The sequence below is a fragment of the Zonotrichia leucophrys genome, chromosome 4 (genome assembly GCF_028769735.1).
Source record: "Zonotrichia leucophrys gambelii isolate GWCS_2022_RI chromosome 4, RI_Zleu_2.0, whole genome shotgun sequence".
Classification (NCBI taxonomy): Eukaryota; Metazoa; Chordata; class Aves; order Passeriformes; family Passerellidae; genus Zonotrichia; species Zonotrichia leucophrys.
This window is the reverse complement of record NC_088173.1, coordinates 66,730,665-66,800,484: the sequence shown is the minus strand read 5'-3', so window position 1 is coordinate 66,800,484 and position 69,820 is coordinate 66,730,665. Positions and strand designations below refer to the sequence as shown.

The following is a 69,820-nucleotide window of genomic DNA, read 5'->3' as shown; positions in this document are numbered from 1 at the left end:
CGGTGGAAGGCGCGCCCGCACCGACGCTCCCGGCGGTTCCCTTTGATAGGAGCCGTGCAGGAGCGAGATCGGGGCAGAAAAGAGAGAGAGAGAGAGAGATCCAGTCCGGGAAGTCGTGTCTATCTTTGTTCTCCTCCTACCTGATTGCGGGATGACTCATCCCCTTCAAACCAGCGAGGCTATTTCTGACACGAGGTGCTACTTGGCGTGAGTAAAGATGGAAAAGCCTGCCCCATAACTTGGATGATAAAAAGGATAATAATTATGCTTTATATAGCAGACTTACAAATAATGGCTTGCTTCTTTGGCTCTTCAAGACCACACACGCTTTTTTTTTTTTTTTTTAAGGGGGAGAGGTGTGGGGGGTTAATTTGGGACTTTTTTAGCTGGAACGGGAGATCTGTGTGGTCCCGTAGGCTCCTGTATAATAATTCTTTTAGCTTAATATCTTTTGATCTCCTCTAAGTTATTCATCAGCCCTGAATAACACACTGCTTGACAGTCAGAACTTTTTATTGGTGAAACGGTGCTTCGTTTCACCTTCAAACAAAAGCAGGCTCGATGCTGTGCCTCCCCAGGAACCCATGGGCAGGTGTCAGGTACCTTTGGAGAAATGGGATACCAAGTGGAGGCAGGAAGGAACAGGAAGAAAAAGGAGCAAGGTTGACAAAGAGAGTTACAAAGGAACAAAAAGAAAAAGCTGTCCAAAAAAGATGAGAGGCACTTGAAAGATAAAAACCAGTAAAAAAATTTGAGGTCTTTTTACCAGTTTAAATTAAAAAAATAAAAGAGAAAATAAGGGCTGAAGTGAGATACAGGTAAAGGGAAGTTAGTTCAAGTCATCCTGAGGAGTACAGTGAATATCTGTTTCAAGCCCCACAAGCATGGAGAAAAATTCTGGAGGATGAAGCGGTCAAGGCTGAGGAAGTGGGCTGAGATGCTCACATCCAGGGAACCCCATTGTCTCATCCTGCAAAAACTGTCAGGGTGGGGAAGGCACAAGGGAAGATCACCTCCAACTGAAGAACAGCCCAGGCTCCCTGAGTTTGGCAAGGGAGGGAAGTGGTCTGCCCAACCAAACCCTTTGACCCGGGATCAACAGCATGGCGAGTGCCAGAACATCTCCCAAACACCAGGAGGGACAGTGGAAAGGTTTGGAGACTTGAAAACTGCTCTAAGACTTTGGAGGGGCACGCAGGGCAGGGCAAGTTCCTCTGGAGATGGTTGGTGCTGCTGGGAGCAAGGAAGAAGTGCCCTGTGCCTGAAACATCAGCTGAAGGGAAGGGAGATCACTGGTGGGACTCCCCAAGGATCAGTGCTGGAAATCATCTCACATCTTCCCCACTGCCTTCAGCACAAAAAGGAGCATGATGTTGATAAATCAGCTGATCTCAAAGAATGGGGGAGGGAAAAAGGCATAACTAATCTGGAAAAATACATGAACAATGACACCAGAAACAGGATGGCAACAAAGAGCACAGAAGGCAGGGTGGCACACTTAGGTTGGCATTCATGTGACCTTGCATTGGCCATCTGAAAATAGTCCAAACCACACTGCAACTGGAGAGAAAAGCAGGTCCAAAAATTAAGTTTTCCAGCAGGAAGCAGCAATAATAACTGTTGCCACAAACACAGTGTGTGAGAACATCATGCAAACCAGTGTAGAAGGAAAAAACTGGTGTTTGCTCTCATATGCAGCTTTCCCCATGGAGAGGCACAGATGCTGCCAGGGCAGATGGCAGGGTGCAATCACAGTGACATGGAGCTCCAAGGACATTGCCAGTGTCCCAGCAACACCCACTTGGGAAGAGATGGTCACACAATGGAGCTGGCCAGCACTGGGATGTGGAAGTGAGGGACACCACAGCAGTACAAACAGGAGCTGGCCACCCCAGGTAGGGGCAGGAGATGGCTGACCAGCTTGGGGTTGGATGCTGGTACGTGCCCAGATCATGGCATGGGATTTTGATTTTCATCATCAAGTCTAGTTGGGACAGACAGGTGATAATCCATCCTCGGGCCTCCTGCCATTGCTGCTGTAATGTCTGAGGAGCATTTATTCCTTGGCAATTCTGGAACAGGGGAGGACTCTTCCAAGGACTTTGCACCTCGCTGTAGTTTCTACTTCATCTGAACCAGCCAGGACTTCAATCAAAGCCAGCATTAATAACCAAAGGATGATATTTCCCTTTTTTGCCACCCAGGTGCCCATGTTTATCCTGTGGGGTACAAAAAGATCAAAAAGAAAGTGAAATGAAGCCCAAATCGAGGCATCTGTAACAAGGTCACCTTGGTTCTGACCTGAAAGACCTGCTCCTGCCAGGCTGGAGATACCCTCTTGTAAGAGCAGAGATGTTGGAGAGATCTCTGTGGTTTGGTGTCCACCACATGCATCTGTCCATGCTGAGACCTGTCTCCAGTGAGTCTTGGGCTCACAGCAGCAAACAGCAAGCAGCTTCTGATCTCTGGAAGCAAAGCAAGAGAAGCAGAGGTCAGAAACACCATCCCAGCGAACTGTGGCAGCTGTTGGCCAGATACCCAAATCAGAGTTTTTCTCTCCAGGTTTTAACTCCATCCTTGCAGCGCTGCAGGCAGGTCAAAGCCTGCTTTGAAGCGAAACCCAGGCTGTAACCCAGATGCCCAGGGCAGGCACGGGGCCAGGCTCACACCGTGCATTAGCCCTGGCTCTCAGGGCTTGTGTGTGGACAGTCTGGGCCAAGGCTTTGGTGGAAGACTCAGAGCTGCGTGGGAAGCTCCTCAGGAAAGGGGCCAGCTGTGCCAAGGCTGCCGTGGAGCCAGGTGGAAAATGATGGTGAGTGAACTGGCCAGGACAAAAGTGGTCCAGCTCCAGTGGGCAGGAACCAGAACTGAGATCCTGCATGGAGACCCAATCCAGTCAAGCCCTCACGTGGCTCCTCTGGATGTGGATCTCTGGCAGCACCAACCCACACTGGCACTGGGACGAACCCAACAGTGGGAAAGACACTCAGAGCATCCAGTGCCAGCAAGAGCAGGGCCAGCTCTGCCTGTTGTCCTGTAGGGGCTTTGCAAACCCATCACAGGGTTTGAAAGTGCTGGGAGGGGGAAGGCAGAAAGGCAGAACTGCTAATGTGCAGTCTGAATCCAGCAATTCTGTAAGGTTGTTGGTATCAATACCTTGGTTGGGGCTGGAAAATTAAAGATAAAGAGCAAAGCATGGGATTTAGGCATGGATTGAAGAAAGAAATAGTAAATAAGCAGGCAGGAATGTAGCCAGGAACAGGATGCTTCACTATGAGAAATTACAAATGCAGTTGAAGGCAGGAAAGAGCTGTGGGTCTCGATCTCAATGGCAGAAGGAGAGATACAAAGCAAATCCAGGCTGAGCTGCCATGCTGGCAAAAGTGTTTGTGCCCTTCAAATGCAACAAGCTGGTTTTCTGTGGGGAGCCTGGGGGTGGTGTTGGGTTTGGGGCCTTGAACTGGGGCTTTCTGCACCTGTAAGGATTGAAGATAAACTGAGCAATGGGCTCAGTGTCAAGGGCAGTCCTGGCCCAGCATCCCTGAGACTCTGCTCTGGAAGGAATTTTCCCTCAATGAGGGAAATTGAAGCTATGGCTAAAATCTGCCCCTCTCGTCATCAACAGGGACTAGAGGAAAGTAATTTTAACCTCAGCTGAGAAGCAGATTCTTTGGCTAAAATCTGTTGCCTCAAAGACAGTTGTTGAGATGTGCTTGTGTACCCTCTCCAGCCCCATCTGCTGCTCCAGTCTCCCATGGATACATAAACCAGCCCTTGAGGGTGTCTCAGACACCCCAGCACCTCTCAAATGTCCTCAGGGGCCATGTGTGTTTGACAAAATCTGGTCATCACAGTTGCTTAGAGGTGCTGGAGAGAGCTCACACAGCCCAGATAACTCTGTTATAGACACTCCCCAAATTTAGGGATTTATGCCTGAGTTCTGAGTCCAGACAGAGCTCCAGCTGGGGAATCTTTCCTGCTCATTGCTGAGCTGCAAGCTGCTTGGCCATAACGGTGGCTGCTGGCAATTGGCTCTTGCACACACATAACACAAGGCTCTTAAGCAAAGCAAAATTCAAATATGCCACACCGATAAATCCCCATGAGACACCAACGGAGCCAATGGGTCAGACAGGTCACATTTCCATATGGCACAAATCAGCTTTGCTACATCCAAATGAAGGCAGTCACATCAATTTACTCCAGCTGGAGAAGTGGGCCCAAGGAACTTGATGGGAAAGCTATTTCATCTGCCATGCCTCCACTTTGAGAGCAGGTCGTGAGGCAGCGTGCTGAGCGCAGTGCTCAGATGCAATATGATAAGGCACTTCCATGCCTGGAAGAAACACCAGTCTGGAGAGATTTTAATAATGACTGCCTTGCAGAAGGGTCGTACTGCTGGGCAGCAAATGTCCTCGTTCAGTCAATGGAGAAGAGCTGCATTTAATCCTGGTGCACCACTTTTCCTGTTAAACCAGACTCCGAGGAAAGACTAATGCGGAAGGAGATGCAATCAAGGCAAGCCAGTGGAAAGATAACCCATCAATTACCCAGGGCTTGGGATATTCCTTCAAAGGCCCATTCAATTAGACATCTGATTTGCATGTCTTTCCCATTTGCTCTAGGTACTCATTAGGGGCATTTAAATACAACCCTGACTTCAGCCCCACAAAGCCTTGGGTGGATGCTTTTGAGAACCTCATTTTAGTTTATCAGAGTTGTCAGAAGTTGCAATTACTGTAGAGCAAGAGACAAAGTGCTTTATCACCCCTTTGAATCTGCTGGGATTAACACCCCTCTTGCAAAAATAAGTGTCTTTGCAGCCTTTAAAGATCCCAAAGATCAAGATCTCTTAAAAGCCTCATCAGAGGGACAGAGGGACAGTCACAGTGGCCCCCAACACTGGACTGACGTGCAGCTCAGCTCAACATTGCCCTTTTCCCCTCTTTTTAACACATTTATGCCCAAGTAATTGGTTATCCTGGTCCATGATGACTCATTGAGTCAGGACCAGCAGCTCTCCCTTCAGAAAGAGACCAGAACTGGGTCTTGGCTGCCCTTGGCTGCAGTATCTGGGTTTTTCAGCATGGAGAGGGGACGCCCTGCTGTCCCCACACGACAGGTCTGTCCTGTCCTCCTGTCCTCCCTCCCTGACCTTTGCTGCTCTGTCCGAGCCTCGTGCTCTCCATCCCAGTGTTTTGGGCTGAGCTGCTGTTTCAACATCATCTGAGCTGAACTGGGATGGGACTGACATGTGGACCCCCCTCCAGCTGTGGCCAGGTGTTTGTCTGAGAGTTTGGTGTCTCAGATAGGGAGCACAACCCCACCAAGCTTGGCCCATGTTTGGGACACCCACACTGTCCCTGTCCCATATGGAGACTGGTCTCTAACAAACTCAGATCTATCTGAAAACTGCTCAGGAGTCTATTTTAGTATAGGACGTAAAAACTGAGTATCTTCAAGTCTGCCTTCCCCAGGAAAATTTGCCTGAAGTTTGCCCAAAGTTTCAAAGATCGCTATGAAAGAAGACACTTGAGCGCTGATAAATCCTTGAGGGAAACAGATTTAAAAAAAAATGAAAAATCACCCCTCCCTTTCTCCTCCCTGCCTTTGGCAGAGCAACAGAAGCAGACGTGGTGTAGACACAGCTGTACCCGCACCAAGGGCTTTGGTCAGTGCGCTGTGGTATCGTGGGAGGCAGGCAGGGAACACGCTCCAGCAGGAGAAATCCTTCCAGCTTTGGCCCAGCCTCGGTCAATATTTGTCTGAGTTTGCACAGAGCCAGCCTCAGGAGTGATGAGCATTGCACATCCCTGGACCAGGCACATGGGCTGCACACAGCAGCCCCCCGTCCCTGGGAGGGCAGGATGGGTGCTGGAAGAAGCATAAAAGAAAAACAAGGATTAGCCCCAAACCCCATCCAGCCTGACCCCACCAATCCTTTTGTGCCTGTGCAACAGCACCCCAAATACAAGCAAGAAAGCAGACAGTGTTTTAAAAGAAGAAAACCATGTTAGCCTTATGCCAGCCTTTGATTTCTGCTTGGATGTTCTTGTACAAGGTATAAAGGTAGTGTCTCTAATGAGATTACATATTATAGTCAGTCAGGAGCTGTTAAAAGGCTGTTTCTAATGGGATTAAAATGTATAGCACCCAGTTATAGCCGTAATTGCATTACACCCCTAAGGAGAGCCTGTAGTGTAAACTGAAGGCAGGTCAGGGATGCAGCACACGCTGCTTCACTTCAGTATCTCCTGAGCTGCTTCCCTGTTTTTCCTTTTTTCCCCTGTCTTGGATGAAGAACAAAGAGGGAGAAGATTTAGCAGAGTGTCAGGAAGTGACTGGAGGCTAATCCCTCTGCTGACACTCCCCAGCACCAGGGGGAAGTAACTGAGATCAGCCAAATTGGCATATCAAAAGCCTTCTAATTATGTCACTGGTGGTTTAAGCCAATTCCTAACATTCTTATTCATGGAGTTTCCAGCACAAGAAAACCTTTCTTAATCTGAGCTGCTGTTGAGCAGAACTTAATGTCATGGATGGGTTTCTCTTTGTTGGTGCTGAGGATGCCAGGATGGCTCCCTGCTCACAGAGAACAGGCTTGTGTGATGGCAGGACGTGGCAGGGCATCTCTCAGCTCCTCCTGTGCAGCAAAATTTTGTGAGAATAGATTTATCACCCGAAAAATAAAATCCAATCCCTCCTCCCCATGCACTTGCACTCTGGCCATGGAGAGTTGCAGTAAGTGCAGACCAGTTTTTCCAAGAAATGATGCTGTGACAGGAGAGATTCTGCTTCCCTGCATGTCCACCCAAGGTTGTACAACACCAACCTCCATATCACTGAATCCCACCACGAATCCACCTTCTGGTGTTAAACCCAGCAGGGTCAACACTGAGGCAGCTTGTTCAGCTCCATCTCAAAACCTGGGTCTTAAAAATGCTCTTGAGCAACTCCCTACTCTGCAGGGTCTGCATTTCTTGCTGCCACCCCAGTGCTATCAACAGTGAGGGTCCGTGCTGGACTGCACGTGCAATGTGTCCACAGCCTTGGCAGCGAGGGCAAGCCAAGGACCCAGGGCATGCTGGCACCTGGTGTCTGTCCTACCTGTTTGGCCACACACCTCCCTTTAAACAGGGACAGCCAGCTGGTTTGAAGGGTGTGAGTTTAAAGCAGTAATAATACTCGGTCCGTAGGTAGCACTTTTCATCTGCAGCTTCAAATCTCTTGACAAATATTGCTCGCAGTAGCAGAGATCTGAAAAGAACAAAGGAATTGGGTCTGTGCCCATCTTGCTCCTTTGTAATATGCAAAGAGGGCCAGAAATCACTTTGTTCATGTTAGATTTTATTTATTTTCTTTTCTAATGTATTAGAAATGCAGATTTTCATTGCCCAAGAGAAAACTGCGCATCCATATCATGAAGCAGATACTGAGCAGGTGACACTCAAGCAAACAGGGGAGTGATTTGTTCTCAAGCTACTTAAATCACCAGCTTTTGTACTTTTCTGTTGTTATTGTTGTTACAACTGAAGAGCCTGCAAAACACTTGGGAGCAAAGAGATTTCTGGTAAGAGCTTGACGTGGCACTGTCACCACTCACTGGAGATGAGATGCTCCAGCCCTGGCTGAGATGTTGGATCTGCACTGTCCAGCAGTTCCTGAGCCACACATGGGCTGTGCAGGGTGTCCAGCCAGGACACAGGGACACCAGGGCTTTGAAAAGCTTCAGTGCCCCTTGCCTTTGCAAGGCTGGGGTTTGAAAGTAGCTCACAGGCGCTTCAAGTTTATTTTTCTGGAAAGCACCGTTTCTAATGATGTAGTAAAGCATCAGCCTGTGCAGGACCAGCACCGAGCTGTTTGAATGGGGTCTGCCCTCACCCAGCAGGCACTCCTGCCTGCAAAGCCACCCTCCTTTAACCCTTCTGGGGCTTGTCCCTGGGAAACACCTCTCCTGTCTCCAGCATCCCCGACACCATGTAGGACCATCGGAGCAGCTGGGGAAGGGGGGATGATTCATGCAACAGGAGCCTGTTGGGCCCACGTGTGGCCAGCCAGGGTGCCCAGCAGGCCCAGGGGTGAGGGCACTCCCTGGGCCCCAAATGGGAAGGCAAAGCTCCCGCAGCCCACGGCAGGCAGGGCAGGAGCCTGGCAGCCGCTCACTGCCCCGCAGCGCTGCAGCAAAGGGGCTTGGTCCAGGGAGACGTGCGGAGCCCAGCGTGCCCCGAGGGGGCTCCTGTGGCAGTGACACAGGGGTGCTGGCCATCATCAGGGCTCTGGGGCTAGGAGGGGCCCTGCTCACGCTGGGCAGTGGGAGCAGGGATGGAGAGGGGATTGATTGCAATGGTCCTGGGGAGAGCAGGGAGGAAGAGATCTGAAGCCACCATGGAGGTCACTAGCTTGTGGGCCTTGGCAGAGGTTTTTAGCAGTTTTTAGCTGTGGATCACAGCTTAGCCATGTTCAAAATTTTTCTTTCCAATTAACACTGTCTGTTTTTCTAGCCTGGGAGCTTGAGATGGATATGGGGTAAATGAATAACATATTCCCTCTTACATTACACAACTGGCAAGAGAAGGGGATATAAAGTCCTGACTGTCCCAAATCCCATCAGTGTTTCACTGCAGGAATGTTACATCCACGAACAGGGCTGGTGACAGTGAGGACATGTGGAGCCCTTTCCCAAGCACCTTCTGGCTAATAAATCAAGACAGGGGTAGTAGAGAGAAACAGGCTTCAGAAGCAGGATGCAGACACCTGGATGCTGAGCACTGAGCTGCACTGTCAGACCCATCCCTCTGCCTGACCTCCTGGGCCAGCTGGCAGAGAGAACACCCTGTTCCCCCCCAGAGCCCCTCACAAGCCTTCCCTCCTCAGCCAGAGCCCTGCTCTAGGGCTCAGGCAGAAGGTGCTGGGAGCAGGGAACTCATTTCCATCCCTTTGCCCTGGGTAAGCTGGAGCAGAAAGGAGCCACGCTGGCTCCGAGAGCCGGCTCCCTTGAGATGCTGATGGGCAGAGCCGGGAGCCCGGCCAGGGGCTGCGTGCGCCAGATGCACAATCCATCCCCTACCCTGGGCTCTGTGTCTGACTCTCCTCCCCCAGTTACAGCATCACCTGCCTGTTTATACGGGAGATTTGAAAGCTGTTACCTCCAACTCTTTTTATACCTTGGTCTAATCTAGATACTGTTAATGATATTTACTTTCAAGACGCTCACCTTAGATTGGCTTTTCAACATCTAAATTAAGCGTTCCATCCCAGTCTTTGATATCATGACGGCACTTCAGCTACCTTTGATCATATCTACTAAGTATTCTCATTAGTAATCAACATTACTTACTTAAAATAAACACATGTTTTCTTGAAGCTTTGTGGTTACGCTTAATCAGCCGCAAAAATTCCCCTTAAGACGGTTTGTATCATTCAAGGGCATTCGCGTCCATAACCCTAAACAACAACCGTAAATAGTTGTTGTTTTCCCTGCGCTCTCCAAAATGCTGTCTGCCCAGATCTGACTTTGCAGTGAAAGGATTTGATATCTGTAACATCCCCCCACCAAACCGCTGTTCGATACTGCCGTGTAAACTGGATCACGGCGAGAATCGCTGTTGGCAAACTCCACCTCTCCCATCCCGGACCGCCTCGGCAGAGGGCAGGAAACGGCTCCGTGGTGCTGGGCCTGACCCCTGACTTCCCAGCAGTGGTGAAATCACCCGAGTCATGGCAGGAGATAACTGGTGGTGCTTTGGATGGGGTGGCTTTGTGCAGCGCCTGTGCCCTCAGACCGCGCCGTGGCGTTCAGACAATGCAGGCCCTTACAACAAAGGTCCCTCTGACACGCAGAAAATGGTGAGAGGCTTCAATGTTTTGGGTAGGGTGCGTGACTCAGCTGCTATTGCTGCACCCTGGGCACATAAACCCTGCCTGGCTCAGGGTCCTGCACCGGCACTTCACGTTGCTAATGAGCAGCTTGTGTATGAGCGGCCCTGACTCACCCCTGCCTGCACTTGAGGAAGCTCCCAGGAGAGGCAAATAGCTGCCTCCTCCTCCCAGCCCTGAAAGTGTCTCCGTGTCCCCTTCCACCTCCTTTCTCTTGTTCCCACCTTGTTCCTCACCTCCTCCCTTGGGAAACCCTATCCTGGTGTCCCACGTATTGGAGCAGCCCCAGATCAGCCAAATCCATCGCAGTCGCTCATGGTGAGGGATGGCAGAGGAGGCCGCTGTGGTGATGATGGGCTCCCACCAGGATTTCTCCATCCCACCTGTCTCTATTGGGAGAGGACCACACCACCTCCCTGCCTGGTAGGCACAGAGGGATTAGGAACACAAAGCCCCTGCTGGGGGGTGATTTTGCAGGGTCTAAATCTTTCCTGCTGCTGATAACACTTCCTCCAGCTTCACCCAATCCCCTCCACCCTTTGATGTCAACTGGAGGCACCAGGTCTAAAACAGCCACTGCTGTTCATTAGACCTAATTAGTCCCTAATGCCCTCTTAAATCCCATTTTAAAAGGGGACCATTCAGCACATCCAGGGCTGAGACAGCCCTGGCTGAAGGCAAAGTTAAGGGGTCTGTGATCAAAAGGAGGGAGAGTGCTCACCAGGTAATTCAAGACGGAGGGATTTGCAGGCTGCTACCAGCTCTCACAGCACCAGCTCACACAGACTGGGCAGGAGGGCAGGCAGCATCCCTCACAGCTGGAAGCAGCCCAAACCCATGGATTCCTCATGGAGAAGTTGTGTCTCCACTGAGATGCTGTTTTCTGATGGGGGCAGGCACCATCAGCAAGGTGAGGAAGGGGAAAGGGTCTGGAGGCTTGGGCAGTCCAGGAATAGCGCATCTGGTCTGACACAGTAGCAGTGTTTTTCCAACCAGAGGTATTTTTAGAAATGTGTTGAATCAACACCTCTTGGGGGCCATCCCTTGGCTGGGGAAAGGAGAGCATCTCCCCCTTCACCCAGCTCATCTCCCATGAATGCAAGAGGTATGAACACAAGCCAGAGCTGTGTAATTAGGGCTTTGATTTTGAAATACTCAGTGGGGATGAAATACTATTTATCCCATGCCCCAGTACCACTCAACACCACTTCTCCTTGCCACTCCATCCCCATCCCACCTCCTTTGTGAGGCTCAAGAGCTGCAAACGGGATATTCCCCAGCCTGGGCCTTTGCCTGAGCCACACGACCAACCTCCCGCCTTTAGGTCCAACTTTCTCTAGAAACCAGGCCCACGTCCAAATTAATTTTCTGTATGTGTTGTTGGAGTGATTAGATCTGCAAATCAACATAGCCACAAACTGAATAATGCACCAGTGCCGAGCGCTGTCGGGGCAAAGCCCCAAGTTCCTCGTCAAGTTCAGTCCTGCAGAGCCTGTAACTAATGATTTTTCTCACTTGGCCCGGAGTCAGCGCCCTGTCTCACATGCACACACAAACATTGTACGTGTGCCTTGTTAGCATAGCACGATCTGCAGATAAAGGGAGGGAGGGAGGGAGGGAGGGCAGAGCACTGGCCCTGGGACACTCGTGTGGCACCTCGCCCTCAGCTGAGCTGCTGGACCAGGGGAACTGGCAGGATGTTGGGACAAGCATCCACTGCCCAGCTCCAGTCACATTGTGCCACTTGTCCTTTGTGATGGTGTTCACAGGGGTCTGAGGATGAGAGAAGAGACAAGGATCTGACTCTATGTTTTAGAAGGCTTGACTTATTATTTTATTATATATATTACATTAAACTATGCTAAAAGAATAGAAGAAATTATTTCATCAGAAGGCTGGCTAAGAATAGAATAACAAAGAATGATAACAAAGGTTTGTGGCTCAGCTCTCTGTCCGAGCCAGCTGGGCTGTGATTGGCCATTAATTAGAAACAACTAACATGGACCAATCACAGATCCACCTGTTGCATTCCACAGCAGCAGATAATCAATTTTGTTCCTGAGGCCTCTCAGCTTCTCAGGAGGAAAAATCTTAAGGAAAGGATTTTTCTTAGAAGATGTCTGAGACACCCTTCTCCCTCACTGGGATAGTCTGCAGGTCTCTTTTTTGTCATGTTATTGAGAGTTGGCCCAAAGCCCTTGGCTGTCAATGAAAGCCAGGGATGAGGTCAGTGTCCTGGCAGGTCCCATGTCTGGACACCACACCCCTGGACACGATCATGGATATAGAGAGTGATGGTAGCTCCCAGAAACTCCCCAAGTGTCACCTGTTTGGATCCAGGAAGGAGAAAAATAAGGGAGAAACAGCTACAAGATGTCTTCTACATGCATAGGCTGGTCCCCAGGGTTTATTAGCTGGACCCTGACAGTGACCTTTCCTCAAAAATTAGGGTTTTCACCCACATTCACATTCCACTCCAAGCCACAGGCTTCACTCCTGCAGGTGGGCTCTCCCATGGCAGGGCTGTAGCCCCACTTGGGACCCACTGGCCGTGCTGGTGGGACTCAGGGCTGCCCTGCAGTGGGACAGGCAGCACCCAGCTCTGGGCTCTCTGCCCTGCAGCCACCCTCTCACAGTGATGGATCTGCACCCATGAGCTCTCCTGCAGCCTGGTGAGAGGCAGTGATCTAAAACTAAAGGTAGGGAGCATGCTCATCTCCCAAGTTACCTTCTAGAGCCCACCTCTAACCCCTTTTAGCCACCTAAAACATCCACTGTCCACAGCAAGAGACAGGATGCCCCAGAGGCCCATCCTGCTCCATCTCTGGAGACGTGTCTAGGGCAGGTAGGCTGAGCTGCCCTGCAGGCATTTTCTCCACTCTCTGCTGGAGGAGCCCAGAGCCAAGTGTGACCAGGGTGACATTTGCATCACTCACAGTCTGTGCAGCACTGACCCGGAGCACAGCAGGTACCTCAGCTCCCTTTGTAGTCACCAAAGGCCCTCTGGAGGTAAAATTCACCCAGCCTGCTTCCAACTGTTTCAAGACAAGATGAACTGCACCCTCAGTTTCTCTGGCTGTGCAGTTGATCTCCATCAACTATGAAAAGAACAGAGCAAGACCTCTGGGGCTTTTACCTGTCTGCATTTAGTGATACAGTTCCCATCCCTGGTGACTGAAGCTGGTCAAGATAAGGATTTGCATCAGTGGAGCATTAGCCAGGGTAGGTGAGGCCCCCATGGCTGGAATACAGAGAAAAATCAGCAAAATGGGCTTCTGGGTAAAGAAATTTATATTGCTAAATTTATATTTGTGATAAGCTTAGCATATCACAATACATCCTGTATATTTGGACGGGATCTGTGTGGTGGCAGCTCAGGGCAGAGCTGTCACCCCCAGTGGCAGATGCCAGCTCCCAGGACAGAGTGGGTGCTCAGTCCCACCTAAAGCCACCCTGCAGGGTGGGTGGCACCCCCTGGGCTCTCAGCACTGCCAAGCAGTGACACAGTGACACAGACCATCTCTGGCTTTAGCTTGCCCAAACTGACCTACGCCTGCACCAACCCAAGCCACCTCACTGGTGCCAGCCCAAGGGAGATGTCATTTGTCAGGACTGCCATGACATTTGCTGAGAAGCACCTTTGTGAGTGGCCTCGTCTCCCAGCCTGACGTCCCTGTGTTTCAAATGCATGGCATTTAATGCAAAGCAGAGCAGAAAACCTTCCCTTTCAGTGCTGAACAGGATGACTCTGTGCTCAGCTACAGCTTTAGCTGTGATCTCCAGTTGTATTACCCTCTCCATTACCCTGCTCATTCCATTTCCTTATGATGAAGAAATTATGATAAAATTATCATTTTTCCATGTTATTTATTTTTGGTTGCCTGTCAGGTGTGATAACTGTAGAAGAGGTTATTCTTTATATTGCACATCCTAAACAGACTGGGACATCTTAATCTGACTCCAGCAGGAGCAGCCATATCTCCACCAATCTTCTTTCCCCATCCCATGAGCTGGCTGCCACTGAAAAGGAGACCCTCAGTGCTGCTATTTCTACTGTAGCACTTCTAAACACACTCCTGCAAGGCTCTTTCCAAGGATATTGCCTTAGCATTAGCCCTGAGAAGGAAGTTGTATGCTCAACCCAAACCCATCTGTCCCCTGCTCTATCCATATATCCCCTTCCCCTCCCTTGTGACCGTGCAGTGGCTCATCCAGCTGAGCACTAACCTGGCAAAGTTTGGTCCCAGCTGAGTCAAAAAACTGCAAGGCTGGGATCTTGGGGGGCTGCAAAGCTGACCCATGCACCCATTCAATGTGCCAAGGTGGCAGGTGATGGGAGAGGAGCAGCACCACCCTGAGGTGGATCTCCAGAGCTAGACCTCCCTCACACCAGCAGAAAGGGACAGGAGTCCTGCAGGTGTAGCTTGTACCAGCTTGCCAGGCCAAGGTCAGTGTGAAGGAATGCACCCATGAGTTCAGCTCCAGGGCTCACCTTGGGGCCTCTGCTGTTCAATGCCCCAGCCCTAGCCAGATGCTGCCACACACCAAAGGATTTGGTGAAGGAGAGGAGCAGCCTAGAGGACTTCTGCTCCATCCTGGCTCTGCACTGTACACACAGCCACAGCAGGGACACCCTCTGCTCCACAGGTGACCCCCCAGAGGAGACAATCCACCCCTCTGTGAGCGCCCATCAGCCACTGTTCTGCTGCAGGAACTTGCTGGGGACCTTTTCCTCTTTCCATGGTTTCCTCTGGGAAGCAAAGCTGTAGAGATGGCCAAACAAAAGCAGGACATCCAGGAGCCTGGGCAGGGCATGGTTTGCACCCCCTGCTCAGTTTGGGTGCCTTCAGGGACCATAGGTCAAAACCCATGCTCTGCAAGCAGAAGTCTTGTACAGATATCTCCTTTCTGCAGGAGGCAGGGAGGGACAGTCACCCTCAGTCATCCCCATCTCCTCTTGGGTGATGTAGCAGTGTCAGAGACGTGCCCACGAGGTTCCAGAGTCTAAGCCTCTTGTGTTAGGATCCATGTGGGGACCATGGCATGAGGGTGATGGTCCCTGTACCTGTGTGGATCCTCACACAAGGGGCTCAGTGTGGGAGATGCTGCCCCGGGCCGGTCTCTGCCGCCCACTCAGAGCATCTCCCGGTACCCCACAGCTTCTCCTCCCGATGCCTTTGCTCCGCAGAGAGATCAAAAGGCATCCAACCCACTGATCGCTGGGTTTTGCGTCGAAAGGCTCCCTGATTACCTCACCATTAGCTGCGCCCATTAAACAAAATCCTAAAGGTTTTACACAAAGCTGAGGTTTCAGATGAGAGGGCGAAGGAATGACTCAGTGCCTTTAAACGCCAAAGTCTTCTCCTCCGTCCTGTTTGTACAGCACCTAGCACGAGGGGTCCAGGTGCATGCCTAGGGCTCTGAAACACCGCCACAATTAACTAATAAGTGTAATAGCAGCTGTACTCCCACCAGCACGGTTTCGTTTTATTATTTAAATATTCAGTTGCGCTGGGTAGCACCTCTCAGAGACGAAGTTTAATTCAGTGAGGTGGGAAATGTCCCCCCACTGCCACTGGCAGCCGCTGCTGCAGCACAGGTACAGCCACAGGAGCAGCCCTGGTGCTGCTGAAATCAGGGATGGGGCACAAGAGAGCAGCCCCAGGGTGGTGCAGCCCCCGGAGTGCTGGGGCAGAGCTGGGTGAGGGGATTTTCAGCTGATATAAGGAGCTGATCCGGGTGGTGAGATTGCCCTGGGACCCGTCCAACTGAGACCCCTGGCTGTAGGCATCTCTGCAGCCGGCAGCATCTGGGGACATTGGGCACAGCAGTATCACCTGGAGTGGGATGCAGGCCAAGGGGAGGCAGGGAGGGGCACCACAACTCTCTTCTCCTCCCTTTCCACCTGGAGAATCAGCAACAAACACCGATTTTCAACCCCCCAAAAAAGAGCCGATACAAAACAAAGCAGCGCAGTGGTTTGGCAGCGCGGCCTGAGGTTTGTGCTGGTGCTCACTGAGTCACAGTCGGGCACCGATGCCCATGGGAAGGGAGCATCCAGCAGGACAGGTCTCCATGGGGACCCTGGGAACTCCCTGCCCTGCTCCCAGCACTGGCAGGGAAGCGCATCCTGGGCAGAGCCCACGGCTGGTGGGGCTCTGGAAGAACTTTGGGGCTCTGGAAGCACTTTGGGGATGTGGAAGCGCTTTGGGGCTCTGGAAGCGCTTTGCCCTGATCCTGGAGATTCCCCTGGTCCAGAGCTCATGACTGGTGGGGCTCTGGAAGCACTTTGGGGTTCTGGAAGTGCTTTGCCCTGAGCCTGGAGCTTTCCGTGGTCCAGAGCCCATGGCTGGTGGGGCTCTGGAAGAACTTTGGGGTTCTGGAAGCATTTTGCCCTGATTCTGGAGGTTCCCCTGGTCCAGAGCTCATGACTGGTGGGGCTCTGGAAGGGCTTTGGGGGTCTGGAAGTGTTTTGGGGCTCTGGAAGCGCTTTGCCCTGAGGCTGGAGATTCCCCTGGTCCAGAGCCCACGGCTGGTGGGGCTCTGGAAGCGCTTTGGGGCTCTCGAAGCTCTTTGCCCTGATCCTGGAGCTTCCCCGGGTCCAGGCACGGCTCGGAGCCGGGGGATACCAGCAGCTCCTATGGCAGAAGAAATAGTGCCATCTGCTGACATTCCCGCTCCGTTCCTCGAAAGCCAGCCGTGCTTATCTCCCCCCGGGATCGGCCTTTGGGGTCGTGCCAGCCTGAGGAACACCCGCACGGGGCCGTGCTGCGGGGGCATCCCCGCAGGTGAGCCCTGGGCACCTGAGAGCCCCCCAGACAGCCGGGGCGGCCCTGTGGTCACTGGGAATGCAGACCCCAAGAACCCCTGGGAAGAGCTGGAGGGGAAGGGGCTGGTCACTGTCCCCAGAGTGCAGCAGGTCCCCCACAGCATGTGCTGGCAGGGCTGGAGGTACCCCAGGGGCAGCACACTTCTCCCTCCATGCAGAAGCATTCTGGGGCATGCAGCTTGCACCAAAAAATCCCTTATGGTTTGTCCTAAATATAACCATGGCAGACTCTGCCAGGCTTCAGCTCCACTTGCATGAAAAACACTTGCAAGGCTTGAAGCAGGGTTTAATTATCCTCTTATCCCCTTCACAGCAATTAATGACCACAGTGAAACCCCTCCAAGAGGCTGCTCTTCAAGGGACATCCCCCATCCCATGCAATTCCTTAGTACAGCTTTTTTCACCCTAACCTGTGCTCCTACCACCTCTGGGGGGCTGGAGTTACTGGGACTCCCAGAGGAATTACTGGAAAACAGCCCTTGGCTGGTATGGTGAGCATTCAAATTTATTTGGTTTTTTTCCTAATGAACCCTCCCAAAATCACAAAAGCCTCAGGTCCCATACAAGTCCCTGGGAGGTAACTGCATTTAGCATGATGGCCCCTGCTTGAGTTCCAGACCAGATACAAGGAACAGATCTTTACAAGGAGAGTGGTGAGGCACTGGCACAGGCTGCCCACAGAGGTGGTGGGTGCCCCATCTGTGTAAATATTCAGGTCAGGTTGGGCTGAGTCTGAGCACCCTGGTCTAGCTGAAGATGCAGGAGAGTTTGGGCCAGATGACCTTGAAAGGTCCTTTCCAACCTGGACTATTCTCTGGCTCTATAATAAAACATTTATATCCATTCTATAGATTGAATCTATGTGACACCAGGAGATGTCACTTGTCCCAGGCACTGGCAAGGCAAAGGTCACTGCTCATGTCCAAAACTGCTGGGAGAAACTCTTCCCTGGGAGCACCTTTTCCCACACAGGTGGGAAGAGCCCTGTGACAGGGAGGTGGTCCCACCCTGCCACCTCCCCAGGGACAGGGACCAGGCTGAAGTGAGAACCTGGTGGAGCTCAGCCTGGGAATGGCCCCTGGAAAGTAAAGCTGCTGATTTGCTGGTTTTCCAAGCTGACCTACCAATAGCAAAACCATCAAAGCAAGAGACACATTCCTGAGGTCTGACCCAGCACGGCAAAGTCAAGGAAAGATTCCCACTGAACTCCACAGCCACTGGACTGTGGCCACAACACTTACATAGAGCCAAGACTTATTTATTATTTTCCCCCATGGTTTTAATCAAGACTTCATCCCACTAGGGCTCTGTCTCATCCTGCAACAAGGAAGTCAAATTTATCCTAAGAGTCATTTTAAGACAATAGATAGCCAAATATATATAGTTAGACACATTACCATGTAGGTATAAATACAAGAAACACATATATATTTTATATACATACAAATAACCTCTTGAACTAGAGGCTAGCATAAAAACAGAGTAAACACTGTAATAGTTTTAATTATGCAACATATTCTGCCTAACATATTTATTTTTAATGGCAGTCGTTTTAATAGCTCTAAGGCCCTGAATTAGTCCAATATGTTCTTAACTATGTTCACTTTAAATACAAATGTTAATGACTTTTCCAGAGGGTCCAGTGCCCTGGATGAGCTTGCTACACAGCAGTATATTCTCCTTAGCATGTTTGCTTTTAATAACAGGTTTAATGATGCACTTGGGGCCTTAATAACCATGTTTAGTCACAAAGAGAAAAACCAGCTACAAAATACTTTCTCTAAAAACTAGGCTACAGGGGATTTTGCTGTTTCAAAGCCACACCAGCCATCCTTTAATGTGCCTCTGTGTGTTTTGGCTCTGCCTGCACCCAGGCTGGGGAGCCTGGCCATGGAGGAGCAGCCCTGATCGATTTTTGAGGCTGGTTTTGGGGTGACTTGGGGACCCTGTGCAGCAGCAGAGCTGGTCAGGGTAAAGCAGCACAGCCAAAGGCGGCCTCACCTCCTCCCAGCCCCAGTGCTCAGTGGTGGGTTTGGGGAGACACAGGGCAAATTTCAAAGGGAGGAGTTCCCGGGCTCCAGCAGAGGCATCCTGGGGCTCTCACCGAGAGCTGGCACAGACGTGCCAAAGGGAACGCGTTTGAAAAATCACACCCACCACCCATTTAACAAAACACAACCAAACACCAAAAAGCACCAGCAGCAACGACAAAACCCCACCTCCTACATTCAGCTTGATGAGAGCTAGAAATACACCAAATTGCGAGGCAGGCAGGTGACAGCTGCTCTCTCCTTTCATGCCCACATCGAGCTGTGGCCCTGCAGCCCCACTCGTGTCAGCCCTCCCGGCTGGGGCTGGGGGCAGGTGGGACCCCCGGGCACATCCATGCCAGCTGAGAGCCGATTCCAGCTCCCCAGAGAGATTCACCCGCTGGTGTGGCTGGCAGGGCTCCTCTCCAGGCTGTGTCCAGACCTGTCCAAGGCCAGAGCTGTGTCCATGAAATCTCTCATGCCCGGGGGATGCTCGGAGCTGCCCCCATGACCTGCGGGCACAGGACCAGCCCAACCCTTCCCTCTCCATTCAGATTGAAGGGTCACCCCCCCAGGGTGACACAGCTGTCCCCAGAGTGCAGCAGGTCCCCCACAGCATGTGCTGGCAGGGCTGGAGGTACCCCAGGGGCAGCACACTTCTCCCTCCATGCAGAAGCATTCTGGGGCATGCAGCTTGCACCAAAAAACCCCTTATGGTTTGTCCTAAATATAACCATGGCAGACTCTGCCAGGCTTCAGCTCCACTTGCATGAAAAACACTTGCAAGGCTTGAAGCAGCTCTGGTTTGTCTACCTTCTGCCCCAGGGCCTGAGTGAAAAGGGAGGGTGGAATCCAATAGCATGTTGTGCATAAAAAGATTATGCCAAAGATAACCTTATTGCTAATAATAACCCTGGAATCTATCCTGTGAATAGGCCCTATTGAATGCTCGAACACAGGCATTCCTCGGTTAGGTTTTTCTGCCTACAAATATTTCACTCGAGTCTTTAAATACTAATCACAGAATTCAGACGAGGGGGTTTTTATCTTCAAAGTGCTGCAGCGAAAAAAAAAATTAAAATTAATTCATTAATCAAGTATAATTAAAGGGTATAAAAGATGCCTTTTTCCAGAGCAGGGAGCCAACCAACGCAGCGTGAAGCCACCGTGGGGACTCCAAGCATCTTTCCCACCGCGAACGTGATTTTCCCGGAGCGGTGCCCGGGCAGTAGCTGTGCTTGTTCCCAGCAGCTCTGCTCAAGCTGTCTTCCTGACATGTGTTAGGCTGTATGTCTGCCACGCAGGAAATAGGGTTTGAAGCTCACAGCCAGGAGCAAAAGCTGAGATTGAAGCTTTAATGAAGCTGGGATTGAGTGGCTAGGGTGGTTCAGTGAAGCAGTAAATGCAAACACATTATCACCTGAGAACTTGCTCCAATTTCACACCAATTAACTAGGAATGAGAGAGGAGGGCTGGGGCTGGCTGCAGAGATGGCTGATAATCCTGTGAATGGGCAGAAATGGCTCGAACGCAGACGCGCTTGTGCCAAAACGAGTTTGTTAGATAACGCCAGTCCCGGTAATTTTGTCTTTGGGAGGGAGCATGTCATTACTGGAGCTGCTTTTATTAGCAAATATTAAAAACATTTGCCGAAATACAGTTGCCCGTGAGGGAAGCAGGGGTGGAAAAAGTAATAAAGCAATAGCTGATTATTTTATTCCTCTGCCAATGCGTCATATCGCAGGGGAAGGGAAGGGAAAAGGGGAGAGGGAGGGCCAAAGTCGGCAGCTCATGGAGGGGAATATCCCATCCTCGAGGAGCCCCTCAGGATGCTCAGTTCTGGATTTCAGGTGGGTTTGGCTTCTAATCCACTGCCAGCAGATGTAGGTCTGAACAGGTCCCCAGAGCTCACCTTGGCACCAGCGACGGGGCCCATCCCCGTCCCCTCCACCCAGGAGCCAGCTCACCTTCACTGCACTTTAATATTTGAGTTCTTCCAAATTTTTTCCCTGCCGTGATTATTTTCATCTTAGGAGTTTGAGTGGAAGAAAGGCAGCACTTTAGGGGAAGTGCTGTTAAATGGATTTCCATGGATTGAATGCTAAAACAAATCCCACCCTCGGGGCCCCACATCACCCCTCCAGTTACTCCAGTTTCAGTGTCTGGGAGCAACCAGCCAGATCCTCCAGATCCACACCAGCCATGAGACATCCTGCAACCAAGAGGCTGCACCGGAGCAAACTCTTGGATGCAAATAAAATCTTGTTTTTATTTTAAAAAGCATCAGTGATTAAAAAGTTACTGCAAGTGCAAAGGCAAGAACGCCCTGCTGGGTTTTGTGGTGACACAAGGGGCTGGAGAAGATCTCAGGAGAAATCCTGTGCTGTGTGGTGAATCCTGGGGAAGGTCTGTGCCCCAAGAGGGGTCCTCAGTGTTCCCCCAGCTCTTCTGTGGCGAGGCAGCTTCCAGGAAGTTGTGTTATTCCTGAGAGCTGCCTGCCCTGCCCTCCAGCAGGGAGCTCGAACACAATAATTGCAAGAAAGGTGCAAACAGAGGAAAAGCAGTGACTGCAATCCTCTCACTCAATATTGAATTACTCCAGGCTACGGGAGGGACAGAGATATCTCCCATTAAGATCAGGAAAGTGTTTTCTCCGGTGATGAAATCTGGATAGCCAGCAAGGGACCAGGACAAACCATAATATAGTAAAAAACCCAAATATTGTCCACCTCACTAAGAGCCAAGGAGAGTGCTGGGGCTGGCTGCTGCTCCTCATCTCCAAGCAAGGTGGGCACTCTGCTCCTTACCCCATCTGAGCCTGACTTTGAGCACCCTGCTCACTTCAGGTCCTCATTCCCTTCTGAACAGATGCGGGAAGGAGGAAAAAGCTGCAGCCTAAGTGAGCAAGGGTCAGTAAGTGCAGAGCCAGGTGCTGGAGGACTCTTTCCCCAGGGCAGGTGGGGTGGGGGGCAGGGGGACACCTTGTTCCAGTCGTTCCAGCCATGGGAAGCGGGGATCTGTGGCATTCCCTGCTTCTGGCATGCAAACCACTCTCCCAAGCAGGAAAAACACTTCCAAGTGGCAGATATCCCATTCCATACACAACGGTGCTCCCGAGCCCCGGTGCAAATCCACAGGGCTCTTCCTGTCCGTGCTCTGCAGCCTGTAATTATCTTAAAGGCAACAATTAAAACTATTGAAACACATGTGATGGGTTTAGGGAGCAGAGCTTGGCTAATCCCCACAAGCATCCCGGAGGAGCGGAAGCCAGGCGTTCCCAGGGCGCTGGGCTGGGCTGGGCAGGGCAGGGCAGGTGGGGACCAAGGGAGATGCAGGGCACCAAGGCCAGGGTGAGGAGGGGGCAGCAGCCTGGGCACTGTGGGGAGTCCCCCGGGTGGCACTGAGCAGGCTGGGGGAGCTGCAGGAGGGTCCCCCTGCTCCTCACCTCGACCATTCCCAGGGTGGCACAGAGTCAGTGACAGAACCATCCTCAAAACTTGTTAAATTCTAATTGCAAACGTCAACACCAAAATATTTCGTCTTCTTTTTCCCGTGTCAGTCCAGGAATTAGCACAGTGAGTCCTGCTCCATTCCTTATGTTAGATACCAAAATAAAGCCATGCTCACACACAGCCCCTTCTCCCTTTCCCACTTCTTTTACTGCAGCATCGTGCTGCTGTTTCATTTCCTGAGCAAAAAATTCTGCAAATACCTGTCATGCTCTACTTGAGGTGTCCCAAGGCAAGAGCAACGAGATGAATAGTGAGGAATTGCACAAAACATCACTGACCTGTGCTCATCACTTATTAATTGATTTGTTTTTCGGGAATCATTAGTTTTGCTATTTTTCTGAAAGCACCACCCTCCTGGAGCCACGTTATGTGGGATTTTCTGCTCTGCTTTCTTTAAGAATTGGTTTCTAACCTGCCCTAAAAGTGCTGAACCAGCTTTGGGAGCCTGAAAATGCAGGGAACTACAGAGCAAAAAAGAGAACACAAACTCTTTGTTCTCAGTATCTCGTGATCTTAAAGTGCTCGGGGTGATCTCAGGGGTGTCAGGGCAAGGACAGAGGCACACAGGGCAGCTGCTCACTCGTCTTTTCCAGCCCTCTTGTTCTGCTTTTCATCTCCCCCATAACACCTTTTTTTTTTTTTGATATGGTGTTGTAAATATTCCTAGAATTTGAAAAATTTCTACATTTCCTTCGTTTTCCCAAAATTGAAACACAATTTTAACCATTTGAGCTAAAAGTGAGTAATTTTCCCTTTAAAAAACCTTTTTTAAGGCTCTTTTTATTTCAGTTTCTGCTCAAAAGAAGCTCACATTTGCTGAAAAGAAAAAAATCTTTTGATTCAATACAAACAAATTCAAACTCCTTTTTAATTAAGCATTTAATTTCTGAATGCTTACTTTTTTTTTCTCCTTTTTTTCATCCCATTTCTCCCCCTTTCTCATTTTTAAAATGCAAATAATTGAGAAAAAAATCCCTTCTGAGCCACTTCTGTTGCTGCTGCCACCAACAGCCCCAAAGATGCTCCCAGCCCCATGCTCCCCTCACCAGGGAAGGAGTCTCAGAGTGTCCCAGACCCCTTCTTGTGTTCCCAATTCTCTGTGGATACCAATCCAGCTGCATCAAAATCACAGGACAGCCATGGGGCTGAATGAAGACAGAAAAACCCATTGCAAATCCAGCCTTGACAGGACCCCAAAAGGGCTGGGGCTGTTTTATGAACTGTGTCAGGAGCTATCAAGGCAGAGGAGCATCACCCTGGGTGACCAAAGTGCTGCACTGCCCCAAATCGAGGATCCCCTCACAGGCAATGTGTCTGTCTTATATCCTTTGTGTATTTATTACACAAATTCTACACATCTCAGGTTATAAATTACTCACGTGCATAATTAAAGGTTTCCATTCACAAACAAACAAAACAAAACAAAAACATATGCAGCTGTTGAACACAGAAACTTTTCCCTCATGGGCCATCTCTGACCAAGGCATCCTCTGAGTGAGCTGCATCTTCCCCCACCACTCTCATAAGCTGCACAGCAGCCAGCCATTGTATTTCCATGTATTTATTGAGTTAAAGCAGTATTTTAGGTAAGTGAAGCCCAGTTGCCTTTAAGGGCAGAAAAAATTTGGGCTTAGGTGTCATTCAGTGTTGTGGTCAAATGGGAAATTTTATTTGGTGGTTGCTTTCCATCACGTGAGTGTCTGACATTTTATTTGCATTTCTAGAGGGCTTTAGTGTATTTTAAGATGGCAAAAAGAGAGGGCAGCAGGGCTGGGGGGAAGCTCCAGCAGCACACCCTGATTTGGGAGATTAATAATGACCAGATGAGAAGCACAGGGACGGGGATTTACAGCAGTGTCTGGTTTTTCACAGCAAGAGTGAAAAAAACTGGGGAAAGCAAGAAACAAGTAGGCATGGAGAGAGAGGCATGGAATCCTATCTCCAGCTACTCAGATCAAAATGTTCATAAGGCAACGAGTTTCTTCTGGGCATGATGAATGCATCAGGAGGATGTTCAGCAGCCTGTGTAGCCCAGAGATCAAACAAAGTGATCTCCTCTGCCTTTTAAATGTATGAAGCTGAGAGATCTTAAGGGCAAATAAACGTACTTTGATTGCAGGGCTGAGATCTTGGAAGTCACATTCCTTTAATTTCCTTGGGCTGGTTGCCTTCCCTGTGAAGGACATGCACAGGGTAGTGAGTTTTCAATGGAAACTGGTTTTGCCTCATTTTCCACTTCTCTCCTGTTACAAGGAAAGAAGTGCAGAGCTCCAGAGGCCTACCTGCCTCTTCCTATGCAGACAGAAAGGGCTGGGTGTCTGTTTTTAATTACAGCCTGAAAGAACTGCATTTAAAAGACAACAGAAAGCTATTTAATTAATACTTATCATTAGCACACATAGGAATGCCTAGCAGCAAATTGCAACAACAAAGCAATTCCTTTTTACTTTTTTTTCCTTGCACTTTGGATAAATTCAAAAAAATAAGAGTAAACAAATGGTTTGCACCACGTCTGAGATGACATTTTACAGAGTGAGAGTAGTGGGAGTGTAGGTATCACCCTAGGAGAGCAGAGATGTCTGAGCAGCCTTCTCCATCTCCAGTTTTTCCATCTCCAGCTCTCTTGGCCAAGAAGCTTATCTTCATCCATCCATCTATCTATCCTTCTATCTCAGCATTTACACCGGGCTCATCCCCATGTCTGAGCGCCTACTTGTCTTCATACCTGTCCATAAATTACATGAGGGCCCCAGGGCATTATAAATAATAATTCAGCTCCCAAACCTTCAGAACACTGTTTTAAAGCATTGGCTTATAATTCACCACCTTGTGGGCTCCTCCCAGCTCATAAATGGAGCAGAAGGACGTGACAGCCCAGTCAGTGGGGTAATTGCCCAGAGATCAATTCATTGGGTGGCCACGAGCTGGAAGATGGGGATGGACATTGTGACAAAGCTCAGGGGAAGGCTGGACTGCTCTCATGGGAAAAAGAATCCTCACCCACAGCTCCTTTGGGATTTTATATTCCTCTCAATTTTATTTCAGGCAGAGCAGCAGTCAGCCAGTCATCCCATGTCCCCCTTTAGTGAATAGATCTCTTAATGGAACTCTTAGTGATTGGAGTGTTGAACCACAGCACGGCTCTGCTGGCAGATGAAGCCCCCATAGGGCACAGAGGCAGATGGCTTAGAGGGCAGATCCCACCTGCAGTCCAACAGATCCCAAACCACACCAGGACAGGCCCCCAGTCCCTTGTTGGACACACCAACTACAGGTGAGTTTGGCTCAGGACAGCAAGTTGCTTTGGTACATGTGAGTTATTGAGGAGAAACTCCAGCTGAGCTATGACCGTGTTCCTCTATCTCAACACATTCCATCTCCATCCTAAGACATTACTTTCTACTTGAGGTAGGAGTTGGGAACATGTCCCAGCCATGTCTTTCAGTGTCCCCATGGAGTGTGGTCACCAGTTTGTGGGCATCACTATCTCCTGGGTCACCTGTCAGACAGGCCTGGGGTCAGGGACCCGAAACTGGAATTTTTGCTGCAGAAAAGCAAGAGCAGGTGATGTATGAGATCAATTATTTGACAAGCCTGTCCTGGGTTTGTGATCAGCTCGGGAAAGTGCAGGACTGAAATACCATCAACCCCAGGAACACGTGAAGCTGCCAGAGCCTGCAGCCACCCATCAGTGCTGGGTGAGGAGGTGCCACTTTTTGTGTGACTTTCCTCCCTCCATTTCCCATCTTTCCATCAAACCTTCCCTCTCAGACAGAGACCCAAGGATGAGCAGGCAGAGCCCCAAGCACCAGTTCTGGGGACAGAGTGGGAACTCCAGTGTGAGAGTGGCCATGGATGCCATGGTCCCTGAGCAGGCTGGCACAAAGCACACCCAGGGGCCAGGTTCACTCCCACATCCCAGGCACCAGGCTGGCACACATGGCTGTGCACTGCCCTCTCTGGGAGCACAGCCCCTCTGCAAGCCAAGCCTGTCTTGCTCCCTCTGCCTTGGCTCCAGGCATGGAACAGGCTTTTCCTGCTGTTCTTCTGCTCCAGAGATCTCAGAGAGGGCTTCATAGTGTCCTGTCCTAAAAAAAGGTCTGATTTGGGCTGGGGGAGATGTAGCATCCTCACCCCATAAGGTATCCTCAGGGATGGTTGAGAATTAAACTCCTTTTCACCCTGCAATGAGGCTGGACCCTTTACTCATCCTACTGCTTGAGGGCACTGGGATGGGAGCATGGAATGCATTTGTCACGCTTTCTGCTTGCAAAACACACCAGGATTTTGGCAGGCTGCAAGTCCAGCCCCACTCACCCCATCCTTCACAGTGCTCCCCAGTGAGGGCTTGGGGTCTTGCCAGCCAGGTTTGCAACCAACTGCAGAACTGGGTGCAATTTTGGGCCTCTCCCCTCTCACAAGGTGTCCTGAGATATGATTAAGGGCTAAATTGCAACTGGGCCTGGCTGAGAACCACAAGATTTGGGGAGGCAGCTGTTAAGGGCAGTGGAGTCCAATGAATATAACACCTGCATCAATGAAAGGGGGAACTGATCATGGGGGTCAAAATGGATTGGGAAGTTTCTTACTGCCACCCCCAGAGATGTGCTGACCACCCCCAGTGCAAAGCCATGCTTTGGGGGAGGGTTATTTGTGGGGATGAAGGTGCTGCTTAAGTAAGAGGTATTTTGATGGTTTGGCTCTTAAAGAAGGGTGAATGATGGCCTCATGAAACATCATTCCTGGACCCCACCTCCCAGCTGCTCAATCCCTGCAAGTAGAGCTGCTAGCATCAAAAACATCCAAGCGCTGTGTGGTTTTTACATCACTCTCAGCTAAGCTGTTTCCCTCACCCCCGTTAATTGGGATGGGGCAGCCTCAGCCCCCACCCTGGAGGAGGCACAGGTCCCTCCTCTCCTGCAGGGTTTCGGTGGGATGGAAGGAGGTGGCACAGAGCCAGCTGTGCCAGGGGGAGCCAAGGAAAAGGCTGCCTGGGTGCCAGCAAGGCAGCCTGCAGCCCAGGCCAAGCTTCCCACTCTTCCCGCACATTCTGCAACGTCCCAAGCTGAATCACTTCACAGAATTTACTTTTACCCTGTTAAATGCCACTAAACCTTCAAATTAATCCTCCCATTACAGGACTTCCTTTGATGTCAAAGGGGGAATTTTTTTTTTGATGGCAAAGGGGGATTTTTCCCCCCTGGTATAATTATTCCTATTTTTCTTCCCCCTTTTTTTAGGCACAAGAGATTCCTGCCAGATGCATGACTTGTGGAGGCAGCTCCCACACAAGGTATTTATGTATTTATATGTATATGATGAGAACGTGGTATTGAAAGACCTGAAGTTTCAGGCAGAAGATAAAGGGAATTTCCCATTTCCTACTTGTTACAGTGGAAGTTGCCTGGGAAGAGTCTGAAGCAGGACTAGGACAAAAGCTGTGAGATACAGCACTGGAAAACAGCTCTTTAAGAGAAACTTGTCCAGGGAAAACATCTGCTATTTAACACTATCATAGAGCAAGTTTCAATGCCTGGAACAATCCCTGGCACTGCTTAAATTACAGGAATGGGTAAAGTGGATCCACTCCACTCTTGTATGTGTTTCCTATTGAGCATCTTTGGTGCTATTGGGATTGCTGGGCTGAACATCCCAGCACAGAGCCAGGATCACTGGATAATGCTCAAGGAGCAGGCAGATGTGGGTAGTGTAATGACAGCTTTCTGTAAGAGCCAGTAATGATGGAACAGCCAGGTTTACTCAGAGTTTTAATCAGGTTTTATGATTTATTAGGAAAAAGGGATACAATTGCAGTGCTCTTTACTGAAAATGTTATGAAATTGTCAATATAATTGAACTCTTTACTGAAAATGTTATGAGATAGTCCAATTAGACAGGGAAGTGAATTCTTGCTAATACATCATTGCATGGAGACTCCCAGCATAAGACAGGGCTTTTCTGGGAGAGGAGAATGAGCCCTGGGACCCTGTCCAGCTGAGCCCAGAGGTCATGTCTGTGTGACTACCTGCCCTGGGGTGCAGAGTGACCCGCCTGTGCCTCCCACTGCTGTGTCACAGCTTCAATCCGGCCCCGGAGCACCTGTGCCCAGTCCTGTCCCCGCTCCAGGGGAGTGGATCTGGTCTCCATTGCTGTCAGGGCAGAGATTTCAGGGGGGATCTGGGGAGCCAGGCCAGCTCGGAGAATGGCATCCTGAAATTTGGCTGCAGAGGCTGGAGCCAAGCAACACCGGGGGATGCTGGAAAGGAAAGACAAGCAAAGGAAACTTATGGTGTGAGTGAGCTGAGGGCTGGAGATGCTGCAGGAGCAAGGGGATAGTGATGGTCCAGTCCCTAATGCTCCTGACCACGGCTGTCCCTACCTGTGTGGCTGTGAGTAGTGGTAGTGAGCAGCCACGGCAGAGTGGGGGCACAGCAGGTACTGGTTCTCCTCCCAGCAGCGCCGCATGGCTCCCACAATGTCCTGGTCAGAGGCTGAGCACGATCCCAGGGTCTCAGAGAGCTGTGGGGAAACAGGGAGGGTCACACAGGGCACCACCCCCCAGCTGGCTTTAGAGCAGGTGCAAATAGAGAGGCTGGAGGATGGGTTTCCCCAGAGACTGAAGGAAAAGGCGTTGCAGTATTTTACAGAAAGAGTGGTCAAATGCTGGAATCATCTACCCAGGGAGGTGGTGGAGTCACCATCCCTCGAAGAGTTTAAAAAAAGACTGGATGTGGCACTTGGTGCCATGATCTAGTTGAGGTGTTAGAACATGGGTTGGACTCAATGATCTTAAAGGTCTCTTCCAACCTAGAAATTGTGATTCTGTGATTCTGTGCTGCTGCAGCTGGAGGATGAGGCACTGCTGGAATAAACCCCAGGGATGGAGTGTGGGCAAGGGGTTTCCATCCACAGGTGCTGTGAGAGTGGGAGGGCTCAGCTCCTCACCTCTGCACTGCTGTTTCCATGCTCTGAGGGAGTTTCTGAGCACTTTGAAATCCACCTCAGTGCAACAGTTCTTTTTGCTTTTAATAATAAAATTGTTTTGTATTTATGTTTCTGCAGCACAAGCAGGAGTGGGCACTGGGCAAAGGCTGCTCTGTGAGGGAGAGCACATCAGAAACTGGACAGGAAAATGCAGGATTTTGTACCTGTCCCTCTTAGAACTCACATCTTTTGTTTTCTCTTGTACCTCTCTCTGCTTTGTGTTTATGCTCCCCTTTGCTGTAACAGCAAGGCTGAATTGCACCAAACTCAGCAGACCCACTCCCAAACATCCAATCTGTGCCAGCATCCACTGTACAATGCCTCAGTGCATGGCCAAGGATAGGCCAATTTCATATGCTACCTAAATAACTGCAGGTAATTTTAAACTTACTTTGGTGAAGAAGAGAGACCATTCTTTAAAAAAAAAAAAAGGGGGGGGGTAGTATCTCCATGCACACACATTGATATAAAACTGTTCTGGAGTCACACTTAAATTTTTGGTTGCATATTCTCCATTATGATTTTTTTTATTCTGAAAATGAATTGAAAATACCTGGTAGCAATAATCTTACACACACACACAGGCACAGTGTTGTTTGGGTGAGGAACTGACCTTTCTGTGCAAATCCTCTGGCAGCTTCAGCCTTTTTGAGATGTTGAATTGCTCCATCAGAGTTTTTATCAGGCGGCCATCAGAGCCCGAGAGCAGCCAGAGGATCCTCTCCACATTGTAAGGCTCCTGGGAAAACATGGCAAAAGGTGAGGAAATTCAAATGGGGGGAGCATCCTTGTGGATTCTCTGATGTCTCATTAGGGCTGAGGTCCTACCACTGAGTTTTTCTTGGTGGAAATCAGGGTGGGCCTTTTGTCTTCTCTTTGCTCACCTACATCCCAGGACAAGTCTTTGGGAACACAATGTCTTTTGAACCTCTGACCTGTCAGAGCAGTCTGGCAGTGACCATCAGATTAAAACAGAAAATGAAGGGATGGCTGATGAATCAACAGCTTGACCACATCTGTACCATCACTGTGAGGAGCCCAGGCTAATAACACACTGTGTATTGGAGAACCAGACACATCCAGCTGTTTACTCAGTGTTGCAGATGCTGCTGTGAGTCACCCAGCTCCTGCATGACTTAATCAGACACCCAGCTGGCTGCAGGGCTGGCTGATAATCTCCCTGAATTCACAGGGCACATATAGGGCCTGACTGGCCTGTATGGCTGTGGAGCAATCAGCATTGCAACACTGCAGCAGAACTCTGTGCAAGACCATACAGGAGGGTCCCAAACCAATTTCTCTGCCCTGCCTCATTCCTGCACATTTACAAGCCCCAAGAAATATTCATCCAGGTGGTTTGGCTGAGATACCTTGTAGGGACAGACAGGACAAGGACACCAATTTACAGAGTCCTCATCTCACCTCCTGGGCTCAAGTTTGGATAAACTCTTCATAACTTTTAGCAGCTGACAGCGCCTGTGACCTTTTGTCACTCCATCATGTCCTACCTTGTCAAGTCATCAGGACTTACTCAGCCTTTTGTGTCCTTATCAGGGTGTCTTATGGGCTCAGTTCTGTTCTTCATCTTCCCACCATCATCTCCCAGAGCCTCCAGCCTCTAATCTTCAGTCTAGTCTGGGTGTAGCCTGCCCTTTGCTCTGGGCTGTCCCCTGTTTTAGGCTGTCCTGGTCAGTGTGCCTGGACTTCCATGACCTGCTCCTGGGTGCTCCTGACACCCTTTCTCCTGTCCTTCTTTCTGCTGTTCCCACATCCTTCCCACATCTTCCCACATTTCCCCTTCACCCTCCATCCCACCAGCCTTACAGTTTCCATTACAGAACACTGTGGTGACATCAGTAAGTTGAACTGGGCCAGGGCACTGCTGCAAGTACCAGCCTCACTACCTAAGTAAGGCTTTTGCTTCTGTCCCACACCACCAGAGCTCTCCAGGAGAATGCTGGGGCCCCGTTTGGAGGCCAGGTCATGCTGGGGACAAAGTCTTGGAGTGTGGATATGAGCTCTGTGGCTCTTCCTGACCTCAGGGACAAAGAACAGCCCCTGCTTGGCTGCAAAAGCTCAGTGTCTGCTGGGATCGTCCTGGGATTGCTCCTTGCAAGGCTCATCCACACCAGACTTTCTGCTTCACCTTCAACTCTTCAGGCAGCATCTAACAGGAAAGTTTTCTCTGCCTTATCTTAGTCTGCAGAAGCAGCAACCTAAAGAGGCTGTGCACTCTCCATCTTTGAAGGTTTCCAACACCCAAATGGACAAAGCCCTGAGCAATCCCACTTGACCTCAAGGCTGAATCTGCTTTAAACAAGTCCCAACCAGAGACCTCCTGAATTCCCCTCCAGAACAAATGCTCTCTTTAGCTATGGGAATATTTGCATGGATGCTTCAGATGTGAGGGAACAGTGACATCCCATGCAGCCATGGAGAGGGATGTGCAGAGGGATTCATTCATTTAGCTCCTCAGGAACCTCAGAAAATCTCCTCACCTGACTCTGCCCCCAAGATCCCAAAATCTGGCACTTGCTGACCAGTGCTACTGAAGGGAGATGGACTGAAGAGGAACCCAGTTACCCCTGGAGCTCTGAGGAGCCCCACAAGTTCCTGGCTCAGGAGGAAAGCCAAGCTGCAGAGCACAGCCTGGTGACAGAGGCACAGGGACTTAGTGACTGCAAAGCATGGCAGTGCCTCCAGACTGCCAGGTCCTCCCAGTGTGTTTGAACAGCTTTTGGAAAATCCAGGTAGCTTCAGGCCACAGAGATACAACACCAAGGGTTTCCCACTTTGATCACTTGTTTGGAAGCAGATCCAATCCCTGGGGATCCCAGGGTGGGAATGAAAGGGGAGGTGTGTGCTTCCAGGTGTTTGGTTTCTGTACCTCCATGGCTTTTCTTTCTGAGGCCTTTCCCTGCCTGCTGGGACTTGTTTTGCTCTGAGCAAGCTGCAGGCAGCCATGAACAAGGCATTTCTTCTGGACTTCTCCACCTCCTTCCTAGTCTCTCCTCTTGCTCTTTGTGGAGCTTTTCAGAAGCATCAACAAAACCCTCAAGACATGATGGCATTTTTTGTTCTCTAGTTGTCCCATGTTGTAGAAATGTCCCTGTCTTGCTAAGTTTGCATACAACAATCCCCAGAAATCCAAAACTCAACAACAAAGATCAGAAAGTCAGACCCTGAGAAGTGAAAGAGAAGGAGTTTGATCTACCTCAGCCCAGCAGTCTGTAGCATAAATGGTCAATAGGAGTCACACCTCTGAATGCATCATTGGGTGGCAGAATTTTACAGGTAGAACAGAGTACAAGATTAAAAAAAAAAACAGCAATATTTTCTATTTTTGCATTTTGGCCAGTTCACTACATACCTGGATATCCATGGCTGAAGCTAAGGTAGCCTTCACGCTCTCTGCCAGTGAGAAATCTCCATGTTGAACAGTCCTGTGAATGATGTCATTGCTGTTCACCACAGTAACAAGTCGAATTGGGAGACCCATTTTCTGGGCAATACAGCCAGCTAGGGAAAAAAAGTCAAAAAAATGCATGAGTGCTCGATAAAGAAATATGTGAAGGAGATTTAGCAAAGAAGTCATCATACAAATTGATTGAGCATCTAGTTCAGAAGCAGGCAGAAATTATATTCCCTAGCAGACTCTGAGATATCTGACTTCAGGGGCTTGGTAGAGCACAGATTATAAAATCCAGGGATGCAATGCTCCACCTGCCACTGAACACAGACCCTTGCTCATCTTCACTTTTGCTGGTGGACAGGCAGGGGGCAGAGGGTTCAGGCAGCTGACAGACAAGCAGGAGAGATGAAGATTTTGGGCTTTTGCCTCTCTGATGGCAGTCCAGAAGGGCAGTGAATATATAAAATCCTTTATTGCTTTCATAAGACAGTTCTACACCTATTTTGGGACTGAGGCAATCAAGGACTCTCATTTAGAAGGCCAGATTATGCAATTAAGAGTGGTTGTCCTGACCATGCATTACCATGCAAACCAGAGAGGACCAGGCAGGACTCCACACCTCTGTTAATGTCTCACTTAAGAAATCAGAGCCACAGCATTTTCCCTCTTTTCTGCATCAAACACATTCTATCCTCTCCCAATGTGCCCATCCTCAAGATAGTTACAGTCATCATCAAAGAGTGGTTTGGGTTTTTCTGCACCTTGCAAATCATCAGTGACACCTAAATTGAGTAATAACCATACATGAGTAATAAAATATAAGTGGTTCTGAAGAAATCCTACCAGAGAGTGGGTGTTTTAATAAATAGCAATACCCAGTATCTGCAAAGTGCTTTTGGTCCATAGATCAGAGCATTCTCTCTCTCTTATCTAACCCATCTCTTTTTCCCTTTACCCGTGATATTTCCTCCTCCTCCCGTTGGCACAACAATTTCCACCATGGGCAGCTGGGTGGTATCCAGGGATGGGGCACACTGAAAGTAGGCATAGAAGTAGTGGGCAATCTGCACCATAATCCTGGACCAATTGACAGAATTCAAGCTCATCACGTTGTATTTTCCAGCAAAATCAACATCAGCAAACAGTTCCTTGATGGGCTCATCGATTTCATCGCTGTTCCCATGAGCTGTCAAAAGGAGAAAGGAAAGATTAGATCTGGCAGCAGCAGTGCATCAGGCACGAGGTGTTTCTGCTCAGAAATAGGGCTGGTCTCAAGCCCTGGGGTTTGCTGTGGCCAGGAGCTGCCCATCTGCCCTGAGGGCTGCAAGAACCAGGGCCTGAGTGGCACCCTGTGGATGTCAGGTGGTTTCTGCAGACACAGCACTCTGGGCTGCTGCTTCTACCAAAGATAAACCTGCCAGGAAGGCAAATGCTGCATCCCCTTGTGAGATGCCAAGGTGAGACCAGGCTGAGCAGAGGAGTCCATGGGAACTCAAGCAGCTCAAGCACCCAGTGGTGATGCCCATCCACGGGGATGGCACGGTGGCAGGAGGTGGATCACCCATGAAGGCAAGAGGACAGAGGGAAGGGGTGGCTCCAAATCCCTTTAGTGACAAAAAATGGTGCTGAATTTAGTCCAGCCAAACACCAACCACCTGCATGGAGGCAGCTCTGATCTATGGCCAGGAGGAAAAGAAGCCTTAAACTGCTTGGTTGTCAATCTGGAGATGTTGTCTCCTGTTAGCCACATGTCTGGGCATGGTGATAGCAATGACCCAGCTGGCTGCAGCTGCTAAAGCTGCAAACCCCACTGAGCAGCTCCCTCAGACTTTTAGGGTCAAGGTTTTGACACAGCAGAGCCATAAAGTGGACATCCAAAGAGCAGTGCCAACCAGCAAAGACGTGGACGTTGTCTTCAATGACAGTGGTCATCTGCAGCTCCTGTATCTGGGTGCAGAGCCCCTTGGGCAGCAGAACAAAGATGTCCAAGTTCTTCTGCCCTCTCACGCTCTCGATGGCCGAGCTCCCCGTGTCCCCTGAAGTCCCTGTTTCAAAGTGAGGAAGCACCAAGAAAAGCAAAATATGGCTGTGTCAATCAAACCTGATCACTGCACTTTAAGAAAAAGATGTAGAGATGCACCATGAGATGTTTTTGGCCAGAGCAGCCACTCTGGCATTGCCTGGAGATTATGAGGCAATACCATCCTGGGGCATCTTTGGGGAGGGCCGTAGGATGGTGGCTCTCAAGGTGAAGGCCTGCCCAAGAACCTTACCTCCAAGGAGTTATACTCACCCACCAGGATATTGACATGCTTCTGCCTTTTCTCCAAGAAATACTGTAAAAACTGTCCTGTGCAGGACAAGGACAAGTCCTTAAATGCATATGTAACACCATGCCAGAGCTCCAAAATGTTCAGCCCATCTTTCAGCCTGGACAGATGCACAACATTCTTGTGTCTGAATCTGCTGAAGGCCTTGTCGATCAGCTCTAGAGGAAAAGTGGGTAAGTAGCCTGTTAAATGAAAGGAGTATTTTTCTGACCCATAGCTTCCTGCATCTGTGCTCTTTGTGCTCCTGGGTACCTTTCTGCACAACCAAAGGCTCTTGCAGTGACAGATACCCCAAAAGTTATTTGTGGCTATTCAGAATGAACCAGCCCATCTTCATGCTGTTTGACAGCTCTGTGCTAAGTAATCCCAGGGGACATGCCACACAATCAGAAAACGATATTAAAACATAAAATACAGGAAACCTGAGTTTTATACCAATGTGCTGCTGAGACAGAGGTTGCAGCTGCCCTCTGGTGGAAAAGATAGCTCATAACTGTTAAAAACATTTAAAAATACACATCAAGGCAAGCGTGAAGCAGCAGGGAGACCCAGCAGTGAGCAGAGCCACAACATCAGCTTGCTGTTGTCACCAGAACCCTTATTTTTAAACAAGGGATACCTTCTCCATTAGTGCCAGCAAGGTGACAAAGGAGAGCAGGCTACAGAAAGGAGCAGGCAACGGGCAGCAGGCTCCTTCTCTAGAGGGCTGTGAAGAGGATGGGAAAGGCAGACAGATGCATCCAGACCCCGCAAATCCTTGTCCACATCCCCACGGGCAGCTCCCCACTCAGCTCACCACTGAGCACATTCCGTGGGACCAGCTCGGCCGGGACGAAGAGGGAGCACAGCTCCTTCACCAGCTCAGGGTAGGAGAGGCTGCTCCACCTTCGCAGGGTGTCCCTGTCCAGCGAGGGGATGCGCTGGGGCATGAAGAGACCCCCATCGGGGGCATAGCCAGAGAAAAGGGCTCCCTCGAAGTCCACGGCCCCCGTGCCTCCCCGTGTGCTGATGTACTCCATGGCTGCTGGGGAGGCACCACAATCACTGCCAGCAACACAAAGCTGTTACACAAACCTCACACCAGGAACAGGCTCTCAGCCCAAAACAACTCCCTCCAAAACCTCCCCTGTGAGCAGACAGAACTCCCCAGGGGACAAACCACCTCCTCCCACAGGGAGCCGGAGCAGCCGGGGTCAGTGCAGGGCACTCGGCATTTTGCAGAAGGTGGAAAGGCTGCCTGGGATTTATGCCAAGGTCGGAGCCTCCTTGTCCGGCTTTCCCTCCACCCTGCCCGGGGAGACATTCCCGTCTGAGGAAAAGCCCTGACGGCGCACAAGTCGCCGCAGAAGCACGTCATGAACCTTTTGTGGGCTGTTTGCAAAAGCTGGAGCTTTAAATTAAAAAAGAGATCGCTACGTTTTCAGAGCAGGCTGATTTTGTTCAAAGGGGTTAAACTAAGGACAGGATTTGACGCAGCGTAGGAAGGGCTGAGCTAAATCCTCCGGACCGGCGCAAATGCCGCCGGCGCTGCTGGGAGCGGCCCGGTCTCCCCCTGCCCCTGTGCCCGGCCCCGCTGTGCCCGCCCGGCTGTGCCCCCCTCAGGCAGCGCTGCCCCCTCAGAGCAGCTCAGCACGGCGGGGAAGTGCCCAAAGAAGCTGCGGCCACCGCTTCCAGCCCGGCCACCCTTTGCTCTTGTGCTCACGGAAAAATTGTCCCCTCACCGGTGTTCCCGGTGCCGCGGCAGAGACGGGCGGCAGCAAGCCTGGAATGGGGATAAGCGGGAGAGACGGAGCTCGGCTGCTTCTGCCGGTGCCAGGAGCCGGGACAAGGGGCAGCAGGTGCGAGCTGCAGCGAGGGGGAAATCGGGTTAAATATTAGGAGACCGCTTTTAACCAGAGGGTGATCAGGCACAGGGCATGGAGACCTTGTGGTCTCTTGTGTAACCCGGGAGACATTCCGACTTCGAGCGGGGAAACATGGAGAGACCTGATTAATTAAACCATGAGTTTGGAATTAAATTTGCGATTGAAGCTGCTTAAAGAAGGGTTTGAGTCAGGAAACTCCAGAAGTCCCTTGCAGCACAATCAGTCTGGAACTCAGCTCTGCTCAGCCTCCCAACACCTCTGTCACATCAGTGGGGAAACTGAGGCACAGGGGAGGGAGGAGAGACATGGGAGGCATTGAGCAAAAAAATCCAGTTGTTCGTAGGGAAGGGCTGTGCATCCCTTTGCTGCTTTTTATTTTAATATAATCAGCATTTTTGAAGGGCAAAGTCAGCACAGGACCGGTGGCTGCACAAACCCAGGACACAGCAGAGTGCTGGAGGAAGCAAAAGGACTTCAGCCCGGGCAGGCAGGAGCTGAGGTACAAAGGATGGCTGATAACAGCCTGCTGTGAGCCACGGAAGCCACATCTGCAGCAAAGGACACACCACCTGCCAAAGCACTGGAGTATGCCCCAAATACATTGCCTCTCTCTCTTTATTCTTATGGTTCTAACTGGAGCAATGAGAAAAATATCTGGTAGAGAGTGGTCCAGTCATTGCCCTGGGCAGTGGTGTGGAAAATGACTTTTCTACACCTCTCATCCCAAAAGACTCTTTCTGCAGGCTCTTTAGGTGAAGGCAGTAGGTGAATTTCAGGCTCTGGACAGAACTGCTTCTGGTGGTGTTGCTGAAGGTTGAACAGGGCAGCTGAAGCAGAGTGGGAAGGAAACAGAAGTGTTTTAATAATATATCTAAGCTCAAAGAGTGGGCCTGAGCAGAGCACACCTCTAGGAAATCAGCTAGGAAGGGAGCTATTTATCCATAACTATATAAATTATATCACCAGCCAGCCTGCATCTCCCCACCATCGCTGTGCTCAGTATTCCTCATGACATTGCAAAGATGAAGCCTGAGCCACCCAAACCTGCTGTAGCCCCATAGTTCTCCCTGTACCTGTAGTCACCAGATCCTCTTGGCACCCTGGTATGCAGTGGGGTGCTCACCCTGTAATGGAGGTCTGTCCCCATTCCACATGTGGATCCAGGTCTTTTCAGAAGGTTTTGGATAAAACAGCAAGGCTGGACCTTGTTCTTCAGGGATTGGTCAGGCTTAAATTGATGGTGAAACCTCCCCATCACCATCCCTGGAATCACTGGAAGCTCCCAGTGATGCTTTACTTAGATGCTGAGGGGAGTAGCTGATGTCTCCAAAACAGTCTCAGCTCCTCAATGTGCTCCAGTGGTAGCTGGCACAAAAAAATTGCAAGTAGTATCTCTGGACAAAACATCTGAAATATTAGAAATAAAGGAAATAGCAAAAACTGCAGGATATGGGATTTGCCTCCTCTTTTCTAACCTCTCCCCTTTTCCATGATGGTGTGCCAAGGTGAGCTCAGGATTTTCCTTCCTTGCTCATGCAGAGGCAGAGCACACTTTGAGCTCAGCTCAGATTCAGGCTAGAACAAGGACAGGATCAAATCCATAGGAAGAACTGCACAGGCTGATAGTTTTTATTACCACTTTAATGTTTAATATCACCAATGTACATCTTTGCAAGAATCACCCAGCACACTTCAATGAGACCTCACCTTTTCCCACCAGCATGGGACCTTGTGTCTCTGGGCATTCACTTACCATGTGTCCAATTCTTTTAATGTATGTTTTAGCTATGAAATGAATTCATTAATACATCTGATTTTTTTCCAAGTGAAGAGCTTACAATGAGATTGGTGATTCCTTCAGCATTACATCCCTCTGGGATGCAGGAGCCCTTTAAAAAAATAAAATGATTACAGCAGGATACCTGCTGCTCTGCATCTGCAAAGAGGCTGCTGCCACAGGTCTGCCCATGCCCTGGTTATCAGCAGTGATAACCCTCATTAACAAGGGCAGTGGTTACTGCTGGGGTGCAGGGACTGCTGATGTGGCAGTCACATGTGAGCACAGAACACAGCCTGGGACACAAACCAGGGTGACACTGCCATTTACTTGGAGAGGTTTTCCCATGCTCAGTCCTACAATTTCCATGAACTCAAGTTTAGAGTGGCATTTCATTTTGAGGGGAGCTCTGAGCAGCCTGGTCTAGTGAAAGGTGTCCCTGCCCATGGCTGGGTAGTTGGAACCAGATGATCTTTAAGGTCCCTTCCAACCCAAACCATCATGATTCCATGATTCATTCTATGATTCTTTAATATTATTTTGAATTTTTAAGAAAGGGAGGGGAGGAGTGTGCCCATGCTACCTGTCAGGACTCATCCACTGCAGCAACAGATGAAGAGCTAGAAAATGTAATAGCCTCTAATTAACCTGGCCTTACTTACTCACTGCCTCCCTATTTCTGCTGGGATTTGCAATTCTAGTTTGGACCTTGCCCTGAGCAGTTCATGGTCTCTGGACTCATATGTCAGGAATCACCTGTAGCTGCAAACTCCAGCTCAAGCTGCTATCAGACTTTCCCTTTTGTTTTCTCTCTCTTTTTTTTCTTTTCTTTTTTTGGAATGCATCATTTTTCATCCCTCCAGAGGAATTTCCTCAACCTCTCCACCTTCCAAAGGCACCCCAAAGCCTGATGAGGATGAGGAAGCAGGAAGACATGTATAACAGCAAAAATTCAAATTTTTCCTGCACCAATTCTCCTAAAATAACATGTCTCAGCCCCGAATGTTGCAGCACTCAAAGACAAGCCCAGCAAAACTCTCAACTTCGTGTTTGCTGAGCAGTTTTTCCATCCTCTCCAGCAAAGTGTGCCCCTGTACATGTTTGGGTGGGGGTCCCCGGCCCATTTTCCATGCAGAGCATCCCCAGGAGCGCCGTGGACCAGCGGCGCTGCCGGCGAATCCCAAATCACTAGATGGCGGCAGTGCCTCGTGTCCAGGCATCCTGCAGGAGCTGCACATCCCTTCTCTGATCCCCTTCAGCCTTTCCCACCCTCCCACAGGTCCCTCCGCCCTTCGGGTTACGGACATGTCCCAACAAAAGTCGGGGAACACCTCTCCAAAGTTTTGGAGCTGAGGAAGAGGAAGAACATGTAGTGTCCTGCGGCAGCAGGGTTGGATACAAAGCTGGTGCAAGAGCTCATCGGGGTGGGAAGGAGGTTCTTCATGTTCACCCATCTTCTCCCCAGAGGATTCCATCCTGCGATTTTATTACCTTCTTTTCAGTGAGATCTCTCCTGTCCCCAGTGAGACATTCAGAAAATGGCACACAGAAAGGACCTCAACTCTCATGCAGGTCCAAAAAGCACCACATTTAATAAAAAAGTAACACATAACCCTGAGCAGAACAAAAATGTCCCCATTACTCCCAGTCCTGTCTCTGCCCACAAATTGTCTGGGGTCTGAAAACTGCATTCAAACAAAAGCTTTCAGACATATAAGCGACCCAGACAACACCAGGCAGGTCAGAAAGGCAGTGACCAGGATGTTTTGGATTTTGCAATGCCATTTACTGCCCTGTACAGAGTGCCTTCCAGTGGGAAGTGTGTTATATTGGCTGAGAAAAATTACAGGAGCTTATCACTGAGGGTTGTGGAAGTTATGTGTCCCCTGCCCTCTCATGTTCAGAAGTGTGAACATTCACAGAGAGAACAGGGAGATTCTAGGTAAAAACTGCAAGGTTATGACCAGAAATGAAAGTATTTCAGTTGTGCCTTCTCAGAGACAGGCACAACTTAGTCAGGCTCAGAATCTACACCAGAAAGGGGGCTAAGGAAGTTTGCAGAATGTCTGCAGCTGCACAGGCAAACATGCACTCAGAATTATTTATTTGAGCCTCATGTCAAGGAGATACAAGACAGAAATGTATGACTGTAAATAAATTAAACTGTAAAAAGCTGCATCTTTGTTACAGCAAAGGTGGCTTTTTCCCCCACTTTCTAAATGTGATCTAAATTGCCAATATATCAGCTGACATAAGGCAGAACTTCCACATGGATCATTGGATCGCCTCCTCTCATCTGCAAATGTGCACATGGAGACTTTTCCACCTCTGCTGATTTTGCAGGGCAAGGAGCTGCCAGCATGTCGGCCCTTTCCCCACATTTGGGTGCAACACTCTTGCCTCAGAGCAAGGTGTTTCACAACCAGGTCAGGGGCATCTGTGTTGTGGTTTGGGTCTTGTAGGCCAAGGAAGGGAGCTCAAGGACTTATGCTGTGCTGGCACCCTGGTGAGATATTGGAGGAGCTGTTGTATTCTGGAGAAGGTTGTGCAATCTGGTTCTGCTATGCTGAAGTTCACATTGTACCCCATAGCCACATTTTTTATCAAAATCTGCAATCCCATAGCGCGTGGGCTCTACGACCCCCAGTTAGGGACTGGACAAGGAAGATGCTTTATCAGCTTCTCCAGGTGACTTTGGAAAAGTCAGGCTCCATAATGTGCAAAAGGGTCATACCTGTGCTCAGGGAGGCACTTTGACTATAAAAACACAACATAACCAAGGGGACAGCGGCAATCCTGGGCTTTTTCCACAGCTCTGCTCTTGCTGGCACCATGGTTGTTCCTCTGTGGCCCTGAACCTGGTGAAGGCTCAGTTGCTGTTAGACTCCATGCAATTCTCTGCCCTCCTCACAGCTGTGTCTGCCTCAGCACTGACCCTCTGGCTGGTGAATGACTCTTGGTTCATTGCTTCCCTGGCCAAGGGACATCACCTGCCAGGGAAAGTCTTGGGGATTATTGCTTGAACTTTCCTTCATTTTATGTATAGATTGTGGTTATATATTTACCTCAGGGAGAGACAGGAACAGGCTCCTCCCCACACTTGTCTGGCCCCAGGATGCTCTCCTTGACTCATCACCTGCAGCCCTCTGTGAGGAGCACCGAGTGAGCCGCTGTGCTTGGTAAATCAGGATGAAGGGGGGCACAGCTGGACAGGGGAGTACTGGCCCACAGTGACAGCCAGGTGTCCCTCCAGGACTGGAGCTCATCTGACACCTGTGGGCACTTGGAGGCTGCTCCCTTTCCTTGCCAACCTGCTGGTCTTGTGCACTTGCTCAGATAAAAGTTTCCTTGTCCCCACTGTGTCTCAGGGGCTCTTCATGTGCCTGGATCAGAGGGAGATGTTTGCACTGCAGATGTGTGGTGGGGTCAGAGGCACCATTGGTTAAATCATCACTGGCTCTGCTCTGAGGGTCTCTTCCAGACCTTTCTCACTCAAGAGCATTGACTGCTTATGCCTTCATTTCTTTCCCAACATTTTCTTTCCTTGTCCTGGCACAAACTAGTTCCATAAGCAATGAGCCCCATTTCCAGTCCTTTACCCTGACTCCACAAGGGCTGTGGGATGGAGAGCAGCCTCATCCCACCAAAGGCAACCTGCTGGGACAATGCACATCCTCTGAGGGCATAAACAGAGGGTCCCTGTGCCTGGAGAGAGGCCACAGCTCTACACCACAGATGTTGGAAGCAAGAGAATGGGAAGTGGGTGGCAGAGCCAGCAACTTTATTCCTATTGTAAAGCAAGATCCCAGCAGCAAAGTCCAACTCTTCTGTAAGCTCTGGTCCCCAGGAGATCATTGATAAGCAGAGCTAAGGCTCTTGTGCTATCAGTGCTAGAGCCACCTTGACCTTGAAGAAGCAATACAAACCCTCTGCTCCCTTTGGCACCTTTGCAATAAGATGACAAGGGCTGAGGGCTGCTCTTTTCTGAATAACAGCATCGACGGAAAGCTTTATCAAGCAGCAGCTCTCTGCACAAGCTCCTGCTTTTGCATTCTTATCAGGGCTCTGATAATGACATATCTAATCTAAACCTATAGGAAATGGGATTTGCATATCTGCAGCTCGGAAGTTACAGCTTGGAGGCAAGAATCTCAGCAGACTGCCAAGGGCATTTTAAAAAGAGAAGAATCTGGGAAAGATGCTGTATTTAGTCTCAGTGCTGTCTTGGTAACACAGCACAAGGAAAACCAAGGGGGATGGAGAGCTCTCAGCCGCAGCAGCATCTTCTCCATCCCATCCAACCTTTCGAAGCAATGCAGTCATGTGGCCTGATGAAAAAACCTTTGTACCACAAGGTTCAAACTAATCATACCAGAGATGGGAAAACTTGGCAGCAGACCAAGTTTCTAGGTTCAAGGGCAGCAGAAATAGAATTACCCAACAATACTATAAGTTGAGACAGAGGGGAGCCCACCTGGGGATCCGTGACTGTCAAGCTTGTGACCAAGCTTTTTTAAAAAATGTCTAGGGGTTTTGGGGTGTTCAACTGGACCTGCGCTAGGAAAATCCAGGACTGAATCATCAAAGGTCCTGCCTTGTAGCCTTTCACATTTGGGCCAAGAAAATCCTAGTGTAGAGCCCAACCCTGGCTTCCCAAAGCACTGAGGTGCTGGGCTCACTGGAGTCTGGGGAGTCACTGGTGGGACAGATAAGAGAAACAAATAAGCTGATAGAGGGGAGGTGCATGAAGACATTCCCAGACCTCCACAAGGCTGCCAGGGACCCTCCCCTGGGCCACAGGAAGTGCCTCTCCCCATACTTTGGCTGTAAAGTCATTTTTGTAGTTCAGAACTTAATTAAGAATTTCAGTTTGAACTGGAGGAGGCAGAGACTTTTTTTCCCGTAGGAGCCGTAAACCTGAAAATCTAGTTATAATGTCCAACTTACCAAGGAGTGCAGGTAGGGGGGTGGCTTCCCAGAGCTGAGTAAAAGTGAGAGCTGAGAGCTGAGCTCAGGAATCCAGGGAAGGATTGAGGGGATGTCATAAAAGGATGTAACTGCTCCACAGGCAGCTACAGAGGTGACAGAGAAAAATTCTTCTTGATTGTGGAAGATGTTGTAAGGTGAGGCACCAGCCCCAAATTGCAGTTTGGGAGGTTTGGGTTGAGCACCTCTCCTTCAGGAGATGGGTCTTGGAGACCCAGGATGAGTGCCCAGGGAGACAGAGGAGGTGGGGTTTAAAATTTGACCAAAACCATGTTTGATCCACTGGTGATATTCTTGCCTAAGATGTTCTGGATGTCCCTATCTCTGATTCAGGTGCAAAAAGCAGAAATAAGATACTTCAGTCTTTTTTTTCTGACAAGCTTCTAAGACCCTCAGCTTTATTTTCAAGGCAGCTTAGACAGAAGTACCTGCTGGCTTCCCTCAAGATGTAGCTTCCTCATTTTGAAAATGATCCATGCCTTTTCTCTTTATACAAACCAGATTCAAATTTTAGGATGTGGATTTACTTTAATCAAATTATCAATTGACATGGCCTCATGTTAATGCAAATCAAGTGCATTTTCTTGAAAAGTAAAATGATATCATACTTTAAAAGATGCTGTATTCTGTTGGGGAGATGTACAAGTATTCTGAACTTTGCTATTGAGATTAAGTTTATCTCACCTGCCATTTGCTCAGCAGCCCTGGCTAGATAATAATTACCTTGGCCAAATTTCATTCAATAAGCATTTCTCCTTTCTTTAGTACGACCTGCATATCTTTGCTAAAGAAAATAAAAGAACATTGAGCCCAACAGAACACCAAGTTCCAAACTTTCTAACAGCAATCCATAGTCCCCACTTAGCAATAGCAAATCAGGAGCAAGGATGTGTTATAGCTATTTACAGTAAGCAGAGGAAGAGAGGATTCCTACAGAGAACAACTTGTGTTCCAAATGGGGTGAATCCTCTCATGAGTTGTCCATTTCTGTGAATGGAAAATTTTCTGTCCTGTTACCAAGAGAGTCCTGGACAATTATATTCCCCTTTTAACATCTGATGAGTGATATCCAGCCCTTAGGAGCTTCATTTCCATGGACACTGTGGGCCTGGGAACTCTGCAGTTTTTTCAAGCCTCATCTCTCTCCCCATCATGCAAAGAGAGGGAACCTGAATTGCCTGGAGGAGCAGCTGGAGGTCCAGGGCATGAACATGTGGGAGGCACACATGTTCTTCCAGGTAGCCCATGGCCAGAGAATGTTGGCTGACAGGAGGCAGGGATCTGGCAGCTCAGGGTGCTGCCAGGACACAGCAAAAGAGGTCAGTCACCGCTGTCCCCATGAGGAGGACACTGAAAAGGGACATGTCAGCACAGCCCCTCGTGACACCAGGCTATTCACCTGAGGCAGGCGTAAAATGAAATGCAGTTCCTAATGTGACATCATTCCTGAGGGGATAAAATGGAAAAGAACCCAAAAAGCTGTTTGGAGAAATTGCTGAGTCAATCCACCCCTCCATGAATGCTCTCTGAACCTGCCTGGCTCCCTCCATGGTGCACAGGGATGATGTCCCTGCGGATTTTCCCCTCTCCCAGCCAACTTCATCCACTGTCCGTCCCACCAGCCAAGGTTTTCCCTCTCTTGCCTCATCTGGCAGACACTGCCTGTACTAATTAACCAGAAACTGAGGCTCACTGCTGCAGCACAGAGAGCAGGCTGAGGTGGCAGCAGCAGGACAGACCGCGGCAGAAGGCTCTGACAGCATCTCCAAATTGGAAGGAGATAGGTCTTTTTCATTCTTATACATTATTTCACTTCAAAAAAGGACAGAGATGTGAGCTGACTTTGGGAGGGAGGAGGAACACTTTGAGGCAAGAAGCCCAGCCTGAGAGTTCAGATCCAGAGGATGGATGCTCAGATGCCATGAAGCAGTCCTGGGGTGCTCAGCCAAAGGGACTGGAAGAGGAGCCCAGCTCTGAGTCCTGCTTTGGAGGGAGGAACTGGGCTCAGCTTGGAGGCTGCTGCTGGCCATTCTTCTGATGTGGCACCTGGGAGAATTGAATTCCAAGGCTTGGAAAGCTTCTCCAGTACACAAGTGACTGTGGCTCCTACAGGAAAGGGAGATGAAAGTGATTTGGTAGATCGCTAATGGCACCAGCTCTCTATCCACACAGGACCATAGAGGTGGAGCCTGATTCAAACTGCAGTCTTCAGGTGGGCCCGTGCAAGGCCAGGAATTGATTTGGAGCATTTTTCTTAGAGGACAGCAATGGGTTTGTGCTGCTGCTACATCTGGGTTACACCAAACCCCACCAGCACAGGTGTGTGAGTGAGTCAGTCCCTGCCAGTGTGCAGCCACTGTTCTGCCAGTGCTAAAGACCCACCATGCACACACCAGTGAGCAGAAACCCCCCAGGGTCAGCCCCGGGGCACACACAGTCACCACATTCTCCTCCTCCACATACGTGCTCCCAGACTGCAAGCTCATTAGATGATTTGGCTCGTTCCTCTGATAATGAGACTATTTGCACAATTATTATTATATTTTTATCATTTGTTTATGGATGCCACATTGCAACCTCCATAAAACGTATTTTATGGGGTTTTCCCTGCCCCCACGTTGTAAATTGTGATCTGTAAAATGCAGAGAAATTTATCACTGACCATTGCCCAGTTTTACGTTAATGTTTGAACATGCCCATAAACCAATTACATCATCTTACCTCTGGCCAACTTTTAAGGCAGAAGGATGATATAAAACCAAGCTCTGCTTACCAGCAAGGCACCTTCTCTTGTGTTAGGAGCACAGAGAGCTTTTCCACCATGAGCTTCACTGGAAAATACGAGCTCCAGCACCAGGAAAACTTTGAGCCCTTCATGAGAGCCCTCGGTATGTGCCTTCATGTGCTGTGTACTGCTTTGTCTCTGCAGATCCCACTGATTTTTGGGAGCCAACTGTGCTGATGTGCTGATGATGTAGATTGAGACATCTCTGAGATTTGCTATTTCTGTCCATCACCTTGTAAATATTGGGATTTTAAATGTATTTGTGTGGAGATGTCATCTCAAAACAGAAGAGAAAGCATCTCTCTGTCTGGGGCAAGGGGTCAGGAGATGATGGGTGAAGTTTTATGGCTTGCAGGAGGTCAGTCCTAGTGGGTTCTGCAGCCTCTGGCCAGCGTGGCTGAGTGCTGCACACACGTGATAAGCCTGCAGGACCTTGGTGGCTTAGGGGCACTGCAGACCTGCTCCATCAGGCTGTGAAATTTGGGGGCAAGCAGGACGTTGCTCAGCCACTGTGCTGTGATGCTGCACAGCCTCACATCCCACCGTTCATCAGAACAATAGTTGATGTTGTTTAAATGCTGAATGATGAATGTCTCTGATAGATTTCCACTTGTGTCTGTGACAGGGAATGTGGTCCTGCAGGGATCCAGGGGGCTTTGCAATATTTCTGCATGGTTATGTGTCAGAAGGGCTCTACCTGTCAGATCACCTTCAGGCTTTGGGAAAAGATTTTATAAACTGGTCCTGAGGATCCCTGAATCTCATAAAAAAACCACTTTGTTCCTTTATTCTGTCTTATTTAATCAATTTTTCCTTGCCTGTCAGTGAAGGAAGGAAAGCAGGATTTATTCTTAGACAGGGAGCTGGCGTTTGTGCTCCCAGTCAGGTCAGCAAGACACGGGACATGTCTAGTTCCCACACAAAATTCAGGATGACAGAATTAATCTTCCTCCCCAGCAGACTCAGGGATATATGGCTCTTGGGGAAACACCATCACTGAAAGGTTTTTGCACACTGGAATAGAAATTTTCCCAACTGTATGTCCCCAAATCGTGCCACATTGATTTGTTCAGCAGCAGCATTCGGCCCACAGATGGCTCCACTGTTCACTCCATGTCTTTTGTTCCTGGGCAGGGCTCCCTGAGGACCAGATCCAGAAGGGCAAGGACCTCAAGAGCGTCTCAGAAATTGTGCAGGATGGGAAAAAGTTCACGGTTACCGTGACCACTGGCTCCAAAGTGATGAAAAACCAGTTCACCATTGGGGAGGAGAGTGAGATTGAGTTGCTGAATGGAGAGAAAGTGAAGGTGAGTGAGCAGCCCCTCCTCTGCCAGGGCCATGGGGGTTCAGGGACATTGAATTTCCCTTCCAGCCATTCCCTCTGCATATGAGCAAAGGGATTGACCATATCACAGGTATTAATTAATGCACTGCACTTCCTGCAGAAGAAGCCTTGTATTTCTGAATCTATTTCAATAGTAATTTTGGAAAACACTAGAAGCCAGTGTTTTAATATCCCATTTGGCAAAGGGGGCATAGAGATGCTTTGGTAAAAATTTTTGACAGGAAGAGATCTGAAAGACTTGAGGTGGAAAAGGATTGACGTTGTGTCATGTTGCAACACAAAACATACCTGTGCCTTAATTTGTTTATTCAAATGTAGTGCAGGAAAATCAGATAATCAATCATAAACCAATAAATCTCCTTTCAAGTCCCAGTAGCTGTTAGCTGCTCTGTTAGCTTTTCCCACTGCTTCAGATTACCCTGGGGGAGATGAGTTGGCAAAGTTACCACCCTTGAACTTGGGTGCTCCCTTTCCTGGCCATAAGTTTCCAATGGTTCATAGAATGTCAAGGCAACACCACTGGCAAAATCTGCCTCTCATCTTTGCCTCAAGAGAAGATTGCGGGGACTTTTGAAAGCAGAGGGGTGATCACCAAAGAAATGCCCTGTGAATGGGGCTCTGAGAGCTGTACCAGCTGTGTCACAACTTCCAGCATCCCTGTACTCCCTTTGGCATAAACTCTTTTGGAAAGAGTTACTAGAAGACTTTTAGCCTCTGTACATCAGCAGCTCAAGGGCAAATGAACACATCTTATAGCTGGGCAAGACAGATAAGCAGAAATGGGCTTTGCTGTCATATTTATTTGGTTAATTTCATTGATCAGTGACTGCTGCCCTGGGGGTGCTGCTGCTGTCTGTAGCCTTTTCAGATGTGCAGCTCAGGTGGCTCTGCAGTCCCCTCCTGCTGTGGCAGGGGAAGGACAGCATGCAGGGGTCAAGGTGGTCTCCAGCAATAACATGAATGCTTCTGTCTTCCACCAGGCTGTTGTGCAGATGGAGGGCAACAACAAACTGGTCACACAGGTGAAAGGGATGACATCCGTCACGGAGCTCAACGGAGACACCATCACCTACGTGAGTGTAGAGGGGCAATGGCTGGAACAACAGGGCTGCCTTCCCTTCAGGAGCCTGCCCTGGGAGGCTACAGAGGCACTGGGAGGTGCTGGAGCAGAGCATGTGCTTGCACACAGGCTCTGCAGCCAGGAGCTGAAGGCAGTTTCTCATTAGAGTATGATCCAGAAAGTACTTTTTAAGACCCCAGTTTAGGCCCAGCTGATCAAAGTTCTGGGTAATGAGGGCGTGTTCTCACCCACCCAGAGGAACAGGTATGTGCCAAGGCTTGGCACTCGTAGAGCAGAAAGCATCCCAGCTGAGGGATGCCAGCTTATCCCTACGTGCTTTGGGATAGTCATGAAGAAATTCAAAGCTTTAAAACTCCAGTTTATGAGAGATAGACTGGGGAGCAGTCCTGTTTTGATTTGCAGGACCATATCCTAAGTACAGTATGGAGCTAAATACCATGATGATCCTTCCAACTTGATATATTCAATGATACTACAAATTCATAAAAAGCTAATACTTTCCATTTCTTTTTCAGACAATGACCATGGGTGACCTCACCTTGAAGAGAGTCAGCAAGAGAATCTAGACATATTACACATGCCAGTAGTTTACCATGTAAAATGTGGCCATTAAAATAAAATTTTTTTGAATCCTCTTCATTGTCATCAACCTCTTCATTGCTACTATAAGTAGATACAAACCTTTAAACCTCATGGAAGCAATGGTAGAAATTGGGCAACAAACTGATCTAAGGGTGTGCTGGTGCTGGAGAATGGAGGCAAGGCAAAGGCTCAGAGCCACTGAGTGACCCATGCTGATGAGTTTGTGGCAGCCCTTTCCTGGGGACAGGGAAGTGCCAGCAGCCTGCTGGGGGTGCCCTGGTGGGCCCTGCATCCGTGGCTGATCTGGGCTGGGGAGCACTGGGCAGGAGAAGGGCTCTGGTCCCTTTCCTTGCAGACATGGCCAAAGTGATCAGAGTGATCAGCAGGGCCAAAGGATTTGGGGTGGTTTTGGTGGAGTCAAGGAAGCACCAGTGATCCTGTTTGGAAAGCTGCCTTGGGAAAGAAACCAGCATGGGATACCAGCTTGTATCCTTCATCCTTACACCTCTGCAGTGGGATCCAGCCCTAAAGGCTCTGGCCACCCCATCCCCATCTCCTCCCCACCCCTTCCCACCAGCAGGAGGGTCACAGCTCCCTTCAGGTACCCAGTGTGTGTTTCACCCCAAGCTGCACCTGATAAATTGAGTGGAACTGGAATTAAACTCTTCTTCCATGGTGAAATACAGGTCTTCTTCCTGGCAGGAGATAGGCTGGTTGTTCACAGTGCACACAGAGGGAGCACCAAAGTCATCTCCTGTACTCTTTCTTGGCACTTCAGGACAAATGGAGATGTGCTTTTCTGCTGCACACAGGAAAGAAAACTCTTTCCTCTTACCTGCCTTTTCCAAGGCTGCTGCCAGGACTCCTCTGTGCCCAGGAAAGGTTTTCATCTTACAGATCAACATTGATCCTCATGCCAAGAACTGAACCAATATGGATTGTCACACAGGGCAAAGGCACCTCACAGACAAATGGAAGGGCTTAGCTAAACAATGCCTAAAAATCAGGTGTTGTTCTTTAGTGAACTCACATCTGGAGAAACATCAGCAAAATTAATGAGAAATGTCAAAGAGGAAAATATCTGGGATTTTTGGTGAGTTTTTTTGTTGTTGTTGGGTTTTTTTGGGGTCTTTTGTGGTTTGTTTTTTGTTTTGTTTTTTGTTTTTTTACTTGCTATTGTGCTTAGGAGCAGGTAGGGATTCTCGAATAAACCTTTTACTCTCCTGGCTACCACTGAAAGTGTGCAGGAAATCAGCTGGATTTTGAGACATATGGGCAGACAACAAATATATTTTTTAATGTCTAGAAATCCAACTTTAGCCATTAGACTTCTCCTTAATTCTGTTAGCAGTCCACTGGCATTTGATCTATGGACTATCCTTTATTCCTCAGTGCAAAATTGATTAAACAGCTAAGTTAAATGACAGGTGTTTTAAGTCATCAGAGCCCCCAGCTCACCCTGAAGGTGAGCAAGGGTGGATTCCCCTCCCTGGAAACTCCTTGTCCAGTTAGAACAATCCACACAGCCAGTGCACCAGACTAGAGCAACTGGCTTCTGGCATGGCCCCGTGTCCATCACTGTGAACATTTTCTGATTTGCAACTAAGGAGAATAATTCATCTCAATTAATTTATCTTGATGTAAGGATTCCAGTTAGTCTCACTTGCAAATGGCCCACAGTTTGATGTTGCACGTATGCCAGCTGCAAAACCATTTTCCAGCAGTTTTTCATCAGAAAAAATATCATTTAACACAAAACACCATCTGTGGAGTCTTGTTCAGTTTGCATTCATTGCCCACAGGTGAACATAACACTTCTTGGGACTGGCTTCCCACTTCTATTATCCCTTGGACACCACTGGAAAGGAATTATGTCATCCCAAGGAAGTGGTAGAACCCCCATAGGAAAAAACAATCAAAATTTAACAAAGGAATTCAGAGCCAGGACGTGTGTAGAGAGAAACATGCTTCCAATAAAAAATGTAAATAATTTTATAACAGGTTTTTTTTCTCTGATTATTTAATGCCTTAGTGATAGAAAAAGGGATGTTTTTTCTGCCAGGACCTCTTCTGCTTTAAGCCCTCAGAAGAGTTTTCAGGCTGCTCCCCAGCAGGTCCATTCTGTCAGACTTGTGCCACTGGAAACAATCCCTGTGGATATATCCCACTGCCGTATGACATTCCCAGTGTGTGGAAATGCCACGGGTGATGGTACCCTGCAGGCATGAACTGGTGCCAAGCTCTGGGTTTATTCCTTTTTGTGGAAGAGGCTTGGTGCATTCTCATTGCTGGGCTCAGGCATGACTTGGATCTTCTGGTTCTTGAGGGCAGCTTCCCTCATCTTGTAATACATGAACTCGTTCTGCTGGAACATGCGCAGCTCCATCTCCGTCTGCACGCGCATGACCTGGGGACACAGCAGGTTACTGTGGCACAGGGACCTCAAAGCACCTCAGTCAGACACTGCCAGTTTCAGGCACTGTCCCCAAGGGGTGTCCCAGGCCATGCAGTGGCTGAGGCACCTTGCCCTCAGTGTCCCACCAGCAGGACCAAAGCTGGCTGGGCACAGATACTCTGCTCCTTTCCCACTCCCATTTGCCTGCGTGCTGAAGAAGGCATCAGCCTTTCCCACATCCAGCTTCTCCACAGGCTACTGGGAAGCCTCACACTCCAAAAAGTGATGCAGGACCTGGAGGTGATGCTGGGCAGAGCCAGGAAATGAGTGCACTTCCCATCCACACCCTGGGCCTGGCCCCTGGGGTGGCCCATCACCAGGGTGGGGTCACCTCAAGTGAGAGACAAGAGTTGCTTAATCCCACATTTGCACCCTTTAGACCCCAGGATTCATCAGCATCAGTCATTCCTAGTGTGCATTATAGCAGAGGATCAGAAGGAATTCTAGGATATATATTTACACCTGTCTGTGTGTTTATTCAACCCTTTGTTTAGGAGCACAGAGATGAGTATGTGCCATATATCTGCTATTTTCTTCCTAAAATGTGAAGGGAAGCACAGAAATGGAGGTGCTGTGTCTCATCCTTTGCTACACATATGGAAACAGTCAACAGGTTGGCTTTAGGTAGTAGATATTAATTTTTCTGACGATATAAACTTGCACCAATAAAGGTTATAGCTCTGCTATATGGGGACTAAGACATCAATAAAGGATTTCATCTGGTATCCTATAATTTTTTGGAGGTAATAAAGGAGAATGCTATAAAGCAAACAGGTCACATGAAGTGGATTAGGGGCTACAGAAATAATAGATCCCCAGCTGCAATTGTAAATAATTCCTATTATCTGAGCAGATGCAATTCCCTGGGATCTCCACTCTTGACTCTAAGCTAGGAAATGCATCTATCAGTCATCTAAGGAAAAAACACAGTGCTGCTGAGAAGGAGTGGGAAGTAGTAAATAAAGAAGAATGGACACCAATAAAGAAAATCAGGTGGGAAACTGGGCACATCCACCACATGTAATTTGATATACTCAAATTGCAATGTCATCCATCTGAGAGCAGTGAAATCAGCCTGCTGGAAGCATGAGCAGGGGGGACTCTGTCTTTTGGCACAGCAATTTCAAAGAAGATTCATGGGCTCAGCTGCCATTTCTTGTGTATGTCTTGGTGCAGAATAAAAGCTGGGATGAATTTTCGCTGGAATTTTCAGGGATGAAAATTTCCAGTAAGAAAGGACATGCATTTCCCAGGAGAATGTAACATAATCTAGATAAAACTACATCACTGAAAAGAAACAGTCAGCACTTAAAACATCTCTCAGCTCTTACAGGTGGTTGTTTCTACAGCTTGGCTGTCATCTTGCCCAGGTAGAGAGCAGAGACAAGGCAGGAGATGGCACCTACCTCCAGGTCTTTGGTAATTGGGTGGGAAGGTCCATGGGTTATCAGGAGGATGGCATAGGCTTTGCAGATCAGGCCATGGCCAGCTTCAATGAGGCCAGCGTGCCAGTGAGTCACTCCCGCCCGCATCACGGCCATCCCCAGCTGAGCGTTGTTGGGATGGTAAATTTTCCTGGGAAAACATTGGGTAATTTTAGTTCAGGAGAAATCCGGGTTCCTAAAAGTGTCACTGACATGATATGTTTGCCAAAGAGCAGATTGTTTGCTCAGGTGAAGAGCCTGTTGCAGCTAATGCCCTTGAAATGTGCCCTTCTTAGAAAGGGGAGGGGACACATTACTCAAGGACGGGGCTGTACAGGGTCATGAGTTATGAAAGATGGGATGTGAACTGGGAAAGTTCAGCTCCTGGCTTGGAGAAAGCCAAGCTCTGTCATCTCATGCCAAGAGAAAACCACGCTCTGTCAATATTTTGGCACAAGCAGAGCACAGATCTGACCGTACAGCTCAGAGGGCAGCAGCTTAACCTGACACACTTAGTGGGGTAAAAATGCAACAATCTCCAGTTCCTCATTCAAAGCAGGAAGAGAAACAGATGGTTCCAGAAACTCCAGAAATGTTCGTCTCACCCTGTGCAGATGCATCCCTTCATCTGGGAATTTTCAGTGCCTGAGGTGGGAAAAATGAAACCTCTCCTCTACTTCCAACTTTGAAAGCTGAAGCAGAGTTAGAAGCTGCTTGGACCTGCCCTCAAGGGCTTCCTTGGAATTTTGAATTGGCACTTAAAGCAAGAAAGGAAACTACCAAGGTCCTAACCATGGTCTGAAAAACTGAGGAACACAGAGGGGAAGGAATTTTCTCTCAGTCAATTAGCTCAGCACCAGGGCTGGGACATGAAGTTGCTTGTCAGGCCTGCAAGCCAGGGAGGTGACTCTGTCACCCCTTTGCAAAAGAACAAAATATAACAGGCCTTTGGGGTAGAACTGACCAAAAGTCAAGAAATGAGTGTGAGATGTCCTCAGCAGGAAGATGAACAAGATGATAAATTAGGCTTTTCTCTCTTCTCAACAGTTTCCATTATTTTTCTGTCTTTCCTTTTTTTTTCCCCTTCTGTTAAATACTCATCAATCCTGTTATAAAACCTCAGTAATAATAAAGCATGTAATTTTTAATGTGAGGTTTACCCTGGATCTAAACCTGATTTTCTTTATTCTCACTAAGCTTTTACCACAGGACTATATAGTTAGCCAACAGAAAATCCATGCAATATTGAGGAGTGAGGGGATATCTTTGACATGTTTCTCTTTGACCTCTCCTTCCTGCAGGGTGCAGGGAACAGGCAACTCCTGCAGTCACAGCCTCTTTGTCCTGCACCCAGGCTCTGTGTCTTGCTGTCAGGGCAGCCCTGAGATGCCTCTGAGACAAAACATAAAGGCAGTGAAATATGTTCCTAAACCATTTGCCAGCTTCAGTTTAGTAAATCAAGGTGTTTGGGAGCCCTTGCATTTATGAAGGGACTCCTCTCTATCTGGTGGTACAAAAAAGGTTTCCATATGAATTTCACCACCACTGCCCTCCTGGGAGCAGACTGAGAAAATGATTCCTGTGACACACTGAACATGGCAGGAGCACAGAGCTGCCGTAAGAAGGGCACACACGCACAGGTAGCCATCCACCATCCTCTTGGCATAGTCAGCTGCTTCCTCGAACATCTGCAGGTAGGAGAGCACCTCGGAGGCAATGCTGAGGATCCTCAGCAGGTAGATGTTGGTGTCCCCCAGCACAGGCTCCTGTTTCTTCAGGCAGTCACGGCACAGCTTCACAACCTGGGTGTGGAGGAAGCAGGACAGGAAGGGTCAGTCCAAGCACCTTGGTGAAATAGGAGCGTCCTCAAGCCAGCTCTCATAAGCTCTTGGAGATCTATTTCACACCCAAGACAGCTCAGCTACCTTAGAAGGCATAGAATCAGTAAGATGGCTTCTGTTGCAGTGTTGGAAACAAAAAGATTTTCATAAAAGGCAAAATAACAAACTCTTTACAGAGAAAAACCAATCAGATGCAAGAGGCCCTCCTGCCCCTGGTAAAACATCTCACAAAAGCTATTAGTTTCTTTGTCTCTTATTTTTCTAGTAAATTGCCCAGGCAGGACTTTTTGGCTCCTGTCCAATTAGCTATCCTTAAGTTGAGGTGAAGTCCTCCAGGCATATAAGATGCTTTTTTCACCTAATCAAATAAAAAAACTTCTGGGCTGATTTCCTTTTTAAGGGGACAAAGAATAGTTTTGTCACTCCACCTACAGAAGGCACATTCCTACACCTTTGGGCCTGAAGCTGCCACCCCAAGACCCTGTGGTTTGCACAGTCCATAGCAGTCCCAGAGCTGAGCCAGCCTCTGTGAAGGTTGGGAAGAGAGGATGTGCTTTGATTTGTTGAAAATTATTGCAACTCGCAGCTTTCTCTCCCAGGGTTACGCTCCTAAAACTGATGAGGGAAAAGTGATTTCTACTGCTCAGGAGAAGAAGGACACCAAGTGCCTATAGGACTCATACCCCAGTGCCATCCACCAGCTCCTGAAAATATTCAGTGCAAGGAATACTCTTAATGACCCCTTGGAGCTGGAGACACAGAGCTGCACTGTTCCACACCTGATCTAGCCATGAGTCAGTGTCCAGATTTCTGTTCCAGGGGGGTTCAGCCTTTTCCCAAAGACAGCTAAAACCCAGAGGTCATTACTCAACCTGGAGTGCTCTCTGAGGAGAACAATTAAATATTTCCATGGTGAGCAAAAGAGGGAGAAAAAAAACCTCGAGTTTTCTCATCCATTGCCCTTGTAGCTTGGGCTCCAAGGTGGGACATGATTCACCCAAACCACACACTTATCCTCAGCACCCAACAAATGAGCAACACAAGGCATTAAAGAGAACAACACAAAGACCCCTGATGGTCTTGTTGCACTTCCAAACCCACTGTCCTTTTTTTGAGGCTAGCTGGCAGAGCTGACTTGTTACACCTGCCCTGTAACTCATGAGTTTCACCCAGGAGCTTCAACAGCTGTGTTGGTCAGAGGTGCTGGAAGTCCCCTGAATCTCCTTGTGTCATCACAAAAGAAGTTAGTCTGGGATGCCTCAGACATGGCTGTGCTTTACAGTTTCATCCATAAATTGTGAATGTAGAGGGGGACAAGGCCTCCTTTCCTGGGCAGGGTGTGTGCAGCGAGAGAGCAGAAGCCCCAGGTCTCACCTCGTGGTAATGTCCCTCCATGCGGGCCTTGTTGATCTTCTCCAGCGTGTCCTTGGAGAGCTGGATCACCTCCTTCACCGTGTCTGCAGAGGGCTGGGGACAGCAGAGGGGACACCAGTGAGGAAAAGGCACTCACACATGCCAAGAGGTGCTGCTTGAAAGGATGCTCGGTCCAAATCAGCTTGGTGGGATGCTTCCCACCACATCACCACTCCCTACTGCTGGTTACAAATCCAGTGTGCCCCTCAGACCTGCCCAAGGCTGAAATGGGCTGCAGTGTCCCAGTTCCAGGTCAAAAGGTGAAGGTCCTGCTGACTTCAGTGAGTGTTGCCCATCAGGTAATGGCCATGTGCCTCTGAGATGCATGAAAGGGTTCCTCAACCCTCCCCACCACTCTTCCCCTCTGGAGAAGGGGCAGAATTCACCCATTCACTGAGAGGTCTCTGAGATACCAAAGCGGCTGTGAAAGCCACCAGCTGGTGCGTATCAGGTGCTCTCAGTGCAGCTGCTAGAGAGAACTGAGGCTCTTGAATGAGACATTAGTGGAAAAGGAAAGATCCCTGGATTTTACCTACCCTGAGAAATGCTGTCATTAGTTCCAAATTCCCTAAGATAGCTGAGCTCAGATTTCAGCTGCACCCCGATAGGGAAATGTGTTTTCCTGCACACCTCAAAGAAGTTTGTGTTTTAGAGACATTTAGAGACATGACATCGAGGAACACCTGGCAAAACACTAGTGAGCTCATTATTAGCTGTCACCTCTTTCTTCTCTTAATACTGAACTATAACATGATATCCAGCACAACCATTCATCCTCTGCTTCTCTGAGCCCTTCAAATTTGCACTTCCCAACTGTTGTATCTATCATGACCTTCCTTTTCATAAATGAGGAAATCTGAAATCAGCCCACAGTCACATGACTCTGGGAATTTTTGGGAAGATCCTGGTCTGGAGACACACAGCGGAGCCAGCAGCCAGGAAAGACCTCTGGGTGTAGATCAAAAGCAGAGTCCCAGTATTGCAATGAAGGATGCAAAAATTGGGAGTCAGGACTGTAGGACTGAACTATTGTCTTTTTTCCACACCTGGTCAATTAGACTTTTGATGAATCTGAAATTCACCTAGTTGGGAAATCCTCTTCAAAGTCTAATATTGAAGGAAAACCCATAATTTTCAGATCCATCTACCCTTATCTGTTACAGATGTTAACAAAACGTTAACATTTGTGGTATGATTTATTATTCTATAGCGTTATACTGAAGCTACTGCAGCTAATCAGGTTTGGGCAGCTGCCTGAGCAGCACAGGGTGTCCTGGGGCACAGAGCACACCCAAAGGCAATGTTAATGTCAATGTTAATGTCAGTGCAAATCACATTGCTGTACTCTCTGAGTCAAGACTCCCAGAATAGGCACCTTAAACAGCATTTCCACAGTGGCTTTGTCTAATAAAAATCCCCCCTTGCCTTTACTAGACTTCTAAGTCAGTTGCCACTACAAACAATGGGAACTTTGCTGCTCTTTGGAAGGGGTGAAGGACTGGAGGTCAGAGCAGCTGTTGAGGATGGGAGCTGTCCATCTCCCACGTATTCCTAGCGCTTTTTCCATGCAGCTGTGAGTGCTGCTGCCCCCAGGCAAGTGTGCCTGAGCTCAGGAAATGTGACACAGCCAACGTGCTCTGAGGGTGAGGTCAGCCTGGATACTTATTGTCTGTGGATGGGGTGTATTTTTAATAGCTGAAATCATGCACCTTGCATACTCACAGGCTTTTTCTGCACAAGCACTTCAGGCTGTGGAGGACATTCCCCCAGCAGTGCATGTTTTCCTGCTGTGTGCTGCGCTCACAAAAAGGGGATGCTGCATGTTTAGTGCAAGGGTGTCCCTGCTCATGGTAGGGCAGATGGAATGAGATGATCTGTAAGGTCCCTTCCAAGCCAAATCATTCTGTGATCTTCACTGTTCAGTCAAGACTTGATAGCAGGTGTTGAATGAGGGCTGAGATTTTTTTTTTTTTTTGTGCTGTCTACAGGAGAATGTGTTCAAAAATACACCTGCAGAAAGTCAGATAAAAATCCTTCTGCATCAGAGAACTGAGCTCTGGAACAGCTTTATATTATAAGTGGAGAGGTACAGCTGTCAGCATTAGCTGTAAGGTGAAGCTTGATGATTTAAAATGGGTTTATAGCAGGGTCATTTGCAGCAGAGGAGAACTTGACCCAGCAAGGAAAGGATCTCCTCTAGTTCCACCTCCTGTCTCCTTTATCAGCTCAATACTATTTCTCTAAACCTTTCTCAAGGAGAGATTTACACTCTGCAGTATCCAGCCTTTCCTGGCTCCATCTCTCTGAAAGAAGAGTTACAGGGCTGAGCTTGGCTTCCTGGCACCTCCTGAGAGGGAGGCTGAGGGTTCTGTGCTCCTTCCCAGGAGGCTGCATCTCCCTGGGCCTCTCCTGGTGGCCCTGCTTCTGTGAGGTCACATCTGCTCACCCCAACTTTTCTGTTTTGCTTCCCACCTGCTCCACATCAACCCTGGGCTGTTTGACTGCTCAACGCTGCAGATCAATGACTTGGTGATACACTTATTGCTCTGCCTTGCTTTGCCTTCCCTTATGCACTTTAAAAGGCTTGCAGGAGTAGAAATCCCCAAGGTAACACTGCCAGAGATCACAATTATATGAGCAATTATATCCTTGGGCAGAGGAACTAAAAAGAAGCTCTTAATGCTGCCAGCACACTCACAAGCTGGAGCTGCTGGCCAAGCCACTGCCAACAGCAAGACACAGCCTTATACCTCCTACTGGATGGCTTGTGAGACCTCCAAGGAAAAGAAAGATTACTTAAAAATGAGCAGTTCAACATGTTAATTCCTCACAGTCAGTCTGCCTGCAGCAAGCATGTAAAAAAGTCAAGTGATGGTGCAAACTCCTTGTGACAGGCCTCTGCAAAGAGGGACTGGAAGTTCAGGCTTCCCACGTTCCTGGAGCCAGTGTGGTGGTGGAAACCACAGAGTTCCAGCAGCACTGGAACTGTCACCATGGATCACCTGCAACACATTTCCCTCTCTGCATTCAAAATGTGGAGTCCCTTGCAGTTTTTCAGGAAACAAACAAACAAAAAACCCCCAAAAACAACAACAAAAAAACACCAATCAACCAACCAACCAACCCAACCCAAAAAACCCCCACAATCTCAAAATGCCACCATTTTTTCTCAGCTCTACACCTAATTTTCCAATATTTTTGCAACCTGTCTATTGTTGGACTTTTAGGTTAAAGGCAACTTCTGGAGGCTTTTTAAAATTAAAAACTGTCCTTGCATAATAAGGACTAAGCTGGCATTGCATGGTGGGCTTGAATTGCTGCTGTGCCCAATCAAGTTCTGTTCTCATTTTTTCACCTTGCCAAAATCTGACCATGTTCCTGTCGAGACTGCTGAGAAACTACAGTCCTGGAGACCCACAGATGCCTTGGCAGAGGAGATGAAACCACCACTGGGTTTGGGCACTGCAGGACAAACCATACCTTGCTTTCCCCTGCCTTCACTGCCAGCATCAGGTCATCCTTGAGCTGTTTCTTGCAGTGCTCACAGGCGCAGTCGAAGTAATATTGCTTCTTGAGCTGCGCGCGCCGCTCCTCGCTCAGGCTGAGGAAATCCACGTAGGAAACCGTCAGCTCATCCCCCGGGGAAATCTTGCTCAGGGCCCTCAGCTCGATCCTGGGGGCACAGGAGATGGGATGTGCGCTTGGAGAAGCAGCAGAAGCAGAAGTGCAGCCACAGTCCTGCAGCCTGCCCTGCTTGCAGAGCTGAGCCCTGGCCCTAAGGCGCTGCTTTAAGGCTGCAGGGAGGCAGTGCAGAGGTGAGCAGCAGCCTGGTAACTGAATACAGGGCATGAACACACACACACCAGTTTTTCCTGCCCCTCTACAAGTCCCTGGTAGGGGTATGTAAAGGTCTGAGCTATAGAGAGGTTATGGCTCCATTAATTTATCCATATGGTGGCTCAGCCTAAACATCAATTTCTAGTTTGTTGCAGATCTCACGAGAAGAAAAAAAAACATTGAGATCAGAAATACACACCAAAATGCTGAGTTTGGATTTGGGCTCTTTTTTTAAGTGCTGTTTTGCATGCTATCCCTGGCTATACTCCCAGATCCCAAGCTCTGCTGCCTTCAGTATCGTTTTCACTTTGAAAAGTTAAGATAAATTCCCTCTGGGTGCTGCATAAGAGATGCCCTCACCCTGTTCATGCATTTCCACATAAAAGCTTAGAAGTAATTATCTGGAGAGAGTCTATTTTTAAATAGCTCATTTGACCTATTACCACAATTCAATTGCCAGTCTCTGTTACTGAAATCCATGGCAAGCCCCTGATGATGGGATTTGGAAAGCCAGACCTTTGTATCTCTCTTTCCCTTATTCATTCCCTGCAAAAGGTCTTAAATAATATGGACATTCAGAACTATTCCCTTGCTGTTTCACTGAATATCCCAGTTACTCTGGGCCATCTCTCAGATGTAGGGGTTAAACAGGCACAACTGGCTAGAGAATTTGGCCAGAAATTTGGGGAAAAAATCCATCAAATACCAACTGTGAGGAGTTCTTTTGTATCCACCTCCTCTCCCAGCTACTAGTGAGCTCAGCAGTGTGTTTAATGTATATATTTGGCCTGAGATGGACCTGGGGGGGACCTGCTGGCTCCCACCTGAGCATGAGGTGCTCCAGGTGGAACCCAACAAAAGCCTCACTAAAGGCAGAGGTGGCAGAGCTATCACCTGGTGCTTTAAAAGTAAGCCTTTTGGGGAGGACATGACTTATTCTGTGTGATCATGTTTCTGCAAAGGGATTGTAATTGTAATTCCCTTCTAATTCCATTGGAATTCCTGTTACAGGCTCTCAGTTCCAAGGGCGTAGCTCTGAGTCTTCCAGCTCTGCTAAAACTGCTGTCAAAATTCTTCTCCAAGGCTGGTCTTGATCTTCTCTGGGTGTTGCCATATCAGCAACAAGTTTCATACAAAATTTACCACCAAACATGCCATTGTCACAAAGGGCAACTATTAGTTATGTCACAACCACAGGAAAGTGCCAGACAGAGAAAGGTGCAAACAGCTACTCCAGGAGGAAGTGCACAAAAAAGAGCAATTCCCAGCTGAAAAGCTTACACATATAAACATTCCTGTTCACACTTCACAGGATCCTTGTCAAAGTGAGTCATGCAACCAGAGAAGCAAAATCAAGCCTCTGACTTTCATGATGCCCCTGATAGCCCAAGCACCACAGGGGTATTTTAAGCAGCCATCCCTGGTGTGGAGGGCATTGATAGCCTTTGGGGTAAGCCAGGAAACACATGGCATATTTTAAATACTGTAGTTAAAGAGACACTGTCAGCCAGGAGCACACCACTGAGCTTGTCAAGGGCTCTTTCCCAAGTAAAGTGAGTGCCTGATAGCTCAAAACTCAAATTGCCCCAAATAGCAACTCTAATCAGAACTGAAACTCTTTTTCTCTTTTTTATGACCTTATCTATAATGTACTGAGTAAGATTCAGTGGTGAAGAAAAGCACTTCAAACGTATTTCACATCTTCTTTGAGGAAAGTGCATGCCTGCTTGAAATTAATTTTTAAAGGCAAACAGTGTCCCCTTAAGAACAGTGACTATAATATACCAAATGCCATGAGTTAAGCAAAGATTCTTTTTTTGCACATATTTTTGCGATTTATTTAGTTTGGATCAGGTAACAGTGGCATCATTAAAAGGTGGAACATTAATCATGGATTATGATAAAAAGGAATTGAAACCTACATCTCATGGTATTACTGCTCCTGCAAGCAACACATTCCTTGGGCGCAGTTTGTTGCAGGAGAAACATGGAGAATTTAGTGTGTCAGTAACACACTCATTTCTCATCTCCTAACATGCAAGGCTTTATTTTGGGCTGTACAAGATTAGCAAGACCTTGTTCTGACTTTCATGCTCTTGCCATGGTCAGGGGAGGAGAAATGAGAAGTGGAGAGGGGAAATACTGACAGGGAGGAAGCCAAGGGAGAGGGTGGGAAGGCAGAGAGGGAATTCACCCTGGGGAAGACAGTCTATTACCGCTACTATTTTAATTTACCACAAAATGCAGAGTTAAGTGAGGTTTGGGTTTAGTGGGGCTTTACACAGGGGAAGAGGAGAAGTTTAGAAAACAGGAAAAGTGGAATTTGGAGTAAACAGAGCCCCTTGGGGTCTTTGCATCTTTTCCATTAGACATGGGGGGCACAGGGTAATGGAGGAGAATGATGCTTTCAAGACTGACCCACCTCATCTGTGTGTGGAACATTGATCTTACAGCCTCATGACTGAAAGACAAAACAAACATCTGCAGTTTACACATGTACAAGTACAACAACAAAGAAATGGGTACATGGCATAGCACTGGACGCTGCACTGACAGGAGACAAGGGAGCTGCCTGTGCTGGCCCATGTGGCACCGCATGAGAGCTTCTCTTTTGGTGTGCACTGCCAGGACCAAACTGTCCATCACTGGGCCATGGGGGATTTGGTGGAGTATGCCCTGGCACGGTGATTTTAGGAGTGGTCTAGGTCAGGGAACATGAAAAGCCTGCTCCTGATATTTGGCAGGAGCAAGGGGACTGGATCTCCTGCACAGAAAGGTCTCCACTGACATCAGCAGTTGTGCTCTCTAGAACACAGCTTGAAATGGAAATCAGACTGGGATATCAGCCACAATTCACCTGGCCAATAACCCCATGGTCAAGTTTAAAGTCAGTAACCAGATACATGTGGGAGCTTTGACAATCTGCCAGGCAAATCAATGCCATTCCTGTACTTACCCAGAAAGTCAGGGCTGTTATCACTGCTGGGAGCTGTTTGGAGAGGCTTTTCTATCAGCCCACTATGGATCCAATCCAGGGCAACTGGATGTCATAGTACAGACTCCAAGCTGACTTTGGATCAGACCCTATTTCCCACCAAGGTAATCACCCAGATTTGTTTTCTTTTGGCTTATTTACCAGCTGCTTGGTAAGTGCTGGTGTAGTTTTATCAGGGAAAACCAGCAGTGATAACTGGAATGCAGAACCAATGTGTTAGTTAAAAAATGAGGGGCTGGGGGAAGAGGGGTGGTTAAGTTATAGCACTAAAGTTTAGTGAAGACAGGTAGCTGTAAAAAAGCAGCACAAAGATCAGAGGAAATCCTGTGGCTGTGCAGTTTTTGGCAAGCAATTCCCCACAGTTAATGTTTTACACACACTGCAACCTTCTGAATCAGCAGCAGTTTATACCTGTCATGGCTTGGAAACTGGGAAGGGCAGAGCATCCCTCCTGTGGGCTACCACCTTCACCATATCATGGTTTCACTCCCAGCTCTGGTGAAACCTCTCCCATTTCCCACTGAATCTTTTCCCATCTCACTCGTCCTGCAGAGGTTTTCTTACAGGATTGGGGTGGGAATAGGGAATGCCCAGAGACTGAGAGCATCCTGCACTCTCAGGTGACTCTGCTTGCAGATTACAGTCACATCTGTCACTAAAGTCCCGTTGCTAAAGAGTTAATCAGTGATTAATTGGGATGGCACACTCTCACCAGATGGGGGTTGTGTTAGGAGTGGTTATAAACACACCAGCAGATTGTGATACACAGCTGAGTGCAAGCTTCAGTTGGGAGAAATTCTTGGGTTGTAGACTCAGCATAATCCTTGATAATTTGCAGGTAGAATTACTCCTCTACTATCTGTAAATGAGACTTCAATATAAGGGGTCAGTTAAACAGCTGCTTCTTACTTAACTACCTATTTTGAGACTAGTTACAAAACTCATAAGAAACCAGGGAAAAATTCTTTGCTGGTTGCTGGATTTGGGCTCACATCTTATGTATTTGTTAGTGCATCAGATGGCAATTTTTTAAATAACAAGGAGAGAAACCAGTTTGTCTTCAGCAAGAAAATACTGTTGTTTTTTTTTTTTTCTCCTGAGCTAGAGAAGGAAAGAAGAATGAATAGATTTCCTGGGGCAGGGACCTGGCACTGGGGGTGGCAGAGCCTGCTGAGTTTTGGCTGTTAGGATCCATCCCTATGCACCAAAGGACAGAAATCCACTCACTTGCCATTGTTGAAGACGACAGTGCAGTTGGGCCAGCAGTCGTGGTTGGCCTGGCAGAGGTTGGGGAAGACTCCCACTCCAACAGCCTGCAGTCCTCTTTGGTCACTGAGGGTAAAGCCATTGCAGCTGATCTAGCCCCAAAACACAGGCAGGGAGAAGGGTTAAAGCAGAAAAAGCTGAAACTCCATTTGGGATAAAACATCAGAAGAGAAGCAATGCAGGGCGCGTGCAGAGGGACCAGGCCAGAGCTGAGTCAGTGTTACAGAATATTTGCTGTCAGTGTTCACTTGGGATGCCTAAGATAAACTTGGTTTGGCCATGCATTGATTTCCTTATATTTGGTTCCTGAAAATAATCCAGAGAAAGGTCACAGGAAAATGACTTTGAGGCAATTCAAGCAGAAAGCAAAGTTCACACTCCTGGAAACAGGTATCAGTTAGAAATTAACCTTGACTGCTGTATTGGACCTGGTCATGTTTGCTGGGTTGCCCTCAGAGCTCATAAAAACCAGCTACTACTCTTTGCTGTGAATTTTCAGCATTACTACTTTTGCATGACATATATTCCAAGAATGAATTATTTGACTTTTCTATATTATACACTACTATGAACAGAGCAGTTTTTAGTCACAAGCATAAATAATGGAAATATCTGCAAAGGAAAACATGATAAGATAAATCAAAGGAAATAATTAACTCAGCTACTGATTATTTTACCCTGATAATAGTTTTATTTCCTTTGCAAACTGATTCTGTAGTTTTTCTGTACTTTCTTGCTCCTGCACAGACAAGCTGTGCTGGTCACTATCACATAGGGTCTCCCTGTGTGCAGTGCACTGGGTTTTCTTTGTGGTGTGGGTACCAAAGCATGCTGTGTCCTCTCCCTGTACTGGGAGTGGCAAGGGCCAGCTTGTCTCGCACAGCAGCCACGGGCAGAGGGGTGAGCAGAGCCTGTGTCTCCTCCTGGCAGTGTTGGGAGCTGAGGGGGCAGTGCAGGGATACCCAGGCCTGGGAGCAGAGCAGCTCAGCCTCAACTGGAATCTCCCTCTCTGCTACAAAAATTTGTAGTTAACAACTTTGTAATTGATATTATTAAATATATTTCCATTTTTTATTGATTTTATTTATATGTATATTCAGTCAACATAAAAAAATCTAATGTACACAATATTAATAGACATTAACATATCTACTAAAACAGATCTTCTATATTCAAATATATTTTAGATGTAGTTACTAAAAATATACTTTCTCAGCTCTCCCAGTGCAGAGGGATGCCCAGTGGGACTTGTGATGAAAATGCAGCAGCCATGATTGAGCAAAACACTTGTCTGCACATTAGACAGACAAAATGCTCCAGCCTTTGCTATGGCTCAATTCCCAGTGTCAGCGCAGAGGAGAAGCAGGTGGGGAATGGGATGGAGTCAGCCCTCCTCTCATGATGCCAGCTGCAGAGTTTCTCCCCAAGCTGGCATTACAAACCCTCCCCACATGCACCCCTTGGACGTACCACCCCGAAAATGTGGGAGATGAGCTGCATCCCAAACTGCTGGCAGTGGGGCGGCCAGAACTCCAGGAAACTCTCCACGTCAGCACGCAGCTCCTTCTTCTCCTCCTCCCCAAAGCTGTCCACGTGGTTCTGCAGCTCCTCGATGGGCACCAGGCAGCCCTCTGACAGCCCCGTGCCCTCCCGCTCCATCTTCCACAGGATGCGGGCAGCCAGCCTGGCAGGGCACAGCAACGCGGGCAGAGAGCAGCATTCATCGTGGGGAAAACAAAATTCATCAAAATTCATCATGGGAAAACAATATTCATCAAAATTCATCATGGAGAAAGCAGAATTCATCAAAATTCATCGTGGGGAAAACAAAATTCATCAAAATTCATCTCCTGGAGGGAATAGTGTGAAGGTAGATTGACTGAGGCAGGCTCAGCATCTGATGGTGAGCATCCCCAGCCTTCTGAAGGAGAGGGAGATGCAGGGGTTTGTCCCAGCACCTGTGCTCTCATCTGGAGATGTTCTACAGATCCCCAGCCCTCCACAGCTGCTCCCATTTCCTTGAGGATTCCTCTCATTTTTTATGGTGGAGCCAGAATGTGAAGACAAGTTAATGTGGCATTCACATTTTCTGATAAAATCTCTTCCTCCAGGATTTTTCTCCTGGGAGGCTGAGGAGCCTCAGAGAAAAGGAAAACAACTCTTATCTCATTTGCTTCTCCTGTGTTGTGCTCATGTGGAATGTGTTTGGAGATTGTTTACCCACAGGTGATTGTTCCATTGGATTCTGCTGGGAGTTGTTTTCACTCTTTGGCCAATCAGGGCCAAGCTGTGTTGGGACTCTGGAGAGAGTCAGGAGTTTTCACTATTATCTTTTTAGCCTTCTGTAAGTATCCTTTCTGTATTCTATAGTATAGTATTCTTTAATATAATAAGGTATTATAAAATAATAAATTAGCCTTCTGACAACATGGAGTCAGATTCATCATTCCTGCCTTTGTCAGGGCATCCCTGCAAATACAATAAAGTTAATGTATCCTATAGGTAAACTGGGGAAGAACCCATCTCTCCTTTCACTTTCCCAGTTTCCCACACTTCCCAAACCATGCAGGGTAGGTCTACCTCACCATGTTCAGAGGTTTTGGGGCCCAAAAATCCCCAAACAAGAACACATCTCTTGCACCACTGATGCCCCTCTGTCACCATGATATTTTATGAAAAATCCTTTGACCAGGATTTCTTCTCCTGGCAAGACGAGAAGCCTCAGCTTCTCCATGTTTTGCTCCTCTGGAATGTGATTTGGAGAGTTATTTCCCCAGCATGTGAATTGTTTTAACTTAATGAGCAATCCCAGTCCAGCTGTGTCGGGACTCTGGTCAGTCACGAGTTTTCATTATCATTTCTTGTCTAGCCTTCTGATGTATCCTTTCTCTTTATTCAGTATAGTTTTAGTATATAATATAATATATAATAATCAGCCTTCTGAGAACTTGGAGTCAGATTCTCATCTCTCACCTCGTCCTGGGGACCCTCACAACACCACAACACTCCTCCACATACTTTCCCTATCTCAGGGATGCTCCTGTTCTATTCTAAACCTTCTCCCACCTCCACCTTGCCCAAACCAGGCCACCCAGCTGTTCTTTGCCACGAGAAGAGCGTGTCCCAGGTCTGTCCCCTCCTCTCCCAGGCCACGGGGGCCAGCTCTCACCTGATGTTTTCGGAGGGTGCCTTGCCATGCCTCTTGATGGCGGAGCACTCGTTTTTGTGGTTGAGCCAGGCCGCTCTCTGGCAGGTCCTGTCGCAGTAATGGGCAAACTTGCACTGCCCGCAGCGGTGCAGCCTCTCCTGCCTCTTGAAGCAGGTGTGGCAGATGACGTGGGTCAGGCTGCAAGGACACAAGGACACCTTGGGTCAGTGAGGCCCCAGCTCTGCCCAGCGAAGTTCCTGCTGGTTTTGCATCCCTGCACACAAAGGAACTGTCACCGTGATATTTTATGAAAAATCCCTTTGCCAGGATTTCTTCTCCTGGCAAGATGAGAAGCCTCAGCTTCTCCGTGTTTTCCTCCTCTGGAATGTGGCCTGGAGATTGTTTATCCAAAAATGTGAATTGTTTTTAATTAATGTCCAATCACATCCAGCTGTGTCTGACTCTGAGTCTGTCACGGGTATTTATTACTCATTCTTGTCTGACCTGATGCCTCCTTTCTCTTTCTTTAGTATAGTTTTAGTATATAATTTTAATATGATATAATAATATAATAATATGATAATATAATGAATAGAATAGAATAGAATAGAATAGAATAGAATAGAATAGAATAGAATAGAATATCAGCCTTCTGAGAACTTGGACTCAGATTCTCATCTCTCACCTCATCCTGGGGACCCTCTCAACACCACAACAATGAACCCCTCAAGATTTTTGGGGAGGATGGAGAAACATCCTCCCCAGCTGAATGGTTGTGTTCTTGCCTTGTGCTGCTGCTGTAAGTAAAATGGTGATGGAATGACTGGGGCCCCTTCAAAAGGGGTATTTCATCTCTGGGGATTCAAAACAGGATTTCCAAAAAGAATCCTACAGTTGTGTGCATGTAACCATAACCAAGGCTGGGGGAGGATGCTGATGATGAAATCTGACTTTACATCCTCCCTCTGAGAGTGTCCAGGGTCCCACTGAGGAGAAACCTCCCCCATATCCCCTTTCAAGTGTCCAGCTTTTGCCCCTACAACTTAATTCACTGAGAAGGAGGGGGAGACACTTTGGTCTCCTGTCCAAAAAATTTTGGGACTTTCCCCTTGCTGCTAGAGAAAGCTTTTCACTGCCTGATTTAGTGTCTGCAGCTGTCTGCTTCTCCAGGCAGCCACCCACTTCATCTGGGCCTCCAGCCAGGCTTGACAGCACAGGAGAATTTAAATTCCCATCACTCAGCCACTGCTGGTGCCAGGAGGGAGGTTCTCCTCACTGCAGAAAGCTCAGGGACCACAGAGGCTTTGTGATCAAAGGAACATTTATAATTGTGCACGGTGCAGGGTGGGGAAACTGAGGCATGGGGAAATTAAAAACAAATTATTGATGATCCTGTAAGGAGGATGTGCCACAAGCAGGAATCAGACTCACAGCCCCAGAGATTCCAACCCAAAGATTCTCCTTTGTCTCTACTATACCTATATATAGGTACACACATACATATGCATATTTATATTTATATCACAGTACATTTTAAATGCATTTTCTCTTCTCTGAAAATATTGTGTGAGCTGCTGACTTAATCTACCCTGTGCCTTGGCTCTTGCAGGATAAAGAGGGGCACAGATTTAAAAGCAGGATGACCCACGTCAGACAAAACCTCATGCAAAAATGAGGTTTGGAAAAAAGGGTTTGGGAAAGTGAGCAGTGCTGGAGGGAGCCCAGTGTAAGGCAAGCAGCTGGGATGGGACAGGGGGAAATGTGTGTGGGAAGGGGGATGCAGGCAGCTCCACTGTGCCCCATGGAGAGCTGAGAGCTGGTGAGAAATGCGAGGCTGTGCTCTGTCAGCTGTCAGGTCAGGGGGGCAGAGAGGTGCAGGAGAGATTAAACTCCTTGTAAGGCAAAGCAGAGCCAGGGAGCTGATAAACCCACATGCCAGGAAGCACAGGGAGATATCCCACAAGGGGAATGGGGGTCCCTCCTGCCACCCGGGTGTTTTAAGGGCAGTCAAAAAGCAAAAAAGAAAAGAATAAGTTTCCTTGTAGAG

At 48.5% G+C, this 69,820-nt stretch overlaps 3 protein-coding genes across 8 annotated transcripts; 1 reads left to right on the top strand and 2 right to left on the bottom strand.

Moving 5' to 3' along the window:
• Positions 1-28,005: 28,005 nt before the first annotated feature.
• Positions 28,006-36,914, bottom strand: THNSL2 (threonine synthase like 2). Of its 6 annotated transcripts, none has more exons than XM_064712443.1 (9): positions 36,695-36,914; positions 35,770-36,017; positions 34,937-35,131; positions 34,536-34,688; positions 33,599-33,829; positions 32,602-32,750; positions 29,845-29,970; positions 28,627-28,766; positions 28,006-28,503 (listed from the first exon to the last, which is right to left on the bottom strand). In XM_064712443.1, exons 2-9 carry the CDS (start codon positions 35,990-35,992, stop codon positions 28,269-28,271), a joined length of 1,452 nt encoding a protein of 483 aa, XP_064568513.1. In that variant the 5' UTR covers positions 35,993-36,017; positions 36,695-36,914; the 3' UTR covers positions 28,006-28,268. The 6 variants fall into 6 exon arrangements, with proteins under 6 accessions (XP_064568513.1, XP_064568519.1, XP_064568515.1 ...); XM_064712449.1 differs by having other exon boundaries at positions 35,770-35,994; positions 36,695-36,709; XM_064712445.1 differs by lacking the exon at positions 36,695-36,914 and adding an exon at positions 36,335-36,437.
• Positions 36,915-46,368: 9,454 nt separating this feature from the next.
• FABP1 (fatty acid binding protein 1) lies at positions 46,369-49,447 on the top strand. The gene is made up of 4 exons (XM_064712442.1): positions 46,369-46,489; positions 47,521-47,693; positions 48,712-48,804; positions 49,328-49,447. Exons 1-4 carry the CDS (start codon positions 46,423-46,425, stop codon positions 49,376-49,378), a joined length of 384 nt encoding a protein of 127 aa, XP_064568512.1. The 5' UTR covers positions 46,369-46,422; the 3' UTR covers positions 49,379-49,447.
• A 1,090-nt stretch (positions 49,448-50,537) lies between these two features.
• Positions 50,538-68,463, bottom strand: SMYD1 (SET and MYND domain containing 1). Its single transcript, XM_064712318.1, has 10 exons — positions 68,459-68,463; positions 67,795-67,971; positions 66,096-66,309; positions 64,587-64,717; positions 62,787-62,825; positions 60,008-60,200; positions 56,489-56,581; positions 54,912-55,075; positions 53,256-53,424; positions 50,538-51,801 (listed from the first exon to the last, which is right to left on the bottom strand). Exons 1-10 carry the CDS (start codon positions 68,461-68,463, stop codon positions 51,643-51,645), a joined length of 1,344 nt encoding a protein of 447 aa, XP_064568388.1. The 3' UTR covers positions 50,538-51,642.
• Positions 68,464-69,820: the final 1,357 nt, after the last annotated feature.

Excerpts from the sequence above, each read along its gene's own strand:
- SMYD1 (XM_064712318.1), bottom strand. Across the intron at positions 55,076-56,488 it reads TGGAGGGACATTACCACGAG|GTTGTGAAGCTGTGCCGTGA; the intron begins GTGAGACCTGGG and ends CTCCACACCCAG. Across the intron at positions 53,425-54,911 it reads AGGATGGTGGATGGCTACCT|GAAAATTTACCATCCCAACA; the intron begins GTGCGTGTGTGC and ends ATGTTTTCCCAG.
- THNSL2 (XM_064712443.1), bottom strand. The coding sequence starts at position 35,992 with ATGGAGTACATCAGCACACGGGGAGGCACGGGGGCCGTGGACTTCGAG. Across the intron at positions 35,132-35,769 it reads CCCACGGAATGTGCTCAGTG|AGCTGATCGACAAGGCCTTC; the intron begins GTGAGCTGAGTG and ends CTTTTCCTCTAG. Across the intron at positions 34,689-34,936 it reads GCATGTCAATATCCTGGTGG|GGACTTCAGGGGACACGGGG; the intron begins GTGAGTATAACT and ends ACTTTGAAACAG.
- FABP1 (XM_064712442.1), top strand. The coding sequence starts at position 46,423 with ATGAGCTTCACTGGAAAATACGAGCTCCAGCACCAGGAAAACTTTGAG. Across the intron at positions 46,490-47,520 it reads GCCCTTCATGAGAGCCCTCG|GGCTCCCTGAGGACCAGATC; the intron begins GTATGTGCCTTC and ends GTTCCTGGGCAG. Across the intron at positions 47,694-48,711 it reads TGAATGGAGAGAAAGTGAAG|GCTGTTGTGCAGATGGAGGG; the intron begins GTGAGTGAGCAG and ends GTCTTCCACCAG.